This window comes from Centrocercus urophasianus, unplaced genomic scaffold (assembly GCF_019232065.1).
Source record: "Centrocercus urophasianus isolate 14NV4802_14NV808 unplaced genomic scaffold, USGS_Curo_1.0 seq_59, whole genome shotgun sequence".
NCBI lineage: Eukaryota > Metazoa > Chordata > Aves > Galliformes > Phasianidae > Centrocercus > Centrocercus urophasianus.
The window spans coordinates 539,843-609,785 of record NW_024885188.1 but is presented as its reverse complement, the minus strand read 5'-3'; the positions used below and the strand labels follow the sequence as shown (position 1 = coordinate 609,785).

The 69,943-nt window shown below is 47.7% G+C and overlaps 2 protein-coding genes, 1 long non-coding RNA gene and 1 pseudogene across 10 annotated transcripts; 2 read left to right on the top strand and 2 right to left on the bottom strand.

Moving 5' to 3' along the window:
* Positions 1–6,782: 6,782 nt before the first annotated feature.
* Positions 6,783–13,487, bottom strand: LOC122169845. The gene is given in 9 exon segments (XM_042836308.1): positions 6,783–6,942; positions 7,266–7,371; positions 7,880–7,971; positions 8,661–8,746; positions 11,667–11,923; positions 12,128–12,281; positions 13,091–13,200; positions 13,203–13,252; positions 13,315–13,487. Coding segments are annotated over 9 exon segments (1,188 nt in total).
* Positions 13,488–22,063: 8,576 nt separating this feature from the next.
* Positions 22,064–46,826, top strand: LOC122169844 (annotated as a pseudogene).
* Positions 46,827–49,125: 2,299 nt separating this feature from the next.
* On the bottom strand, positions 49,126–54,976 carry LOC122169847. 3 transcript variants are annotated; one of them, XR_006171654.1, is made up of 5 exons: positions 54,886–54,976; positions 53,647–53,881; positions 53,142–53,382; positions 49,478–49,589; positions 49,126–49,387 (listed from the first exon to the last, which is right to left on the bottom strand). It is a non-coding gene; the product is annotated as an uncharacterized LOC122169847 (long non-coding RNA). The 3 variants fall into 3 exon arrangements; XR_006171652.1 differs by lacking the exons at positions 49,126–49,387; positions 49,478–49,589 and having other exon boundaries at positions 51,953–53,382; XR_006171653.1 differs by lacking the exons at positions 49,126–49,387; positions 49,478–49,589; positions 54,886–54,976 and adding an exon at positions 54,526–54,598 and having other exon boundaries at positions 51,953–53,382.
* On the top strand, positions 54,759–68,686 carry LOC122169846 (major vault protein). Of its 6 annotated transcripts, XR_006171651.1 has the most exons (18): positions 54,759–55,120; positions 55,253–55,465; positions 55,725–55,920; positions 56,818–56,941; positions 57,012–57,143; positions 57,541–57,635; positions 57,835–58,071; positions 58,293–58,418; positions 58,767–58,925; positions 59,555–59,805; positions 60,602–60,799; positions 61,345–61,483; positions 61,994–62,205; positions 62,978–63,094; positions 63,358–63,484; positions 63,556–63,744; positions 64,347–65,117; positions 67,976–68,686. XR_006171651.1 is itself a non-coding variant. In XM_042836310.1 (17 exons), the coding sequence occupies exons 2-17, from the start codon at positions 55,347–55,349 to the stop codon at positions 64,473–64,475; spliced, it is 2,550 nt and encodes an 849-aa protein (XP_042692244.1). In that variant the 5' UTR covers positions 54,759–55,120; positions 55,298–55,346; the 3' UTR covers positions 64,476–68,686. The 6 variants fall into 6 exon arrangements, 5 of the variants coding, with proteins under 5 accessions (XP_042692244.1, XP_042692243.1, XP_042692247.1 ...); XM_042836310.1 differs by having other exon boundaries at positions 55,298–55,465; positions 64,347–68,686; XM_042836309.1 differs by having other exon boundaries at positions 64,347–68,686.
* The last annotated feature ends 1,257 nt before the right edge of the window (positions 68,687–69,943 follow it).

The window sequence follows — 69,943 nt, the reverse complement described above, 5'->3', positions numbered from 1 at the left end:
AGCTCTTCAGACAGATGCAGCTCCTCTCTTGAGACACATGTAGCTCCTCTCTTGAGACACATGTAGCTCTTCTCTTCAGATAAATGTAGCTCTTCTCTTCAGATAGATGTAGGACTCCTCTTCAGATATATGTAGCTCTTCTCTTCAGTTAGATGTAGCTCCGCTCTTCAAGCAGTTGCAGCTCTTTTCTTCAAACACATGTGCCTGTTCTCTTCAGATATATGCAGTTCTTCTCTTCAGTCAAATGTAGCTCTTCAGTTCAGATATTTAAAGACCTTCTCTTCAGACAGATGTAGGTCTTCTGTTCAGATAGATGTAGTTCTTCTCTACAGATAGATGTAGATCTTTTCTTCAGACTGATGTAGCTCTTCTCTTCAGGTATATGTAGCTCTACTTATCTGACAGATGTAGATCTTCTTTTCAGACAGATGTAGCTCTTCTCTTCAGACAGATGTAGCTCTTCTCTTCAGATATATGTAAGTCTTTCCTTCAGACAGATGTAGCTCTTCGCTTGAGATACATTCACCTCCACTCTTCAGGTAGATGTAGCTCTTCTCTTCAGGGAAATGTAGATGCCCCTCTTCAAATACGTGTAGCACTTCTCTTCAGACAGATGTAGCTTATCTATTCAGATAGATGTCGCTCTTCTGATAGATTTAGATCTTCGGAGGGATATAGCTCTCCTCATCAGATAAGTGTAGAACTTCTCTTCAGACAGATGTAGCTGTTCTCTTCAGACAGAAGTAGATCTTCTCCTCAGATGTATGTCGGTCTTTCCTTCAGACAGGTGTAGCTCTTTTCTTCAGATAGATGTAGATCTTCCCTTCTGACAGATGAATTCTTTCTCTACATATAAATGTAGCTCTTCCCTTGAGGCAGATGCAGCTCTTCACTTCAGGTAGATGTAGATCTTCTCTTCAGATAGATGTAGCTCTTTTCTTTAGATAGATGTAGCTCTTCTCTTCAGGTAGATGTAGGACTGCTCTTCAGATAAATGTAGCTCTTCTCTTCAGTTAGATGTAGCTGTTCTCTTCAAGCAAATGCAGGTTTTTTTTTCAGACACATATGCCTCTTCTCTTCAGATAGATGTAGTTCTTCTCTTCAGTGAGATGTAGCTCTTCCATTCAGATATTTCTGGCTCTTCAGATAGATGTTGCTCTTCAGATCGATGTAGGTTTTCTCTCCAGACAGATGTAGATCTTCTCTTCAGACAAATGAATTTTTTCTCTTCATATAAACGTAGCTCTTCCCTTGAGGCAGATGCAGCTCTTCTCTTCAGGTAGATGTAGACCTTCTCTTCAGATAGATGTAGCTCTTTTCTTTAGATAGATGTAGATCTTCTCTTCAGACAGTTGTGATTTTTCTCTTCATATAGATTCAGGTCTTCCCTTGAGGCAGATGAAGCTCTTCTCTTCAGACAGATGTAGGACTGCTCTTCAGATAAATGTAGCTCTTCTCTTCAAACAGATGCAGCTCTTTTCTTCAGACACATGTACCTCTTCTCTTCAGGTAGATGTAGTTCTACTCTTCAGACAGATGTAGCTCTTCGATTCAGATATTTGTAGATCTTCTCTTCAGATAGATGTAAATCTTCTCTTCAGACAGATGTAGCTCTTCTGTTCAGATATTTGTAGAACTTCTCTTCAGATAGATTTAGGTCTTCCCTACAGTTAGGTGTAGCTCTTCAGACAGATGTTGCTCTTCTCGTCAGATAGATGTAGCTCTTCTCTTCAAATACATGTAGCTCTTCTCCTCAGACATATAGATCTTCTTTTCAAACAGAAGTAGCTCTTCTCTTCAGATAGATGTTGCGCTTCAGATCGATGTGGCTTTTCTCTTCAGACATGTAGCTCTCCTCTTGGGACACATATACCTTTTCTCTTCAAATAAATGTAGCTCTTCTCTTATGATAGATGCAGCACTTCTCTTCAGACAGATGTAGCTCTTCTTTTCAGATCGATGTAGTTCTTCTCTACAGATAGATGTAGATTTTCCTTTCAGACATATGTAGGTCTTCTCTTCAGACAGATGTAGCTCTACTTATCAGACAGATGTAGACCTTCTTTTCAGACAGATGTAGCTCTTCTCTTCAGAAAAATGTAGCTCTTCTCTTCAGATATATGTAGGTCTTTCCTTCAGACAGATGTAGCGATTCTCTTCAGGTAGATGAAGCTCTTCTCTTGAGACACATTCAGCTCCACTCTTCAGGTAGATGTAGCTCTTCTCTTCAGGGAAATGTAGATGCAGCTCCTCAAATACGTGTAGCACTTCTCTTCAGACAGATGTAGCTTTTCTCTTCAGATCGATGTCGCTCTTCTCTTCTGATAGATTAATATCTTCGGAGGGATGTAGCTCTGCTCTTCAGATAAATGCAGCCCTTCTCTTCAGACAGATGTAGCTCTTTTCTTCAGATAGAAATAGATCTTCTCTTCAGATATATGTAGGTCTTTCCTTCAGGCAGATGTAGCTCTTTTCTTCTGATAGATGTCACTCTTCTCTTCAGATAGATGTAGCTCATCAGATGGATGTGGCTCTTCTCTTCAGACACATGCAGCTCTTCTCTTGAGACACATGTAGCTCTTCCCTTGAGACACATGAAGCTCTTCAGATAAATGTAGCTCTTCTCTTGAGATAGATTCAACTCCTGTCTTCAGATAGATGTAGCTCTTCTCTTCAGGCAAATGTAGATTCAGCTCTTCAAATAGATGTAGCTCTTCTCTTCAGGTAGATGTAGCTTTTCTATTTAGATAGATGTCACTCTTCTCTTTAGATAAATGTAGCTCTTCAGAAGGATATAGCTCTTCTAGTGAGACAGATGTAGCTCTTCAGATACATGTAGCTCTTCTCCTCAGACAGATATAGCTCTTCTCTTCAGACAGATGTAGCACTTCTCTTCAGACAGATGAAGCTCTTCTCTTCAGATTGATGTAGATCTTATGTTCGGATAGTTGTAGCTCTTCTTTTCATATAGACGTAGCTCTTCTCTTCTGATAGATTTAGCTCTTCAGATGGATGTAGATCTTGTCTTCAGATAGATGTAGCTCTTCTGTTCAGAAATATGCAGCTGTCCTTTCCAGTTAGATGTAGTTCTTCTCTTCAGATAGATGCAGTTCTTCTCTTCTGATAGATGTATCCCTTCTCTTACGACAGATGTAGCTCTTCTCTTCTGATAGATGTAGCTCTTCTCTTCTGATAGATGTGGCTCTTCTCTTCAGATACATGTAGCTCTTCCCCTCAGACAGATATAGCTCTTCTCTTCAGACAGATGTAGCACTTCTCTTCAGACAGATGAAGCTCTTCTCTTCAGATTGATGTAGATCTTCTCTTCTGATAGATGTAGCTCTTCTATTCAGATACACCTAGCTCTTCTCTTCTGACAGATGTGGCTCTTCTCTTCAAAAAGATGTAGCTCTTCAGATGGATATAGGTCTTCTATTCAGACAGATGTAGTTCTTCTCTTGAGATAGATTCACCTCCTGTCTTCAAATAGATGTAGCTCTTCTCTTCAGTCCAATGTTGATGCAGCACTTCCAATAGATGTCGCTCTTCTCTTCAGATAGATGTAGCTCTTCAGACGGATGTAGCTCTTCTCTTCACACACATCTACTTCTTCTCGTCAGACAGATGCAGCTCTTCCCTTGAGACACATACAGCTCTTCTCTTCAGATAAATGTAGCTCTTCTCTTCTGGTAGATATAGCTCTTCTCTTCAGATAGATGTAGCTCTTCCCTTGAGATAGATGTAGCTCTTCCCTTCAGACAGATATAGCTTTTCCCTTCGGACATACATAGATCTTCTCTTTAGATAGATGTAGCTCTTCTCTTCAGATAGATGTAAATCTCCACGTCAGACAGATGTACCTTTTCTCTTCAGATAGATGTAGCTCTTGTGTTCAGACAGGTGCAGCTCTTCACTTAAGACAGATGTAGCTCTTCTCTTCAGAGAGATGTAGATCTTTCCATAGGACAGTTGCACATCTTCTCTGCAGATAGATGTAGCTCTTCACTTCAGACTTCTCTTTAGATAAATGTAGCTCTTCTCTTGAGATAGATTCAGCTCTTGTCTTCGTATAGATTCTGCTCTTCTCTTAAGACAGATGTAGCTCTTCTCTTCAGATACATGCAGCACTTCTCTTCAGATAGATATAGCTCTTCTCTTCAGGCAAATGTAGATTCAGGTCTTCAAATACGTGCAGCTCCTCTCTTCGGAGAGATGTAGCTCTCTTTTTCAGATAGATGTAGTTCTTCTCTGCAAACAGATTTAGCTTTTCTCTTCAGATGAATGTAGCACTTCAGATTGATGTAGCTCTTCAGATGCATGCAACTCTTCTATTTAGGTAGTTGCAGCTGTTCTCTTCAGACAAATGTGGCTCTTCTGATACATGTAGCTCTTCTGATACATGTAGCTCTTGCGATAGATGTACCTCTTCTCTTCATGCAGATTTAGCTCTTCAATTAGATGTAACTCTTCTCTTGAGATAGATTCAGCTCTTCTCATCAGACAGATGTAGCTCTTCTTTTCACACGGATGTAACTCTTCTCTTCAGGTAGATGTATCTCTTCTCTTCAGGTAGATGTAGCTCTTCAGATGCATGCAGCTCTTCTTTTCAGATAGTTGCAGCACTTCTCTTCGGAAAGACGTAGCTCTTCTGATACATGTTGCTCTTCAGGTAGTTGCTGATCTTCTCTTCCGATAGATGTAGCTCTTCTCTTGAGATAGATTAAGCTCTTCCCTTCAGACAGATATATGTCTTCTCTTCAGACAGATGTAGCTATTCACTTCAAGTAGATGTAGGTATTCTCTTCAGATATATGTAGCTCTTGTCTTCAGACAGATGTAGCTCTTCTCTTCAGACAAATGAATTTCTTCTCTTCAGATAGATGTAGCTCTTCTCTTCAGATAGACGTAGCTCTTCAGATGGATATAGCTCATCTCACTCATCTCATCAGATAGATGTAGCTCTTCTCTTGAGATTCAGCTCTTGTCTTCAGATAGATTCAGCTCTTCTTGTCAGATAGAAGTAGCTCTTCTCTTCAGACAGATGTAGCTCTTCAGATTGATGTAGCTCTTCTCTTCAGGTAGATGTAGGTATTCCCTTCAGGTAAATGTAGCTCTTCTCTTGAGATACATTTAGCTCTTCTCAGATAGATATGGCTGTTTTGTTCTGATAGATGTAGCTCTTCAGACAGATGTAGCTCTTCTCTTCAGATAAATGTAGCTCTTCTCTTGACATAGCTTCAGCGCTTGTCTTCAGATAGATTCAGTTCTTCTCGTCAGATCAATGTAGCTCTTCTCTTCAGGCAAATGTAGATGCAGCTCTTCAAACAGAAGCAGCTCTTCCCTTATGACAGATGTAGCTCTTCTCTTGAGATATATTTAGCTCTTCTCCTGAGATAGATATGGCTCTTCTCTTCAGACAGATTCAACTCTTCTCTTCAGACTGATGTAGCTCTTCTCTGCAGATAGATGTAGCACTTCTCTTCAGATAGATGTAGCTCTTCAGTTGGATGTTGCTCTTCCCCTCAGATAGATGTAGCTCTTATCTTGAGATAGAGTCAGCCCTTTTCTTCAGATAGATTCAACTCTTGTCATCAGATAGATGTAGCTCTTCTCTTCAAGCAAATGTAGATCCAGCTCTTCTCTTCTGATAGATTTATCTCTTGAGATAGATGTAGCTATTCTTTTCAAGTAGAGGTAGGTATTCTCTTCAGATTGATGTAGGTCTTCTCTTCAGACAGATGTACCTCTTCCCCTCAGATAGATATAGCACTTCTCTTCAGATTGATGTAACTCTTCAGATGCATGCAGCTCTTCTATTTAGATAGTTGCTGCTGTTCTCTTCAGACAAATGTAGCTCTTCTGATACATGTAGCTCTTTCGATATATGTACCTCTTCTCTTCAGGCAGATTTAGCTCTTCAGATAGATGTAGTTCTTGTCTTCAGATAGATTCAGCTCTTCTCATCAGACAGATGTAGCTCTTCTCTTCCGATAGATGTAGCTCTTCTTGTCAGATAGATATAGATCTTCTCTTCTGGCAAATGTAGATGGAGCTCTTCAGAGATATGCAGCTCTTCTGACCCATGTAACTCTTGAGATAGATTTAGCTATTCACTTCAAGTAGATGTAGGTATTCTCTTCCGATAAATGTAGCTCTTGTCTTCAGACAGATGTAGTTCTTCCCTTCAGACAGATGTAGCTCTTCTCTTCAGATAAATGTAGCTCTTCAGATGCATGCAGCTCTTCTATTCAGATAGATGTAGCTCTTGAGATGGGTATAGCTCTTCTCTTCAGATAGATGTAGCTATTCTCTTGATATAGATTCAGCTCTTGTCTTCAGATTGATGTAGCTCTTCTTTTCAGACAGATGTAGCTCTTCTCTTCAGATAGATGTAGCTCTTCAGATGGATATAGCTCATCTCACTCATCTCATCAGATAGATGTAGCTCTTCTCTTCAGATTCAGCTCTTGTCTTCAGATAGATTCAGCTCTTCTTGTCAGATAGAAGTAGCTCTTCTCTTCAGACAGATGCAGCTCTTCAGATTGATGTAGCTCTTCTCTTCAGGTAGATGTAGGTATTCCCTTCAGGTAAATGTAGCTCTTCTCTTGAGATACATGTAGCTCTTCTCAGATAGATATGGCTGTTCTGTTCAGATAGATGTAGATCTTCTCTTCAGACAGATGTAGCTCTTCTCTTCAGATAGATGTAGCTCTTCAGATGGATGTAGCTCTTCTCTTCAGATAGATGTAGCTCTTCTCTTGAGATAGATTCAGCTCTTGTCTTCAGATAGATTCAGCTCTTCTCTTCTGATAGATGTAGATCTTCTCTGCCGACTCTGCCGTGTTGTTCTTCCTTGTCACTTGGAGGTCACGCTCTCTGTGCTGGACCCACCCCTGATGCTTTGCTTTTGATAGAGCATTTTCTCTTCTCTGCTTGAGGCTCCTTTTTGGCAGAAAATGCCCCTGGGATCGCTGGCATCTGACTGAAAGGACAGAGTGGGAGAGGCATGCCTGAGTGGGTGATGGCTTTGGGGCCGTATCCTGCAATCCCGAACTAGGACCCTTGGTTGCAAAGCAGCTTTCTCCACACATAGCTCTCAGGTTGTGCGGTTGCTTTCCTGAGGGCTGGAGAGGGGCCAGTCCTGTGAACTGGGGGCTCCCAGGAGCACCATCCCACCCCTCATGTGCTGTGTTCACGTGCAATGGGCTCTTGTCGGGTTGGGAAAACACCCTGTGCACATCCCAACCCTGAGCCTGCAGTCTCACCTTGCCTTCCTCTTGTCCTCACTTGTTCCCCCCTCAGACCGTGTTGTATCCACTGGAATGGTGAGGTGGATCCAGCTGGTGAGGGGTGGCAGTGCAGGAAATTCCTCTGGAATTGAGAAGGAGAGATCTCGTCAGAGGAGACTGACCGTGGATCTACCGGCCCGGTGACAAGTAGGGTGCTCAGGCCTGTCCCAAAGCACCCGAGAGGGCTGCTCTGCTCCCCTCACAGATGCAGAGACCGCGGGACATCTGTGCCTCATACCCAGCTCCTTCTCTCTGAGGTGCAGCTGTGTTTTGGGACTGCATTAATGGCTTTGCTTTGGGAAAGAGGAGCTGGGTGGTGCCTGGGAGGTGACAGTCTCTTTTGGGGGCTCATTTCCTGGGGAAAGGACAGGGCTGAGGACCCCCCAGTGCTCTTGCCGTGCTCTGGGATGGGAGCACTTGTGGGAATTTCACCCAGCATTTTAGATTTGATGTGCGGTCAGGAGGAGAGGTAGAGCTGAGCTGGTGCAAATGGTTTCACAAGTCAGGGCCTTTGGGTGATGGTGGGCTGGGGATTTTCCCATCACATGTTGGTTGTGTGTGGCATGGAGAGGGATTGGCAGCTGCTTTACCTTTCTTGCCCCGGCCAAGACGTAGCAAAAGCCTTTTTGAGGCCCTGCAGGGTTTCCCTGGCGGTGGTTTGGGTGCAAACTCCCGTTTAAAGCTGTACAAAAGGAGAAGACATGGTGTGACCCAGGGCTCCAGCTGCCCTTTCTGCTGGCTGGGATCACCTGCTCGCAGGCAGATTCTCCCATCGCCTAGAGGCCGTCATTCCCCAGTATCGACTGCGCCCCGATACCAAGGACTGTCTTGGGAAACGGGGTCACCCAGGCCACGGAGGGATGAAAATGTCGCCTAAATTCCTTCATCTCTCCCATCAGATCTACCTCACAGAAATGTCTGCAATCCAGGAAGCATTTCCTGGAGGTGACTTGCTGAAATGTCCGCCTCTGGAGAGAAGGCCAAGCCTTCCCTCAGTTCCCTAAGTAATTGATCTGCGACCTAAGCACCAGGGCGAGCCCAGCACGCTGACTCTAAGAAAGCATGGAGTGTGGAGCAGGGTGGAGTCCTGTGGCCAAATTCCATGACCGCCCTGCAAGGATGGGACCTTGATGATACTATTGGAACAGATAAACTATCCTGCTTTCTTGGCCCACCCCGAGCCAAGGCTTTCCACCTTACATGTTTTCAAATAAACTTTGCAGGACAAAGGTATATTTGACTTGAGAGGCTCAAGCTCCACCTGATAGTAAGAAATTGTATTAAATGGCATGAGAGAGGAGGAATATGGGGGGGTGGAAGGATGCCATACACATGTGGGGAAGCAGGGGCCGCAGCCACAAACATACTCACCTGGGAAAGACGATGACTTGGCCTGAGGAGATCAGGGAGGTAACAGCTGCCACCCGGGGCACCAGCATGTCCAGCAGCCAGGGGACCTGCAGGGGAGGAACGGGGAGAATGTGGGATGACCTTGTCACGGCTGAGGCACTGGGGACACGAGGAGCCCAAGTCAGGGAGTGCTGGCAGCAGCACAGCACTTGCACAGCCCGAGCAGGTGGCCAGGTCCTGGTGGGCCATGTGCAGGCAGCTCTGGGCTCGTGGGGCTGCCCAGGTGTGAGAATCCTTCTTTGTTTTTTTTTTTTGGCTCAAAGCTTGCTTCCTGAGGTTTTTCTTGTGATAAGACTCTGAGTGACTTGTCAAGGAGAAAAGTAATGGGTGCTAACTGTGTGACAATGGATATCGCTTTGGGAACATTTGCAAGCCCCTTCCCCCAGAGCTGCTTGCTCTGTAGAAGAGAGGAAGAGAGTGCTCAGGAGTGTTCACTGGTGGAAGATCTGGCCTGTGGCCAAACCGCTCCAGCTTGCTATGGGAGGCTGGGGGATGATACCATTGTGTCCTGCGAAGGCAAGATGCAAGTTAGTGCCTCCCTGCTTCCTCTTACCTGCTGGCAAGGCCAGAAAGATAAGAACAAAGGAGCTTCCTGCTGAGATCCCAGAGCCAGAAGCTGCCACCACAGGGAGAACTGACTCAACCACCTTGGGTTTGAGCTGTCACTCCAAGGAGAGCTGACTCGACCACTTTGGATTTGAGCTGTCACTCCAAAGACAGCTGACTCAGCCACTTTGAAGCATTGAAAAAGGGCCATAATCACCATGGTCGTGGTCGTCGTTGTCAACAGAACAACTCTGCCTGACAACCCACCACTACTGAAGATCAAAGACTGAACTACGAACCACACTGGATCCATGGTGGTGATTATCTCCCTCTTGCTGCCTATAAAGACCCCTTGCTTCTTCTTTTCTATCTTTTTTATCACCCTCCTTCCCTTCCCCATTACCCTAATTCATAATAGTGTCCGTCCTCCCCTTCCCCATTTCCCTAATTAAGATTTGTAATAAACTGGTCAGACCAATATTTGAACTGTTGCTTCTTAATCTCACGCCGGGTATAGAGATAATAAAGGACCTCCTCTCCCTCCTATAAATTGGAGCGAGACATTTATTTAATGGCGTAGTCGTTGCAGGATACCCGCAGTGAGAGTGTTGTCCTTCCAGATCTAGTTTGAAACTGTTTTTTCTGTGTTCACCTCCTGGAGTTGCAAGGAGCGATAGTTTTGAAAATTTAGACGTGAGTCCTTCTCCAGGAAGACCACCCCATATTCTGAAACTTTACCTTTTATGTGTGCACCTCTCGGGGACGTATTTTGAACACTTGCATTTTGTTTAATACGTGTGTGCCTCCTCAGGAAGACCTCTCTGGTTATTTGGTAACCAAGCTGAGTGGTGCGGTTGATACAGGGGAAGGAAGGGATGCCATTCAGAGGGACCTCAACATGCTGGAGGGCTGGGCTCGGGTGAACCTAATGAGGTTCAACACGGCAAAGTGCAAGGTTTGGGCCGGAAGAACCCCAGGCACCCGTACAGGCTGGGAGGAGTGGTCCTTGAGAGCAGCTCGGCAGAGAAGGACCTGGGGGTCCTGATGGACGAGAGACTTAACATGAGCCAGCAGTGCGCTCTGGCAGCTCGAAAGGCAAATGGGATCCTGGGCTCCATCAGGAGAGGGGTGGTCAGCAGGGACAGGGAGGTGATTGTCCCTCTCTACTCGGCTCTTGTGAGGCCCCATCTGGAGTACTGTGTCCAGGTGTGGAGCCCTCAGTACAAGAAAGACATTGAGATTTTGGAAAGGGTCCAGAGAAGGGTGACTAAGATGATCAGGGGGCTGGAGCACCTCCCCTATGAGGACAGGCTGAGGGAGTTGGACTTGTTCAGCCTGGAGAAGAGAAGGCTGCGGGGTGACCTCATTGCAGCCTATCAATACCTGAAGGGAACCTACACCCAGGAGGGGAGTAAACTCTTCAAAAGGGCTGACAATAGCAGGACAAGGGGAAATGGATCCAAGTTGAAGGAGGGAAGATTCAGGTTGGATGTTAGGGGGAAGTTCTTTACAAGGAGAGTGGTTAGGCCCTGGATGTGTTCAAGGCCAGGTTGGACAGGGTCCTGGGCAACCTGATCTAAATGTGTATGTTTGGTGGCCCTGCTAGGCAGGGGGGTTGGAACTACGTTATCCTTGAGGTCCCTTCCAATCCGGGTGATTCTGTGATTCTGTGAAGTGTGAAATTTGAACCTTTTTTTTTGTTGTTGTTGTTGTGTGTGTGTGTGTCTGCATGCATGCGCCTCTTGGGGAAGTGAGGAAGTGATATTTTGTTACTTAAACGTGTGTGCCTCTCCAAGAAATTTTATTTACTCTATTGAAACCTAGAAAGTGTTGCTTTAGCGTCACATTTTTTGTGCTCCCCCAAAGAAAGGGAGGAGTGATTGGAGCATTTGCATTTGTTCAGGTGTGGTGTATCTCCCTGGGAGGAGCGGTAAGGAGTAACTGAGCTTTTGAATACGTGTACCTCCTCCTCCCTTAGTATAGATCTTTCATTGTATTAAGAAATGAGTAACAGTATTGCCAGTATGAAAAATGAAGATGTGTTATTTGACCTTTTAGAAAAGCATGGTGCTCGTCCCTCTTTATCAGGGGTGGACTGGGCACGCCAAAATTGGCATAATTTGCAGAGTGTTTTGGACCGCATTAGTGTCTTACAGAATGAGGCTTGTACACTAGCTGGAAAAGGAAAGTCGTTTATTTGTGCCGTACTCGGGGCTGCTTTAAAAGCTGCTGTGGAGTTCTGAAATGAAAAGCATTCGGCAGAACTCCAAACCATAGAAGCACTACAGGAATCGGTTAGAGTTACACAAGAATTGGTAAAAACTTCATAATCTCATGCCGGGTATATAGATAATAAAAGAACCTCCTCTCCCTCCTATAAATTGGAGTGAGACACCAGGACACGGAGAAACCAAAGCTCACCTTGAAAACAACTTTTTCCAGGTTCTCCTTCCCACTGATCCTCTCCAGGAAGTCATAGTAGAACTTCATGTGAACTCTTGTTCCCTCAATGAGGAGCACTCCTATGTCCTTCAGGACAAAGGCGACGTTCTCCCCCTTCCTGAGGCAGTGGGAGACGAGGGACGTTGTGCCAAATATGCAGGCCTTCCCAGTCTGCCGGCTCACAGATGCAGCTGTGGCCATCTCAGAGAATCTGAGGGCCTCCAGCTCCTTGTGGCCTGGAAAATCACACAGCAGAGGTTGTCATGCAGCAGCCGTTCCGTGGGTGCTTCCCAAGTGCTGCTTATTGCAGTCACCACCCAGGACAGCCTCGTATTGGGACGGGCTCCATGGAGGGAGGGTGAGGTTTGCTTTTGAGAATGGAGGCGATGGCTCCCTTTGTCCCATCTGTGCAGCAAGAAAGGGTTTAAGCCTCCTCCTACCTGGCAGGTAATCCTTGTTATCCGTGAAGTTACGGATGCCCGCAAGGTTCCTGGCTAGGTGAAATGCAGGCCACTGAATAACCATGGTTCCATCCTTGGCTTCGATCCGCTCGGAGGCAAGGCTGAAGGAACCAAAGGTTGGAATTCGGACTCCCTGCGCATAGAAGAGAAGGGAAAATGTTAAGGTTGGAGGAAGAGCTGAAGCACAGACGGTGCTTTGGGTCCTGCCGTGCCCTCTCCCATGTTCAGAAGCTCAGGCAGGGCTGTGGGAGAGCTTTGGGAAGGAGCTGCCCGGTCCTCTCCCTCCCTTTGCCCTCCAAAAACACAACCCAGCAGTCAGGGCAGCAGCAACCTCATGGAATCCAGAGGCTTCCAGAGTTCATGATCAGCCTCAACATATATGCTGTAGTCATATTCAGATGAGTCTGCTCTCTGCCAGATGCTTGTTCAGGATGCGGGACCCACCGCCATGTTCTGCTTTATACCCCTCCCGGGTGCCCGTGTCACAAACGTCATCATGGTGACATGGTGACAGCATGGCCGGTGCTGCCTGCTGCCCATCGTGATGCCAGCACAGCAGCTTGCTGCCCGCCCTGACATGGCAGGAGCCCAGCTCTGCCCCTTGGTGCCTGGCACTCCCCAGACCTGGACCCCTCGTGTTCCAGCAGCACCGTGCCAGAAGTGTTGCTGGCAGCTCCTTGGGCAGGCTCCAAAAACGCAACTCAGCAGTCAGGGCAGCAGCAGCCTCATGGAATCCAGAGGCTTCCAGAGCTCGTGATCAGCCCCAACATACATGCTGTAGTCATACCATGCATGCAGGAGGCCCACTGGTACCTGACAGGCATTTTGGGGGGGGTGAATATCCTGCTTTCTGCAGGGGGGGAGAGTCATTGAGTTCTGTGTCCCAAGGCGAGGGGCTCCCACCCCTCCAAGCAGACAAATGGGAAGAAGGCACCGACCCACCTTGCGCAGCAGGAGCTGCTCTTGGACATAGTCGGCCACCGCATCCCAGACAGCAACTAGCTCTGCAAGGCAAAGGAAAAGCAGGTCACACTCTGCTTCTGCCACTTCTACTGGCTTAGGGCAGGAGGGAGGTGGCAGATGGAAAATGTCGTCGCCGTCCCCAGCCCCACACGGAGGCAGCCCTGAGGTGGTCCCCATGCTGGCTCTTGCCCGCTCAGTGCCAGGACTCGCTGGCAGCTCTGCTCCCCTGCCAGCTGTGGACCCACGTACCTCTGGCAGTGACCTCTGGCATTCTGTAGCCCCGCGGTGTGGCGGGGCCATCCTCCCAGAATTTTATCTTGGTCTGCTTGGCACAAGCACGATGCTCCACATTGGCAACAGCCATGCCGGAGCTCATCCTTCAGGTGCGTCTGCTCTCTGCCAGATGCTCCTTCAGGATGTGGGACCCACCACCGCGCATCACCTTCACACCCCTCCTGGGTGCCCGTGTCACAAACGTCACCATGGTGACACGGTGACAGCGTGGCCGGTGCTGCCTGCTGCCCATTGTGACATCAGCACAGCAGCCTGCTGCCCACCCTGACAGCCCAGTTCTGCCCCTTGGTGCCTGGCACTCCCCAGACCTGGACCCCTCGTGTGCTGGCGGCCCCTCGGGCAGGCTGGCCCCACTGTCATATGCTGAGTCTGCGATCTTCTGAGGTTCTCCCTGTGCTGGCCTGAACTCCTTAGCCCTAAACTGCAGGCATTTGGCTGATCTGGAGCTCTGTGGCTGCAGGCTCGCTTGCTCCCTTTGGGCACCGAGGGCAGGCTGGCCTTTGAGCTCCATGAAGACCACCAGGTGGGTTTTGCTGCCCTTACTCAGCCCAGGTCTGGTGCTTGGCCTTGGGTTCCACGTTAGTTTGGCTGGATGCTTTTCAGGCAGAAGACAGCCCTGGAACACCCATGCCCTCTTAGAGATGGCCAGCCGAATGCCTGAAGAGGGTGGGAGAGAGAACCAGCATTTCCAGGGAACTCGGCAGCAGACCTCTGTTCTCTGTTTTCCTTCTTAAAGTTTCCTTCTAAAATTTCCTTCAATTTCTCTAAGAGCAAGAGGAAGGAAATTTCATTTCAAAGAGCATTTCAAAGAAAATGTGATACCCTGAAAACCAGTTTGGATGTGGGACTAGTTTTAATCACAATACAGTTTAGAAGAAAAAAATGCAAACACCTCTATTGAATGCTAAATTGCAGTTATTCTACATGGAGCCTGCGTGTCAGGGAGCCTGAGCCTTCCCACCAGTGCTGCGTTCCATGGCAGCAGTGGGGCAATCTGACAAACTGGCACCTGGCATGGAAGTGTGTGCAAAAGTGTGCGAGCAAAGGTGTGGAACTGAGCTCCTTCGTGTAGAAAAAATGGCACCCACATGACCTTCATGATGTCTATGGAGACAAAACAGCAGGTGTCAGCTTTGGCATCACATAGTAGCAGCATGAAGTATACTGTGAAGAGCTGCAACCTTGTAATAAAGAACAAATAGCAAGGATTGCAGCCTTTCAAGACCTAAAGGGAGCCTACAAACAGGAGGGGCATCAACTCTTTGAAAGGGAAGATAACTGCAGGACTGAAATTTGACAGAACTATTTTCTCCTGGCCAATGAATTTCTTTTGATCACAGAAAACATTCACTCTCTTCATAAGTGAGTTTGGGAGGTTATCTCAGTGAATGCTTTTAGCATAACAACATGAAAGTTAATCATTAAAGTGTCATGGTTTTATGACACGGCTAAACAGCCGTCTTGCCTTCAGCTTTAGAATAAGGCCTTTGGTTTTGGACACTCACCCTCTCATTTATTTGGTTTATTAGGGAGAAGCAGGCAGCTCAGCACCACGCAGCCATTCAGCCACTCTCCACATGAGATGGGGAGCAGAGTCCAAATTAAAGGTGTAAAAACCAGTGGGCTGAGATAGAGTTCAATATGAGAGAAAAGACAGATAATTAATAGTAAGAAAAACAACCACGGTAATCATCATCATGCTAAAAGAATAAGAATGATGAAAGAATAATATCTGGAACGAGAGATGCCATTGCTCACATCTGCTGAATGCCCAGCCAGTTCATGAGCCCCGTTCTATTGCTCAGCCTGGTGCCAGATGCTATGGAATATTGCTTTGGCCACTCTGGGTCGGCTGTCCTGGTTCTGTCTCCTCCCAGCTCCTCGTGCCTGCCCAGCTCCTCACTGGCAAGGCAGTCTGAAAAGCTGAAAACTCCTTGGCTGAGTGGAAGAACTGCCCAGCAACAGCCAAAGCATCAACATCATTCTCATACAGAATCCAAAGGACAATACCATGCCTGCTCATAGGAAGAAAGTTAACTCTATCCTCAGCAAAACCAGGACACCCTGATATTTGCCCCAAAGGGATGCAGCATGGCTTCCAGCAGTCAATGCTGTTAATTACTTTTCTTAAGCAGGAAAGTCCTTCTCTCGGTGAGGAGCTGGTCCACCCCTGGAGACCAGCTGCATTTTGGGGCAGTTCTTTCCTTTGTCTCTTCTCCTTTCAAGCACTTGAGTCCATGCAGGCCAGAGTCCCTGATGGCTGCAGTCAGAAAGCTCTCTGCGTGCCTGATACCAATATTTCCTTTTGAAGATCCTGGCAAGAAACAGCCAGGGGAAGGGGAAGCCTGTCAGTGCCTTTTGACCAGCCTGCCAGGGCCAGAGCCCCTTTGGCTGGCTTGGAGGGGTCTGGAAACGCAGAGCTCCATGGGCCAGCTGGCCGGCCACCTTTCACCGGGCAGTGCTCCCCTGAATGGCCAGCCAGCCTTTGGCCTGGCCCAACTGGCCTTGTAAGGGTTCCCCAGCCAGTCAGCCAGCTTGACCAAAGATTTGAGTTCTCCCTCAAGGGCTGAGTGCAGCCGGTCCATGCAGCCCCAAGGCAGACCATCTAGGCTGCCACATCAGGCTTGTGGACCACTAAACCTCTCAGGCAGACGATTAAGAAGATCAGGCCTGGCAGGTCCATCCGTCCGTCCGTCCGTCCGTCTGTCTGTCTGTCTGTCCATCTCCCCCCCTCTCCCCTAACCAGCCTATTTAGGCCTGGCAGGGCTAAACCAGACCGACTGGTCTTTTATGTCCATTAGACCTTGTTCTGCTGTGGAGAACAGGTGGAAGCAATTCACTTGTCTGGCAAAGGAGTGGAGCCTGGTTCCAGCCCTCCCTGACCTCATTTAAGGGCTGGCTGCCCCCTCTGAGGGCTCTCTGCATGGAGGTGTGTTCTTTTTTTTGGTGTTTTGTGTGCCCTGATCTTCAGAATGGCTTAAGCAGTTTGGTCTTTGTTTTTGGGATTGAGTTCTTTACCTTTTGGGGGTAACTGGAAACTGCGTCTGCTGTTGCCTTTGTAACCTATTGCCATTTTGGGTTAAGGGTTCTGCTTTAGACTTCGTGGGCTGGGTCTAACGAGGCCCCTGAGGGTCTCTGGCTTTGAGCATCAGTCAGTGGCAGTTGTTAGTTGTAGAGTGATCTGGGTGTGTGTGTGAATGGTGGTACTTAGAGCTGTGTGAATTCCTTGGCAAGGCCAAGCAGTGTGGAGGTCCTTCTACCCCTACTCGTGCAAGTCAAGAGTAAAGTATGTTTCTCAGTTTCTGCAGCTGAGAGCTTTTTGTTTGCTTGTGCAGCTTTGCTGTGAGCGATGCAGAGCTGTCAGGCAGACTTGGGTTCATTTGCCACTCTCAGCAGCAATGAGACCAGTAATACCTTCTGTAAGTGCACTGCAGCTGAGAAATTACTTAGGTCTGGCAACAGAAATACTGCGTTGGAGGGATTGTTGGTGGCTGTGAGCTGACAGCACAAGCCTTGTATCGGCAACTGTTTTCTGTGGCATGGATTAATTGCAGCTCATTTTAGGGGAGGAGCCTGGGATTTGATTGAATCGTATTGTGAAAGGGGGGGGAAGGGAAAGGGATCTTTTGATCGCTGAGGTTTGCTGCTTCGGAGCTGCCCTAGGCAGAGCTGAGGCGGCTGATCGTGGGGTGCACAGGGGATTCGCTCGGTTTTCCCTCATCCAGGGATTCCCGAGGTGTCGGAGCAGCCCGGTACCTCTCATGGCGGGGGCATTGCCAGGGGAGCGGCTCTCCATCCCCGCCTCCCTCCCCCCCGCCTAATAAGAGCGTTGAAGAATGCAGTGGCATGCCAGTGCCCACACAGACGAGGAGTACTGTCACTGTGAAGGGGGTGATAAGTGCGGGTGCACCCGTCAACGGCCTGGTAAAAGAGCGAGGGCAGATCCAGCACTATCAGGACCGGGGTGGAGCTGTTTGGTCACACCGTGGTAAGGCTACTCTGATACTAAGTGCTAGTGGGTCTGCTGGATTGCCATGGCTGCGTCCCGGCGGAAGGCTACTGCCAGGAAAAATGTGGAGACCCAGACAGAAGTCCCCTGCACACGTAAGCAGAAGACTGCAGCCAAGAAGAGTGTGAAGACCCAGACTGAGGTCCCAAAACAGCATGCTAGCATACAGGTTGCTGGCTGCAACGAGTGCCAGAGTTTGGCCCTTGAAGTGCCAAGCGATGGAGGCAGCGCCTGTGTAAGGTGTGACCAGGTAAATGATCTTCTCAGTCTGGTGGCCTGCCTGAGGGAGGAGGTGGAGAGGTTGAGGACCATCAAGGACTGTGAAAGAAAATTAGCTGGTGGTGCCAGGCCCTATCGGCCCCGAGGTCCTGGCATGCACCTGAGGCTCCCTATGGAGCATGTGGCCCCCAGTCGCCTTGCAAACAGGTGACAGGGAGGAATCAGCAGACAGGCTGTGCTCCTGATTCAGTGAGCCCTCAGTCCTCTCCTACCCCTCGCAATACTAATGAAGAACTAGGGGGTGTGGGACTGGGTCGAAACCACTGTAACTCTCTCCCAAAAGGGCAAGGTAATATCCACTGCACAGTGGTGGAGCCTCTGCCCTGTTGCTGCCGAGCAGAGCAAAGCAGTTTGAGAGCGAAGGATGGGTGGAAACAGATACCGACCCGATGATGTGGGTGTCTCCCCCCTGACCATGCTCAGCTCCCCAGGTGCCTTTGTGAATAGATTTGAGGCCCTGGAACCTGAGGGAGAGGTGTGTGCAGGTGTGGAGGGAGGCCCACCCATGAGGGTGCCTTAGGAGAAGCGGTCACCCCCGCGCCTCAAGACTTCCTCCACCCGGAAGGACAGAAGGGTGGTGGTCATAGGCGACTCCCTGCTGCAAGGAACTGAAGGCCCTATATGCCGGCCCGACCCTACCTGCAGAGAGGTGTGCTGCCTCCCTGGGGCACGGGTCAGGGACATTGCTAGGAGACTTTCCAGACTGATCTGCCCTTCTGACTACTATCCACTATTGATAGTACAGGCTGGCAGTGAAGAAGTTAGTGAGAAAAGCCTGAAGGCTTTCAAAGATGACTTCAGGGGGCTGGGGTGGGTAGTTGAAGGAACAGGTGTGCAGGTGGTTATTACATCTGTACCTTCAGTGGCAGGGAAGGATACCGGGATGAGCCTAAAAACCCAGCTCTTGAACAAATGGCTTAGGAGTCGGTGCAAACACAGGAGTTTGGGTTTTTTTGACCACGGGGCAATTTACTTGGCACCTGGCATGATGGCTGCAAATGGAAGCAGCCTGTCTCCACAGGGAAAGAGGGTTCTAGCCGAGGAACTGGCGGGACTTATTGGCAGGTGAAGGGGGTAGGGGACAAAATGAGGACCGCTGGGACTGAGGGGGCAGTTTGAGGCTCAAAAGAGAACTTGATGGGTGGAGATGATGGAGTTGAAAGGCTGGAGAGGGGTGGAGAGATGCTGCTTCTCTTAAGTGCTGTATACTAATGCGTGTAGCATGGGAAATAAACAGGAAGAGCTGGAGTTCCGCGTGCAGTCGCACAGCTACGATCTCATTGTGATCACGGAGACGTGGTGGGACAGCTGGCATAACTGGAATGCTGTCATGGAGGGCTGTGTGGTGGTGGAGTTGCTCTTTATGTGAGAGAGCAGCTAGAATGTATTGAACTCCACCTGGGGGAGAGCGGTGTAGCAGTGGAGAGCTTGTGGGTGAGAATCAAGGGGAGGGCTGGAATGGCTGACACTGTTGTGGGAGTGTGCTACAGGCCCCCCGATCAGGAGGAGGAGGTTGATGAGGCCTTCCACAAGCAACTGGAAGCAGCGTCACGATCTCAGGTGCTGGTGCTCGTGGGGACTTCAATTATCCAGATATTTGCTGGATGACCAACATGGCCAGACACGCACGGTCCAGACAGTTCTTGCAGTACCTTGAAGACAACTTTCTGATGCAGGTGGTGGAGGAACCGATGTGGGGAGGGGTGTTACTGGACCTTACTCTCACCAACAAGGAAGGACTTGTTAAGGAAGTAAAGGTCGGGGGCAGCTTGGGTTGTAGTGACCATGAGATGGTGGAGTTCAGGATCCTGAGTGGAAGAAGCAAAGCAAAAAGTAGGATTGCTACCCTGGACTTTAGGAGAGCCAACTTTGTTCTCTTCCGGGACCTACTTGGAGCTATCCCGTGGGCTTGGGTGTTAGAAGGTAAGGGGGCCTCTGAGAGCTGGTCAGCATTTAAACAGCTTCCAAGCTCAGGATCAGTGCATCCCTGTGAGCAAGAAATTGGGAAAAGGAGGCAGGAGACCTGTGTGGATGAGCAAGGAGCTCATGCGCAAGCTCAAAGGAAAGAAGAAGGTCCATGAAATGTGGAAAAAGAGTCTGACCACTTGGGAGGAATACAGGAATGTAGTCAGGGCCTGCAAGGATGCAACAAGGAAGGCTAAAGCCCGCCTGGAATTGAATCTGGCTGAAGATATAAAGGATAATTAAAAAGGCTTCTTCAAGTATGTTAACAGCAAAAGGAAAACTAGAGAGAATGTGGGCTCCTTACTAAGTGAGGGAGTGTTCTGGTAATGGGGGATTCTGAGAAGGCAGAGATACTGAATGCCTTCTTCCGTCTTCAGTGAAAAGGCTCTCCTTCAGGTTTCCCATACCCTGGAGGATAGTGAGAGGGTCTGGGGAATGGGAGACTTCCCATTAGTCAGAAAAGAGGTGGTGCGTGAGCGCCTAGGCAGTACTAAAGTCCACAAGTCCATGGGACCTGATGGGGTGCTTAGTCTAACCGTTTTGTCAGCCCAGGCATATTCTAAAAAAGAGAGCCCTCTCCAGAGAGTGGATGAGGGGCCCCTAAGAAAGCAACGAAAAAAGGGAAGATAAGCAGAATAGGAAATTGCTGCGGCATGCAGGGCAGGAGAAGAGCCCAGAACTGGGACAAAGGTCGGAAGGACATGGCAAGGTAGACAACTGACTTCATCCCAAACAACCACCGAATGGGGAGGAAGATGTCGAGCCTTCATCCAATGGAAGCTACTGCGCGTGCCCTGGGGAGGGGGGACAGTATGTAAATGAATTCATGGAAAAGTAACGAATGTGTCAGTGAGTTTTGGGTTAGCAAAAGGTTAAAGCGATGCTACTTGCCCAAGGACGTTGTGGATGCCCCACCCCTGGAGGCATTCAGAATCCTCTCTTGCCAGCTTGCTGTGTTGGATTTTGAGCTTATGAAGTGCGCTTGTCTTTCTAAGGTGTTCCCTTGTTTCAGAAGAGAAGGGCTGCAGGGTGGTATTTCTCTTGTTCCTTGCAGATGCGCTCCTTGGCACACACCTCTCTCAGCCTTCAGCATTGTTTCCTTGTGGCAGACTATTTTGCAGACTGTGGGTGTCCTAGATTCCGCCTTCTATTTCTCTAGTCTGACAGATATTTTATTTGGAGGAGGAAAGAAAGAATGCAGTTTAATAAGAATAACATTTGAGTGCTAACACAGCGAGGTGAATGAGGGCCGCAGAGGCAACTTGGTGCGGTTGAAGCACCGACCAGTGACGAGGTCCGAGGTAACACCTGCTGGCAGATGTGGGTAACGCTTATGGACTGAGGTGAGAGAGAATGAAAAAAGATGACTGAGCTGCCTGCAAGGAGCTGCAGCGGGAAGCTTGGTGCCAACTTTGAATTTGATCTGATAGCCTCCCGTGCATGTTCTACATTTATTCCACCCCCCATCTTTCCCACAGCCATACACAGGACTCTGGGCAGCGGACGTTTCTGTTGTTGTTGTTGGGGGTCCGGCTGCCACCTCGAGGTACTGAGCCAAGCTGCCACCTTCTGTGTGAAACACGAGGAAAAACCGCAATTCTGAACCCACAGCACCTCAAAGCCCCTTCAAGAGCCCCCAGCCACTGCCCTAAGCCCTCCAGGTCTCCCTCCTGCCCCCTGCCTGCTTCCGCTGCTGGGCACCGCCGGGCGCAGCCCGGCTCCGTCCACTCCGCGCCTCCTTGCACGGACCGATGGCCGCGCCCGGGATCGCCCGGAGCCTCCTCGTCTACAGGCTGAGCCGACTCAGCTCTCCCGGAATCCCACCCCAACCATTTCCCACGCGGTGCAGAGGAGAGGAGGGGATGCGGGGGGAGGAACGGGGCCGGCGCTCGCAGTGCTAATACACGGCCGTTTGCGCCGCCCCGTCCTTACCCGGCGGTGGGCACGGACACGGGGGGGGGGGGGGGGGGTTACCGGAGCTGAAGAAACGACCGCGGGCAGAAGCGCCGAGAAACGAACGGGAAACGTTTAATCGACGAACGCACAGGGCGACAGAGACACGACCGCGTTCCCAGCCGGCTCCCGTCCGAACGTCGACTGCGGAGGACGGCTCGGTGCCGACGGGGGACGGACGGGCCTCCGCGCCGCCTTCCCGTGAGCGCCCGGCGTCCCCGAAGCACGGGGCGGGCGGCGGCGAGGACGCGGGGCGGTGGAGCGCCGCGGCTCCGCCAGCACCATCGCCGGGGCCCCGCGGCCGCCATTGGCGGAGAGGCCGCGCTCGGCCATTGGTCGTGTCGCGGAACGGCGCGGGCGCTGCGCGCGGTGTCCTTTCATTCCGCAGTCGCGGCGTCTTTGCGTCATCGCCGCGCGCATCCCGGACTGCCCCGGCCCGCCTGCCCGCGCCGATGCCTGTCGCCGCGCGCCCGCTCCGCCGCCCGTCAGCACAGGAGCTGCGGTTCTGGCGGCGGCAGCAGGAACTCAGTGCAGCCCTGCAAAGAGCGGTCCGGCAGCACGGGAAGAAGATGACGGCCGTGCAGTGCGAGTGCCTCAGCGGTGTCTGCAGCAGGTTTTTACTGCAGGCCTATCCAGTACCGAGAGCAAACCAGGCATATACCGTCAAGGCACTCACTAAACTGATGTCTGCCTACGGGACACCTCAAGTCATCGAGAGCGACCAACGGACTCATTTTATAGTGCAACGATACAGCGCTGGGCAGAAGAAAATAACATCGAATGGCGATTCCACCTGCTGTATAATCCAACGGGGGCAGGCCTCATCAAACGTTATAATGGTATTCTTAAGGCTGCCCTGAAGACAGACTCCCAGTCCCTGCAGGGGTGGACGAAAAGACTGTATGAAACCCTGCGGGACCTGAATGAAAGACCTCGAGATGGCAGACCCAGTGCCCTGAGAATGTTGCAGACGACATGGGCCACCCCGCTTAGGATCCAAATTACGGGCACTGATCATCAGGTAAGACCCCAGGTTGGTAACGAAAATAATCTTCTGCTCCCTGCCCCTGAGAATTTAGAGCTGGGTACCCATAAAATGAAATGGCCCTAGAAGGTGCAGGTAGGACCCAAGTGGTGTGGCCTACTTGCACCTTGGGGGAGACTATTGGAGGTGGGAGGCTCAGTAGTCCCTCTAGTAACAGGTACATGGCCTACTGATATTGTGGTCAACACTCCGATCTTTATTGCTAAAGGGACCCCCATCGTGTCCCTGTGGCAGATCAGGACACCTCCTTTGGTGCCTGATATCGTTACGCACCGCAGACCAGAAGGTGTGGTACAGGCGGCCAGGATGTGCCCCAGTACAGGTGGAAGTGTTGACCCAGGATAGAAATACAGCCTGTATATTGCCCTGGAGAGCAATCCTTCCCCTCCTGGTACCCTTGAAACATCTGTATTTCTCCCCGTGAGTCTGTGAGCCTTCAGGATCACCAGAAGGAGCAAAATGCCATCAAGTGTTCCAGTGTTGCTGTCAGATCACATACAACACCTGGTGATGGTCTGCATGGGACTGATGGAACATAGGATGGACCTGCACCTCACAACTGCATGCCCTCCCCTGTTTCCCCACTGGCTGGGTATTCCAGGTTCACAATCTTATCAGAAGGCTTACAGCAGGGGGGAGGGTGGGGAAAGGGATGATGCCAGGCCTTCCGATGTCTCTCCAAGTGCTTCCTCGGGCAGGCCATCACTTATTTGCTGGTTTGCTCTCATGCAGGATATTTTTGCAGTGTGTGTGACAAAATATACACACATATACCTACATACAGAGCATGCGTTCCTGGGAAGGTTCATCTAGAGGATAAGTGATGTAAACTATCAGAGATCTTCCCCAAGTTAATTAGAAGGACTGAGATGGTAAGCTAAAGAACACAAGATGTAAGAATACAAGATGTAAGGGGTCCATAACATCGCCTGATTATGTTAACTCAAAAGAGGTCACAAGTAGCGTCGCTTTGTTTAACCTTTTGCTAACCCAAGGGAGATTTATTGCTTAGTCTAACCGTTTTGTCAGCCCAGGCATATTCTAATGAATATGTATGGCTTGGCTAAGGAATGTATCGAGACCCCACTCTGTGGTGTGCAAGCTAGGAGGAGCGATCCCCCTGGCACCCGGCGTGTGGCGCAGCGCTGAAATAAACATGTCTGCTCTTTAACCTTATGTGGGTTAGAGAGTTTGATTCTGCAAATCAGGACTCCCAAAAAGAACTATGATAGCAGAAATCATGAGATAAAAAAATATATATATTATCCAATTCTAATGCGGAAACAACATTTGATTCCCACAGAACCATGTTAATCATTACTCTCAAAGTGCGTATCTACTAAAAAGCTGCAATGTTTGAGGCCTACAAAATGATTTGCGTTCGCAGACTGATCAGTACTTATCAGTTCCTTCTTAGAAGCACTGTGCTCTCTGCCAACCCAGATGTTGTGGTTTCGTGATTTGTTTGTTGTTGTCAGTGTTCCACATCAGAACATCACGTGGACCAGCGGGAGTTAACGAGTGAATGTTCTGGTTCATTTTGCTGCCTTTTGTGGACTCTTTGAGTGTCCTGATGGGAAGGGAGGGGGCGGCATCCCCGGAGGACGTGGAGGGCAGAGAAGGTGGGGGGGAGCTGAGGTCGGGACCCAGAGGTCTGCCCCTCTCTGTCCGGCCCGGCTCAATGTCTCAGCTCGCTGCAGAGAAAGCGCGTGCTTTCATCGCACTATCGCGATTTGACTCTCACTTTTTGAGTCCTGTCTCTCTCGTTTTGTTTGATTTAGTTAGATTCAGTGAATTACCCTTCCTCAGATCGCTGCCGTCGTGCCAGCTCTCTGCCCTTCCCCCTCTCCTAGAGCGCACGCAGCCCAGGGCCGGATGGCTGGCGACAAACCATTCGTACCCTTTTTCCCTCTTCTTCCCGGGGCTGTGCCCCCCCCGTCACGGGCTTCTATTTAAAGATAACCCATGACACCAAAAAACACCGGCAGTTCTAAGGTGGTTCGTTTGAGTTAGTGCATCTATCCAAATCTCAAGGGGAAAAAAAAAAAGAACAAAAAAAAAAAGGAAAAAAATGCTTTTATAATCAGAAATCGAATTGTTCCCTACTGATGCAGACAAGAGTTGATTTTTTTGCATATAACTTTACTTCCGGAAACAGGGAATGTATCGTCTCCCCTCTTGCTTCCTGTGATTCTTCAATCCTATCAAATGTTCAGTGAAGACCTTTAGAAATGTGTCAGTTACATTGCTCCATTTCTAGTTTCCAAAAACTGCAGGAACCTTAGCTGCTCAGATGCCATGTTAGGAAAAGGCAGGCGAGAAGGTATGAATCAGGTCTTTGTCTAATGACTTTTCTCTCCATGAAAATAAAGCTTTGACTGAAATTTAAGAATTTAATCTCACCTATCATCTTCAGCCTAAGGTGGCTGATAGGCCACCATTTCACCACGGAGGGTGCTGAGAAACAAATTCAGGATTGCCTTCAAATGGAATAGAATGATTTGATAAACAGCATAAAAATTGTTGCAAAAAAAAGTCAAAAGTCGTGCTCTGTATAGGAAAAAAGGAAGGAACCAAATCTCTGAATCCAGTGGGTAAGTATACAGCTACTTGGTACTATTTGCAGAGAAGTAAGAATTTTAGCGCTTTTGAATTTGTCTGATTCATTTCTCCTTAGTGTTGGAATGATCAGTTTTTGGGTTACCCAGTAGATGAGATGTACTCTTAAAATGAAATTCTACACAGTTTCTTAGAAGCTGAGAGAAATCATTCTAAACAGAATTTATGAAAAACTCGGAGCATACGGTATATCATTCTGATTACAGAGGGAGAGGACAAAGTGAGCCTACATAAAAAAGAAAAAAATGAGAAGGTTTGTGAGTTGTTACTTCATCGGTGCATCCAAGAGCAGCTTCCTGTTACTCTACCTGATGAAGCAGTATCTTTTCTCAGAACCAGACCCAGGTTTCATCCCAGTTCTCCCCCAATGTGATGCTGACATCATGCAACAAGGAGAAGTAGCATTTCACCCCCAGCACAAGGGAAATGTGAGGCAAAAGGGCAAATCATTTAAAAAGAATGAGTTAGAAAAGACACACCAGCTTGATTTGTTGTTGCAAGGATATTGCCATGATCAAAGTACCTACTGAGAGGTACTGAGAGAGGAGGAAGGATGGAAGGATTTGGGTGTGAGTTTTCAGGATTCTGAGCAGTTCTGTGCTCACTGCATAATCACCTCAGGCCTCGCAGGGCATTCCAGCAGCTCTTCTATTGTTCTTTATTTTATTGCATTAGTGAGGGACTCAGCATTACTTACGTGAACATATACGATCCTTAAAACCTGGCAGAAGAGCATGTTGCTCTGAAAGTAACTTGTTAGAATACCAGCATCATGTACACGAAAATATTTCTGGACACATAGAGGAAAACATGATGCACAGAAAGATACAGCAAAATAATGTTCACATGTGTGGTCTACATTCGTAAAAATGTATTTTTTTCTATTTGCTCGTGTTAATGAAATTTCTATGCTCTAAAAAAAATCCCTACAGCATATCTCAAAGTTAAAAAGGCTAAACTCTTCTAGATCTGATTGAGTTTCTACAGAATCCCAGCGAGCTGTGAGAAACATTTAGCACTGCATGCAAATAAATGCCTGTCTTTTTAATCAAAAATGACCTTGTCACTGATGGCTATGTTTCAGCTCTTCAACTAAAGGTTTTCAGAATTAAGTTTTGAGATCTGCTCATTAAAGAAAAGATCCGGCTACGGGTGGTCCTTGTACTTGAGGAAATCAGCATAAGGGAATTTGTTTAGAAAAAAAAAGTAATAAAAAAATCATAGAACCATGAAATCCTTAAAGAGAGATGATTTTGTGCTTCTAATGCATTTGGAGTTTTCTTGATCAGCAGCTTCACCAGATCCATTTGTCCTGCCTCACCTAGAACAGAAACACATGGCGCTGGCGTGGGTCTGCAGATTTCCCCTGCTGGTTGTTTCATCCCTGCTCTGTTTCTTCCTGTTGCAGCCCTGGCGCCTTTGGCCAGTGACGCGGAGAGCTCGGTCCAAAGCTTGGCAGTGGAGACCACATTGATCCTCAGAGCGACCACGAGGACAGCGACATCACGACGGGGCCTGCGAGCGCTGTGCTGTCTGTTCCGTTGAGCTGCAGCACTCCTGTGACAGCTCTGTCCCTCGGAGGAGCACAGCAAACCCAGTGCCCTGCTGCCCTTCTCCCTGGGGCGTTCCTGCCCGTGCTCAGCAGGCAGCGCCATTCCTGGCCTCTGCTGCTGGCTGCAGGACAGTGCATCCCTCTGCACTCCTGAGCACATGGAGGGCACTCTAGGTGAACAGCCTCTGCTGGAGATGGCAAACAGCATTGGCAAGGCCACAAGGCTCCTACAGAACCAAGGTCTTTGTCCACTTGGCTATGGTAGTAGTGTCTACTACCGAGGCTCGTGAGGGGACATGCTGTCATGACACTGGGGCCTTGCAACCCCATAGGGTGACCAGGAGGTGTCATATCATTCTCCTTCACAGAACATTACAGACCATACTCCCCACTGACCATGGAGGAGCTCTGGACCTTATGTGAGGACCTCCCTTCCCAAGATCTGGAGCTATGGCTAAGCCATTCTGTCTCATCACATCAGCCGAGGGCTCTTCTCAACATTAAAGTCATTGCATGGGGTCTTTGCCTACTTGTAATCATGATCTCTAATTACCTGCTCAAAAAAGACCTTCAGGAGCTTTTGTCAGTAATGGCCCCCATGGGAGCCAGTTGATACTCAAAGACACTTCAGCATTTCCTTCGTTGTGTGGTTACATCAGCCTCCTCTCAGTATCTGAAGTTAACGGACTCCGCAAACATGCAGTGGGGCTCATTACAGTGCAGAAAGACCTAATAAGCATTTCCTTCAAGTTATCCAGACTTGTCCAGTTAATTATTACGGTTTCAAGGTTGTAGATGAAGAGAAAACTTCCTAGGATAATTAAAAAAAAAAAAAAAGAGTTAATCACATTTAAGGTTTTTTTAATTACTTTTTTTGTTAATCTAAGAAGTGATTGAAGCTTTCTTCATTTTATAGTTTTCCCAGGCTGTCTCCTAAGGAGGTCTGGAAAAGTAACTGCATGGACAACCTTGCTCTCCACTTCCCTTCTCCACCACCTCATTCATGAGTCACCTCAGACTTGCATCATTTTTCCTTACGGCAGATATCTACACTGAATTCTGCAGATTCTTCCAGTTCCTTTGTAGAAATGTACACTTTCTTTGTCTTGCATATCTCCCTACGGACTCAGAATTGTGTGCACATAGGCTCTGGGCACTGGTCTGTGCAGCAGCTAGCTCAGATACGAACATTTGTTAGGAGTTCTTTCAAAGTAAAAAAGTAAAAGTTACCTTTTATGTCCTCTACCATCCTTCATTTGGGGCGTGTTGGGGGGGGGGTTAATTGCACATGTATGTGCAACATAGGAGTTGGCACAAACACAGCTGGTAAAGACTCTTATCTACAGACGCATTATTTTTTTCTCAAAACAAAATGCTCTGCTCAATCCTTATTCAGAAAGCACTGAATATCTAATATCTAGTTAAGTAGGGGAGAGCATAGCACTAGCCTCATGAGATAAGTGAGGCAGTGAAGGTAGAAGAGTAATCCCACTTCTGATCTTCATTTCCTGTGTCAAGTTCCAGTCAAATTCAAGAATGGGAGGAGTGTGTTTAAGAGTGCCAGGATAAGGGTGCAAAATCTATGCAGATACATTTTAAAACATCATTTTTTCCATCCAGCTACATTCTATCAAACTTTACTACAAGACTGAGTTTCACAGGAAAATCAATTTAGAAAGCAAATATTTTCAGTGGATCAGAAAGTTCACCTGAGGTGAAATTGATAAAAAAAATTAAGAATTATAGCAACTGTCTTTTCACAACCTGCTGTGCTCAGTGAGATGCTCCTTCCTCTTGTTCTCAGAAAACACTTGTCGGAAGCAATCTGCCGTCCTCTTCCCACTAACAAATTACTCAATGGAGTATATATGTGGGAGAGCTCCATTCATACCCCATGTCTTCTAATTTAGACAAAAAGCTTCTCACTGAGATGTCCTTTCTCATTGACTTTTTCTGAAGCTTTTTTATTTCCCGTTGAGATGTATTTATTATATAGCAAGGAGCCCGGGCCTCCCTATTCCCAAGTGCCTCTACACTCAGTATCTGATGAAGTCCAACAAATACCAGGTATTCTGGAGAAGAACTATTTCAAAAAGAGAGGTGAATAAACCTTTGCTATTTTATTCCCAGGTAAAATGCCATTCAGGAAACTATTTCTAACCATCCTTTGGGCATTTGCCAGTAGAAGCAAAGCATGTCACTAGTGATTTTGAAATATGAGAACAACACAGCTCTCTTCACACACCTTTGCAAGGGGCGTTAAAAATGACAGCTGGCCTGCATGCAACTGAGTAAAACAGTCCAGTTTGACAATGTCTAAGTGAGCATTGGAAAGACTAACTGAAAATCCAGACAAGACAACCAACCTGGCTGCTTACAAGTTCTCATGTCACCTTCCCTTCAGTACCACGTGTGCTGTGCTGAGCCAGCAGTGCAGTAGGTCCTGGTGACACCTTTCCTGAGCAATGTCTCTTTCTGCCATCTGGACCGGTGCATTTCATGGCCCTGCAAGGAGGCCAGGTCCTTTTGGGACTCTGGAGGACTTCAGCCGGAGTTCCTTGCACAACTCGCTGTATTGGATGGTGACTCTAAAGCAGCTCAGCTGAGTGTGCTGTGCTCTTACAGAGTAATTCGCACCTTGCATAGCTTGATTCGTGAATCATAAGGCTGTCACTTCAGAACAGAATTATGGTTGCAATCAAGGCTTTCCAGTACTTACAGCAAGTATCAAAGTGAAGTTGTTGCAGAGTCTGCCCTGCTCCTATTTTCCTCAGCATGGAGGCTTATGTTAAATTCTACAATGTGGTGGATTACCTTCTGTATGTGCTTTTTTTTCTTTTGGAACAAGGAAGCCGTTGTTTTCTCGATTGATACTGAGATGTAAATATTTTTAAATGCATTGTTCTCAGGGCAAGAAAACATTTTATTGATAACACTTCATGCTGAGTCACCTACTGTGCGATTCTTTTTTTTTTTTTTAGTTCTTTCTGTTCAGATAAACCCAAAATGCATTAGCAGTAATTTAATATTATAGATTTCTAAGTGGGTCAAAAAGATTCTTCAAGTAAATTTCCAGTCCTCTTTCTCCCTTTCCCTTTATCATTTGTTCTTTTTAGACTAGAAGAGAATAAAGAGAGCTTTTAGGAGTTTTATTACTACTTTTTAATAGCAAATAAGTCCCCTTAATGCTCTAACATTGCCAGGTGATAAAATTGTGAATTTGCCTTTAGGTGCTAAGTGTTGATACAGCTTTGTATAATGGTTGGAGTTTAAAAAGTGAGAAAACATATCAACTACTCCTCAAACCAAAAATAGGTTAAACTCAGGTAATCTTTCTTTTCATTCTTTTTCTGGTGTCCTTTGCTTATTGCACTAATTCTGCTACTTGTAGCTGCATTGCCCGCCTGTGTAACATGTTTGCTGTCTTGTGTGTCAGCTGGTATGGAACGCTGAGGTGTGCTGACTGCAGGAATAGTATGGGAGGTGGATCTTTTCTTTATGCTTGCTTTTTTTTCTTCTAGTCCCTGCTTCTGCAGGTTGTGATTCATGTATGGTTGGTAGATGGCCAGGATTCATTACAGGGGAAAATGACACACAAAACCCTCAAATGCTTTTAATACCTTGTGACATCAGCGAAAATAAAGGAATTTCAACATTCAGCTGCAGAAGGGTTGTGCTTGTGATTGTCTTAGCCCTGGAATTTCACACGGCAGCCCGTTATCGTCTGCTTCAGTATCAGAACCTTGGAACGCTCTCACTTTTTTTCATAAGAACTCTATCTGAAGTTGTGGCTTCTTATGAAAAACTAAGAGTTTAATAGAATATTGTGAATGAGTAAAGTGGGATTAAAATCTCGCTGAGATGCATTTCTAGGGGATTTCCCTTTTTGTTTTACTAATACTTGTGATATAGCATAACTATGTCTTCACAGGAAATAAAACAAATGAAGGTTGGAGGCTTGGAGTTATTCTTATGAGCTGTTCTACTAATTCACCACTGGGGATTATAGTTCAGAAAAGAAGAGAGTGATCAGTAGTGGGATCACAGTACTGCGTTTCCGACTGGTGTTGTAGCAGTAGATGCGCTGTTATGTCCAATATTGCTCACCAGAACCATGGCATGGGAATACTGAAGGTCTAGGGAGTAGCATAGATCAAGTTGAGTCAAAAGGTGAAGAGGGAGGAGCACAGAAAACAACTACTGTTCCACTTATGCACTGCTATGAAAAGACAGGTACTTTTATAAAGCACAAAGCAATGCCATAGCCTGTGTGACAGCTTGTAAGTCATGAGTCAGAGAGCAAGAATTAGGAAAATTTAAAAAATAAAAAATAAGATTTTTCTTTTCTTTGTAATTGAAATATTTCAAACTGTTTTCAAAATCATTTTCTTGATGCCAGCCCCTTGAGCATTAAATGAACTGAGTATGATAATAAAATAAAAAACATTAACATTATAATGACACTACTTTTCTGCTGATGCCCTTTTGAGTCACTTGAGGCAAATCTGAGAAAGATTTCTGCTCTGTTCCATGGAGGCAAAATGAACCAGCTGCATAGGTCTCTTCATTCTTACAGAAGCTAGTTCACAACATTGCCCCGGTAAGAGCAATTACAGAGGGAAAGCATGCAGCTGCCTGCTTTGTGTCCCAAGTGGGATTGCATCTATGCTGATCTGTCCAGGAAATCAAAGATCTCCACTTGCAAGGAAAAGGTCCTCCTCCTTTGTGCTTCTCTCCCCATGTTGGCTCCTGGGAGCTGTGCCTGAGTAAAGGGTGCAGAATTTTGCCTGAAGTGAAGATCATGCATGAACAGTTAGGAGCACTGCGTTGTATCACGGTCTGCTGACATAAGGCTTCACTTGAACATGTAACTGAAATGCACTGGCTAGGGCTACTTCGTATTTTTTTGTACTGGACAGGACCTGTTATCAATCTGGAATTTTGCTTGAGCAGGCTTTGGAGAGTTGTTGAGTTTGCCAGGAGCGTCCTTGTATGTGATAGCTAGATTCTTCATAGCATAGCATGAGATTTTATTATTATTTTTTATAACAGCTATACTTTTAAGACTTCTGCTTTACAGCCATACTACACATTTAGAACAGATCCAAGATCATCTGCAACCATTCGGCTGTGTTTTTACCTGTTAACAATTCTGGCTTTCTGGAAGATCCTCAAATAACAAGTTATAAAACTTTTTTTAAATAAGAATTTCAAATATTTTCTCTCTCTCTTTTTTTTTTTTTTTTTTTTTTTTACAATCACACGTGTGTCATTTAGCTCAATTAGAAACTGAAATGAATGGTGAGCATTTAACCCATACGAGATGCAAAAGAATGTTCATATGCATAAACTTGCCTAAACAGTATATACAAAGACAAGGGCTACCTACCTGTGTTTAGCAGGCAACTGGATTGTATAATACACACATAATTTGCATTTGCCCTTTTAAGGTAAAGATATTGATGTAAAAACTTGATTCAAAGTCCCTCTAGGAAAAAATTAAGACTTAACCCTATGCATGGATAAATAATGAGCAAAACTTATTCAGGGGACTGTTGTTCCAGGACCTAGAGTTCATTATGTGAAAGAATTCAGTGCTTTGCTTTTATTTTTTTTTTAAGTAGTCAGAATTCATTAGTATTTACGATGTGCAGTCATTGAAGGTAGCCCTGTCAATGTTGGTTCTACTACAAATAATAGTCTTCACAGACATTATGTAGGTTTGGAGTGGCATCTTAAAATGATGTGTGTGTGTGCTTGTGTGTATGATGGAAGAAAGCCACCTGTGAGGTTCTTCCAACCCTTCACAGTGTTATGGACACAGTGAAGAAGCAGTGACTGGAAAATCATCTGATAACACCGAGGGCTCCCAGTCTCCACACTACACAGACCCTTATCTTCTTTCTAAAAGAACACACTGTCATTGCAAACACTGTATGTATCTTGTTCTCACCCAACAGAACTTCTTACAGCTTTGAAGGATTTGAAACATATCTGCAAAGGAGTGAATTAGTCTTGTTTTCACGTAAGCTGAAAGGAGACATGGGGATGAAAGATACAGCTCACCATCAAAAAAGTCTGCTGACAATCATTCTTGGGAAAAAATGACTTACATAGCTTTACATTTACAATACTGCACTTCTTTTTTCCTTTGCAAATACAATAATCATATGTGAAGCTGGTTCCAATATCTGTTGTTTTCACTGCTGTCATGTTGCTTGTAAAACCTGGGTTATTCTAATGAGCAAAACATTTGAATTGAATTTGGGTAATGCTTATGACCATGCAAAAAACTATCAGCAGCAATAGTGTCAGGTGCAGAACTAATGCTACAAGTGGATAATATTGCACTACTGGAAACCAATAGCTCCTCACACAGTGGAAGACTGAGGGTTCTATTCAGCAGTATTCAGGGTCCTATGGTTGTGGCCACAGAGGTTCCAGAGCTCTCGATGAGCCTAATCCTGATTCAGGAACCAACCTGATATGCTGTGTATGCATTTCTCTGCACAGCCTGGGGGTGCTGGATGCCCTCCCCTACTTGATTCCTGGGAAGGGAAAAAAAAAATTAGTCTCTCTTTAGCTCAGTGACATGAGAAGCAATTCACAGCAATGAAATCTAAAGAAGTTAGCAAGGCATGTATGAAAAAAACAGGATGCCTGCAAAAAAGGGAAGAGCTGTCAAAACCTGATTGTGGGCTCTGGCTGCAATAAACCTTATCAAAGAGGGAAGACAAGTTTGATTTAAGGATGTAGCCAACTTCTGCTAAGAGACACTTCTCATTTTCTAGGACATACCAACTGTTACAGTGCTCCTCATGTGTTCCCTTGGTCTGTTCCTATCAGGGTTTGGTTACAGCTGAGAGCTCAGTGTTTTTCTAAACTCAACTCCCAAATGCCCAGGTGGGTATTTCAGTTGTTGGCACTTTGGCCAGCAGCTAACTTTTCAATGAGGGCAGAAAAACCTGGACTCCAGACGTAGCTTTATCTTCCCTCACAGCCACGTCTGCTGGGATCACCATTCTATCACAAGCACAGTGCTGCCCTGCTGCAATGGGCAGGGAGTGATCGAAGGTCTCCCTGTTGAAAATGTGCTTCTGTTGTCCCCAGGAACCAGAAATTGATTTTGGAGACAGACAAGGCTGGGGTATTTTTGCCATTTTGTGGCATCTTCCTGTTGTGTGACATTTGACTTATGGAACAACCTATTGCTGGTGCTTGCAACCAATTCCTTAGTTGCATTCTAGTAACAAGTCTACACTCCAGAAAGTGTCTGTCAGCTGCCTGACTCTGCATAGCAGGTGCTTATGGCTTTCACACGGCTTAACGAGATATTGCTTTCTTTTCTTTCAGCAGACAGTTGTGACTGTCCGTAAATACAGCAGCTTCTCCTGGCTGGGATTATTGCCCAACTTTAACAGTGAGAGTAACAATAAAAATGAACCATGGGAACTCTTAGGAAGCAATTTAGTTAGAACACTGAAGTTTTGTGTCTCATGAATCAAGATTAGCATTTCCTGTATTGGGAAGGGAGAGGATTAAACAGAGGGATTAAAAGGACATCTTTACCCCGCTGGACTCTGTGGAATAGCCCTGAGGATATGGCTAAGAAAGAGTTCAGAGGAATGCCAAATTCCTGCTGAATAGGTTAGAAGGGTGAGGAAGCCCCTTCGACAGCCGTCCAAGCACAGAAGACCTGCATAACATTTCTGCTGAATAGGCCCTGAAGACAAGAAACAAAACAAAAACCATAGGAACCTTGAAATTTTTTTCTAATTGCGTGGCTTCTTATTGATGCCTCAAATCTCCAGAGAAACTTAAACCTTTTTTTTTTTTTTTTTCAGGATAGTTAGACATTCCTTGAGATTTGCTAGATGATGTAGTCTTACAATAGTAAAGTAACGGAAGAGATGAGATTAGGTTTTTATACAGTAAAACAATAGGTATTGGTAAACCTTAGGAAGCCCACTTCTTTACATCAATTATAATTGAAAGTTACCCAATCCTATGTCTGAAAAACAGAACAAAAACAACCCGAAAAACCCCAGCCCAAACAAACAAAATAAAATCTGAAACCTTTATCCACTGTACCATGTATGTGGCTTTTGTGTATTTATCAAATACAGTAATTACTTTTTGTTCCCATGAAATTGAAAGGAGCAGGCTTAATTTGCATGTTACCAGTATTGGTGTTTCTGAGCACTTTTCTAGGATTTAGTGTATACTTGTGGATCTTGGTTTTTTTTGTAAAATTTCATCCTATTTCTAATGCCACATACTAAGATTTTAACAGTTATAGCAATGGGAAAGCAAGAAAAAATTCTTACCTCTGCAAGAGGATGCCAGTGGGCAATGGGCTTCAGAGGATGTGAGAGCATTTCACTCCAGTGGTCACGACCCAGACTTTCTGCATCGTTGCCTACTTGACGTACTGCAGTGACCTTGTTGTGACCCACACTGTGAAAATTCCATAATATGCTTTTCATACAACATTACCTTTCGAATTGTACCATTTGCATATTTCATAGAGGCAATAATCATGATTTTTTAGATATATATAATAAAGTATAATGTAATAAAGTACAAATTACAAGGGTTTGCTCTTTGAATTTTCCACAAATCAAAACGATTTAGTATATTATCCGTGGTAGCAAACACTGTGTTTCTAGATGCATTTATTGTAATGTTGTATGAGAAATGTAAAATGTTATTTGTTTTCTGTAACTAGTTACAAGTAAACTGAGCCTAATTTTATAAACTGAGGCATGTGTCCAAGGGGTTAGTGCAGCTGCTCATAAGCAGAAAATCGGTGTGTGAGCTGATTGTATGCTCAGTTATTTCTGCTCTGGTAAACTCGTGCAGCTTAGTTATGTTTGTTATGGATGCAAATCTGCATTTTAAAATTTAGAAAGGAAATTCTGCCTGACAATGAGACATTTTAGTCTTCCACCTGACTCAATATGAGAAAATATTTGATTACCCTTACGTTGCGAGAAAAAGGATAACTTCATTCCTGGATGCAAAACTACAAACTACTGTACTAGATTTTGAGATGATGTCATTGTGCAGCTACAGGTATCTCATCAGTCATAATCCATCACAGCTATCAACAAGTTAATTTGGTCAGTGTTTTCTGGAGGGACGTCAAAGGCTGCGGCTTCATTGTAAACAGGGTTAAGAGCATTCTTCTTGGTGGAAGTTTTTCTTTTCTTTAGTCACCTTCCTTCACACATTAGAGAAACCTTCATGTAGGGATCTGTGTGAATCATAAGAACAATGTTGGTTTTCTTTTGTTGTTTTTACGAAAACAGAGATGGGAAGTAAAGGCAGTGTTCTTGTGTGCAGTTGGCAGTCACTTGCGTCTGGAATTTGAGCTTCTTTATTACCACGGAATGAGTGGGAGGCAGTGGGCATTGGAAAGATTTACCTGTTTGAAATCCTATAACGAACAATTCCACTTCAATAAGTTTTTCTTTGTGTACTGACTTCTGAAAGAGCATTAAATTATCCACTGAACTGTGGCTGTTTTATACATCAGCCTGTGTATCAGTGTATTTACAGCAATGTAGTTACTTTTACAAATGTATCGGTCAGACAGAAGATGACAGCATTGTACACAGTATTGATGTTTGGTTAAATATAATTCCAAGTGTAAGAAATTGCAGTTTATGTTTCTCAAGAGAATTATAATTATGGATGCAGTGAAAAAGAAAGGCAAGGCAAGGAAAGGAAAGGCAAGTTAACTCATTGTAGATCCTTTTTTGGAGTTCTAGTATGAAAAATGAATCTAAATCTAATTTAATTTAGTTTTTCTTGCTTTCATTAGCCAATTTTGAAACTGTTGTTGAAAGGAGTTTGGGTTGACTGTTCTGTCCATATGCCAACAGCAGCAGAATTGCTTTGGTGTCTCTTGAAGACTGTCGAGGGTCAGTTTGCCTCTGTGCCATCTGCTGTATGATCCAGTCTCTAATATGAAACCAACTTCACCAACTCCTGTTTTGAATCATGGTTGCTTTAGAAGTAATAGTGTTGTTCTCTTATAGAGAGGAGATTATTTTAAACTGTTGGTTAAACCAGAATGAACACTATTTATTTCTCAGAAATTCCTAAGGTGACTTAAGAGCTTGCAGTGTAAAGTCGCTTCTTTTCAAATAACATTCTGGTAATTGACAGTACTGGAGTTCTGTGACTTGGGAGGGAAATGGGACAATCCACACTGAGCATTAAATAAATTCTTACCTGATGCTCCTGTGATATCAACTGCCTTTAAATTTCTTGCTTTTATTATTGTAATACTTAGTCTACCAGCTGTTGGAAGGTAGCAGAGTGAAAACATCAGGTCACCAAGATCCACATTATCCTGTTCCAAGGAAACAGAAAAAATATGAAGCAATAATAACAGTTTTCCCTAGACATAATCCATAGCAGATAAAGGTAAATTGTGCCTTTGAGAATTTACATTTCTGTAAGAAGAAGCTGAATTCTCATTCTCAAATGCAGCTGGAAAAACAGAAGCCCACATGCACACAAGATTGAGGTCACTACATTTGTTGCTAGACCTTCAAAGCTGTGAAGTGTAAATGTAGCTACAGTTTTCTTCACTCGTACTTGGAGCTGAGACACACTGATGTGATGAAGTGCACCACGAGGTACTGGAACATCTTTGCTCTATGTTTTGTAGTGATTTGCATGTAATGTTGACAAGCTGCAGCAGATCTCTGTGCCTTCTCTTCTGCAGAATCACAGAATGGCCAGGGTTGGAAGGGACCTCAAGGATCATGAAACTCCAGCCCAGGATCTCATTTGCTTCCTGAGCTGCAAAGCACACTGCTGGCTCATGTTTTCAGATCATCAGGATCTCCAGGTCCTTCTCTGAAGGGTTTCTCTCCAGGAGCTCCTTCCAGTCTGTAAGGATGCCTGAGATTCCTCTGGCCAAAGTGCCAAACTCTGCACTTTGCTGTGTTGAACTTCATCAGGTTCACCCAGGCCCACCTTTCCAGCCTGTCGAGGTCCCTCTGCATGGCATCCCTTCCTTCTACAGTGTCAACCGCACCACTCAGCTTGGTGTCATCAGCAAATTGCTGAGGGTGCACTCAATTCTGTCATTGCTGTCATTGATGAAGATGTAAAGGAGCACCTGTCCCAAGACAGAGCCTTGGGGGACGCTGCTCATTGCCAGCCTCCACCTGGACACAGAGCCATTGATCACCACCCTGTCTGCAGCCTTCCAACCAATTCCTTATCCATCGGGTGGTCCACCCATCAAATCCACATCCCTCCAATTTGGAGATAAGGATGTGGTGGGGGACCGTGTCAAAGTCCTTGCTCAAGTCCAGGTAGTGACATTGATCGCCTTTCTCTTGTCCACTGATGCCGTCACTCCATCACAGCAGGCCACCAGATTGGTCAAGCACGACCTTACCCTGGTGAAGCCGTGCTGGCTGTCTCGGGTCACACTCTCATTCCTCACTTTTTGGGTCAATAACAAAAATATGTTTAGGTCATTATAAATGGCAGAAAATTCCTGAAATCATTACTACCCAAAGGTAGAAGAAAGCTATTGCATACCTGGGGTCACCATCATATTCTGTTCAGTACCATAATGGCACAGGGTTGGTAATCGGAAATAAACATTGTGCTACTACAAGTGCTTTTCCTGCTATTGGTTGCAGGAGCTAAGATTTTCTGACATTTTTTTTACCCGTATTTTCCCAAATCTATTCATTTCTTGCATCTTTTTTCAATTATTTTTAAGTGTCCCAGAATTTTTGTATGATACCTGAGCCAAAAGTGAAAGCGCATTGAAACGGAAGGAGGAATTCTCAATGTGACACTGGAGCGGAATCTCCTCTCAGTGAGAGGGCTGGAAGCTCTTTCCTCCTTCCCTCAGTTTAGATCTATTTTAAATGTACACTTTCTTCCCTTGGAGGACTGGCTGCACACAGGTAGAGAAGATTTTTTTTTTTTAATTATTATCTTTATTATCTGTAGAAGAGACAAAGAACAGGAAAACACATTCTTAAACTGTAAGCCAAAACCAAGCTGCCTCCAATGAGGTTCACCTTCCACAAGGGATAACTGTACAAGAAATCTTGACACTGAGAAATAGGAAATGATAAATAGCAATACAAATACAGAGTTGGCAGTAAGGATGATGATAAAGATGATGGGAAGGCAGACAAGGTTAAACAGTTCCAGTAGGCAACTGGGTATTTGAGATATATCTGTACCATAAAGGGTAAGGGGAGGGGAAATATGCAGAGAAATGGGAAGTACATATGTCTGAATAGTTACTTGAAATTCAGCTTCTGACATGGTTTGTTTCTCCAGGGCAGGTGGAAATACGTAAAAGAATACAAAGTACACTGGGTAAGAGGCAGTACTAGCAATGCAGGTACAGGGGAATATCAGTATTCTTTTCTTCTGCCTAACCTTCCAGCCACTTTTTTATCCAGTGAAGAGTACACTGTCCAAGCCATGGGCTGCCAGCTTCTCCAGGAGAATAGTGTGGGAGACAGTGTCAAAGGCTTTGCTGAAGTCTAGGTAGACTATGTCAACAGCCTTTCCCTCATCCACCAGGCTTGTCACCTGGTCATAGAAGGAAATGAGATTGATCAGGCAGGATCTGCCTTTAATGAATCTGTGTTGGCTAGGACTGATCCCCCAGCTGTCCCACATGTGCCATGTGATTGCTCTCAAAATGATCTGCTCCATAATCTGCTCATATCAGAGCAGGCCAGGCTGAGAGCCTGTAGTTCCCCAGATCCTCCTGATGCCTCTTGTAGATGAGAGTAACACTGGCAAGGCTCCAATCATCTGGAACCTCCCTAGTTGATCAGGACTGTTTATAAATGATGGAAAGTGGCTTAAAAATAACTTCTGCCAGCTCCCTCAGTACCCTTCGGTGTATTCCATCTGGTCCCATAGACTGATGACAGTCCAAATATCAGGTCACTGTTTCTTCCTGAATTGTGGGGGGCTTACTCTGCTCCCCATCTCTGTCTTCCAGCTTAGCTTAGGGGATGAGTACTCTGAAGATAACAGGCTTGACTGTTAAAGACAGAAGTGCCATGTGCTGATAACCTTGGGCATGGCCAGGAGAGGGAGATAGAGCATTCTACAAATTTCTGTGTCCAACAGATCCCCAACACAGGAATGACATTAGCAAGCTGGAGCTAGTTTAGCAAAAGGTCATGAAGGCCAAGCTAGAGCACTTGGCATATCAGGAGAGACTGATGGAGATGAGTTTGGCCATCCTGGAGAAGGGAAAGCTGAAGAGAATCTCATTGCAGCGTACCAGTACTTACAAGGACATCATGCAGAATACTGAGCCAACTCTGAAATACAGTGTGCAGTGGGAGGATGACAGGCAAAGGCCATTGTGTGAAACTGGAGATGTTCAGCCTGGAGATCAGGAAAAGCTTTTTCACCCAGAACAATAATAGACATCTGCTGGTTGGGGTCTATAGAGGAGCCTGCTGTCAAGGCCTTCTTGTTTCAGGTATAGGAAACATCTCGCTTGCAGGCTGTCATGATGGGAGATTTCAGCCACCAGATATCTGCTGGGAAACAACACAGCAAGCTGTAAGCAATCCAGAAGACTCATGAAGTGCACTGAGAGTGTTCCTGATCCAGATACTAGACAAACTGTCCAGAGGAAAAGCATTACTGGACATGGTGCTCACTGACACAGAGGATCTCACTGAAGAGATTAAGATTGGATGCACGCTGAGTTGTAGAGACCGGGCTCAGGTCAGCTTCGTGTTCTCAAGGAATACGAGCCTGTCAAAGAACAGATTTGGTAGAGGTAAAATTGTACCAGCAATTTGAATTTGGTTCTGTTCTTTTATTTATTTATTTCTCTATTGTATTATTTGAGGCTATCAGAATCGATTACTTTAAACTCTGTAGATCTGTGTTAAGCAAGCCCACTAATTATCCAGGGGCCAATCTGTATTTTCTCCTCCAGTTTGACTTGGAGTGTAGTTTCTGGTGAGAGACATTTCAACTCCATTCATCTGTTGAGTATATTTCATTTTCATGTATGACTGAAGTGGAGAAATTTAAGGTCCTTTTGTTTTGTGGTGTTTCAGTGGTTACAGAGCATAGTCCCACGGGTCACCAGGAAAACTGCTAACCCTGTGTTGTAGCAAGGTTTCTATATATTTATCAAGAGGTGCTTCAGTGTGAGCATGTGGGGCTAGGACAGGCTGTGTAGTTGGGTCAGGTTTAATCATATCTATTCTGAACCTGAATGATGGCCCTGAATGATGGACCTGAATGATGGACCTGAATTATGTTGCTGCCTTTGACAAAGCACAACAGTGGGTTTTATCAGGGTGAAATTATAGCAGCAATCCCTCTTATCAGTGACACAATGCTTTGCAGCTATGGAGTCTGAGAAAATATTGGATGTTATGATCCATTTAACTTTTCATTTGTTGATCCACTGATCAATCTACGTGTCATCTGAATTTCTTATCTAGCTATTTCTTCTCCTTCTGGACACAAATCAAAGAGGATTGTACAAAGGTCAGGATAGCGCTCAGTATTACTTATCCTCCCAACAGAGTCATTCTAAAATCTGGGTTATTCAACCTCATGCAGTTTATTCAGGATTCCTATGAACACAAAAGAAAGAGGAAATATGTTTGTCCATACTTAACTGGCAGGGTTAGAAAGGTCATCAGATGATTTCTGCTGTGCCAATGTCAGCCCACATTGCTTCTAAATGTGTGTGAGTTTTGTCACATGCAGTGAGGTTGTGTACAGCAAAACACCAAATTAGAACTGGAAAATGCCTCTGGACACTGCCCAGTCCAACCGCTTCCTATCTGAGCATCTTCAGCTGGAGCAGAATTTCCAGGACTGTGTTTGTACATCTCCAAAACATATCTGGACATCCAGCCGTAGTGATCAACAATCCACAGTAAGCAAGTGCTTTTCTAAAACTCTCATGAGACTTCATGTGTTTCACCTGGAACTCACTGCCCTTTGACCTGTTGCTGAGCATAACTGGGAGGAGCCTGGCTCCCCCCCAGGTCCTCCCATCAGATGTTTATATACGTTGACATACTTCCCCTTGGAGCCTTCTCTTCTCCAGGCTGAGCAGCAACTGCTCTCTTAGCCTCCCTTCTCATAAAGGATGCCCCAGTCCAATTCAAAGGCCTTTGCAGGACTTGCCCCACTAAATTCACGTCCTTTTCATATTGCAGTGCCCAGTTCTGTACTGGTCACAGTTCAGCAGAATTTGCTTTACCAGCGCTGAGCAGAGAAGAACAAACACCTCCCTTCATCTGCTCCCCCAGGAGGCTGTTATTCTTCTTTGCAGAAGCAGCACATCGCTATTTCATGGTCAGCTTGTTGCCTGTGTGGATGCCAAGGTCCTTAAGGTCCTTAAGGTCCTTAAGGTCCTTCTCTGCCAAGGCGCAGGGCCAGTCAGCCACCATCCCCTCCCATGCTGATGCAGGGGTTATTTCACGCTGTGTGCACAGGGTCTCATGCAGAGACTGGCAGATTGCTCGGCAGTTCGCGCTGGCAGGAGGAGCTGGGAGGAGGAGCACCCCGCAGTAGAGCTGGAAGACATTGCTGTTAAGCCACTCTCAATGTTCTTTGCAAAGTCATAGAGAGTGGGAAAGTTCCCCAAAGACTGGAAGCATGCAAATGTCAGTCACATCTTTAAGACCTGCAAAAGCAAGTGTCTGAAGGGCCAGTCACCATTCCTTAGGCATTCTCCTAGTCAGCTGACACAACATAAATTAGATAAATGGCAGGTGAGACTGATTGAAAATGACCAAATATCAAGGCTCAGAGTGTTATGACTGATATCACAAGGTCCAGATGGACATTCTTGCTTTGCTTCCCAGGGGCTGATGCTAGGTGTTACATTCTCTAACCTCTTCGCTAAGACTCTAGACAAAGGGGTGCAGTGGAGGTCTCCAGCACCACGGTCTGCTCTAAGCAACAGTAAGGTGATAATAGGGTCACAGTGATCAGTAATTTCTCTAGACACAGTGCTGGTCTGCATTCATGGTGATTTATTCCCCTTAAGAAAGTAAGAATTTTCCTTTTCTATCTTTTCAATTTCATTTGCTCACTGCCCTTTGTTCTTTCCCCACTTCCCTGCACTCAGATCAGGTCAGCCACATCTACTCTGACCAAACACAACTGTATGGGGTTTGACTGGGATGGAGTTAACATTCTGCATAGCAGCCTATTAATTAGCACAGCAGCTCAGACAAGAAGGTAACATTCATTCTGTGCACACTGAGCTGAGGCAAGAGGAATCCAGCTCCTGTGTGTCTGTGAGGTACACAGCAGGGGCAGCTGAATCCCTCTCCAGCTCCAAACTACTGATGAGAGCAGAGATGCCCACAATGAATCAGGCAGATCCCTGTGCTGCACAGGGAAGAGATTGCTGCCTGACATTGCCCTGGCGTGCTGCCTGACAATGGGTAAGGGATTCCAGAGGGGAACACTGCACCTCCTGCATACCACCAGCACACACTGGGAGGGCAATTCCTGCAGCGGGAGTCTGTGCAGTGCTAGAGAGAGTCGGTAACGATTCCTTCAGCTTGCTTCAAAGTGAGATCTCCAGGAGGGGCCCTGCTGCTTTACAGGAGCTGTGAGCCCTGGAGCCTCAGGGACATCTCCAGGGAGGTTGGTTTGGGGCATAGAAAGTGATGCATCGGGCTGTACCTCTGCTGCTGAGCTGGGCTGTGCTGTCTGAGAAGCAGGGAGCTGCTGGCAAACAGCAGTGCTGCAGATAGACAGCTATGTCCAGGAGCAGCTCTTCTGCACCAAGAGCTGGGGACTGGCCTGCAGCTGGCACAGGGAGAGCAGGGAAGGAAAGAGGTGTTAAAGGCTGTGTGGAAGAACTCCTCAGTGCTCTTCACACAGTAAGTCTGGCTGAAGGCAAGGCAGATGCCATACGTTGAGAGATCACCTGAAGTTAGCATATCCCACTGCTTATAGGATCTTCTGGGAGTGTTCCCATCATTTTTCCATCACAAAGGAGGAGATCCTGCTCCAAGTCAGTGATTCCCTGCTCCAGGCAGTGCAGGGTAGGATCTGTGAGCACAGGTAGGAAGGAAATGTGGGGACAGAGAAGCAGCTCCCATCAGGGACAGCTGCAGGCAGCAGAGATGCACAGGCTGTGGGAAGGAACTGCCATGGGAGGGGGATTCTGGCACCTCCTGGCTGCGCCCTGCCATGCAGATGCTTTCTCTGGAGCAGCTCTTCCCTGGTCTGTCCCACTCCCCCAAGCCATAGGGTCTCAGGCAAGCATCACCAGCACAGCAGCCAGAGCCCAGAAGAGAAGCTCCCACACTCTGTCTGTGTGTGCCCCTCTTCCCTTGACAGGAACCCTGTGGCATGTCACTGTGATCCACTTTGGACCGACTAAAGCAGTAGGGGAGGAGGGGAGGATTTGGTCATCATTCAGACACCAGCCCAGTGGTCCTGCTGTGCGGTGGTGCCTGAAGGAACAATGACCAAGTGTCCTCCTGATACTGCAGTGTAAGGAGCTGGGATACAGGGACACCCCAGCTTTAGGGTATGCAGCAGTGTCTATGGGGCATCTTTCGGGGCTGCGTGCTGCTCTCCAGAAGTATGCAGCTTTCTCACTAGATCTTTGTGTTGCCTAGGTGACCCACAAAGGACACACCTCAGTGCTAAGGCCATGTAGATGCTGCTGGATGGCTCTCTGTGTGCAGACAGAAATGAGGCCTCTGTATTCCTGGCTAGGAGGGAAGAGCTGAGGTCCTGCTCAGACATTTCGAGGAAAGGATGATTCTTTACACTGCACATTGACCCAGAGTCTCTGCTGCACCCAGAACAAGGTAACACCTGAGCGTGACCATCCTGCAGCTCACAGAGGTGTGACACAGCACAGCTGGGAACAGGGTGGATGGACAGAACTGCTCTCCTCACTGTTCACCAGGGGACAGTCAGCTTGCCTCCTGGAACCCATAGGATTTCCCTTGGAGTCCGCATGGCTTTCAGCTACCCAACACCTCTTCTGAGAGTTATGGGGACAGCTGTAATAAAATAAACCAAATAAAATCCCCTTAGCTCTTCTCTGCAGTTGGATGAGTTGAAAGAAATGGCACAGAAAAACTCAGTGATGTTATAAGCAGAGTGAATCTGAGTTTCCCCCCACGTTCCTCTTTCCTTTCTGCTGCGTGAGAGGAAGGGCTCCTCTGAAACCTGCAGCAGCCTCTGTTCCCAATGGCACTCTCAGCACCAGCCAGAGATCAAGTCAGACAGCTGCAGAAAGGTTCTCCTGAAAAGTTTAAGGCTCTGTGCGGGGGGGTTGCTGTAAGGTTTGCAAAGTTTTCTTCAGATAAAGCTGTTTAAACTTTATATATCATTTTCATCAGAAAACTATGTAGAAATGTACAATGGTAGCTCCATCACCAAGCCTACCCTGTCTTGTTCTCCTTGAACTGGCCCCAGCTAAACAAATGTCCAACAACACCTTCCTCCTTCCAGTTCCTCCTCCTGCCATTCACAGATGTGGGAGCTGCAGATCCTGAAGGGGCCTATAGGAAACCTGAGGAGGGACTTCTTATAAGAGCACGTAGTGACAGGACAAGGGGACATAGCTTTAAACTGGGTGAGTTAGACTTAAACTAGATATTAGGAATAAAATCTTTCCTGTGAGGGTGGTGAGACACTGGCGCAGGTTGCCCAGTGAGGTTATAGATGCGTCTCTCTGGAAGCACTCCAGGCCAGGCTGGATGGGGCTGTGAGCAGCCTGGTCTAGAAGGAAGTGTCCCTGCCTGCAGCAGAGGGGTTGGAACAAGGTGATCTCCAAGGTCCCTTCCATCCCAAACCATTCTGTGATTCTATATGTCAGTTTCATTTCTCATTTTGACAAGCAGGGAATATCCCCGCAGGGCAGCTGGATAGAATCTGACTAATTCAGTGCAGGGATTCAAAATTCCCCTTCAGATACTTGGGCAGCTCCATGTGCCAACAGGTCTGGTTGGGGATTAACTCTCCTAAATCCAATCCTAACACCTCTTTGTCTTATCCTCCTAGTACAGGTCTCCAAGCCCAGCAGCAGCAGTTGTCCAACAGCAGCTCCATCAATGAGTTTCTCCTCCTGGTGCTTGCAGACACGCAGCAGCTGCAGCTCCTGCACTTCTGGCTCTTGCTGGGCATCTGCCGGGCCGCCCTCCTGGCAACAGCCTCATCAGCACAGCCGTAGCCTGCCACCACCACGTGCACACCCCATACACTTGTTCCTCCTCAACCTCGCCCTCCTGAACCTGGGCTGCATCTCCACCACTCTCCCCAAAGCAATGGCCAATGCCCTTTGGGACTCCAGGGACATCTCCTTTGCTGGATGTGCTGCACAAGTCTTTTTTTTACTATTCTTTTTTGATGCAGAATACTTCCTTCTCACTGTCATGGCCTACGACCACTACGTTTCCATCTGCAAGCCCCTGCACTACAGCACCCTGCTGGGCAACAGAGCTTGTTGCCACCATGGCTGCAGCTGCCTGGGGCAGTGGGTTTCTTTATGCTCTGTTGCACACAGCCAATACATTCTCAATACCATTCTGTAAAAGCAATGCCAGTTCTGTGAAATCGCCCAGATCCTCAAGCCCTCCTGCTCAGAGTCAGACAATCTCAGGGAAGCTGGGATTATTGATTTTAGCCTTTGTTTAATCTTCGTGTGCTTTGTTTTCATTGTGCTGTCCTATCTGCAGATCTTCAGGGCCGTGCTGAGGATGCCCTCAGAGCAGGGACGGCACAGAGCCTTCTCCACATGCCTTTCACCTGGCTGTCTTGCTCTTTGTCAGCACTCTCATATTCGCCTATCTCAAACCCCCACTCCATTTCGTCCCCATCTCTTGACCTGTTGGTTGCAGTTCTGTACTCAGTGGTGCCTCCAGCAGTGAACCCCCTCATCTACAGCATGAGGAACCAGGAGCTCAAAAACACAGTGAGGAAATTCAGAGGAATTCCATGGTGTATCCAAAATTATTAGAACAATCTTTTTACTTTCATTACTATTTCCTCATACTTGGATTAAGATTTAAATACTTTTATATTCAAATTCTTAGCTTCCTATCTGTTCACTTTTTTTACCTAGTCATGTCATTACAAGTCCAACTTGAAAACTGGGACTCTGTGGTCCTAACAAAGTTCAAAAAGTTCAAATGCAATGTGTTGCCTTGGGTTGGGGCAAACGTAGAGATATGTGCAGATGGAGAGATTTCACTGAGAGCAACCCTACTGAGAAGGACTTCTGTCTGCCAGAGTTCTGGTGGATGAAAAGCTGGATGTGAGCCAGCAGTGTGTGCTTGTAGCCCTGAAGGCCAACTCATGTGGGCTGCATCAACAGAGGGGTGACCAGCAGGACGAGGGAGATGATTGTCCCTCTCTACAAAAACAACCAGAGGCCTGGATGTCCCACCCCTGGAGAAGTTCGGGGTCAGGTTGGATGGGGCCCTGGGTAACCTGATGTAGTTTGAGCTACACTACCTTTAAGGTCTCTTCTAACCCTAAACATCCTATGATTCTATAATTCTATGCTCTTGTGTACCTGCAGAACCAGGCTTCCTGTGCAGATGAACACAATGAAGAAGCCAGCAGAAATTCTTTTGTCTCAGCTCCCATGTCTCCCTTGTCCTCTTGAGCAACCCGCATATGTGGGAGAGTTTCAAGGAGCCAGGAAACCATCTGCCACATGGAGCAGCAGACCTGGTGCACCTGTGGTCTGCCCCTCAATGCTGGCTGGGCTCTTTCTCTCTGCTGCCTTTGAGTTGGGGCTATTGCTTTCCTGAAACCATGGCCATGAGCAGCAGCTGAATGTGGTCTTTTGAGCACTGCTCTCACTCCACTTCCTTGCTCTCCTATTGTGCCTCTCCATTCCTGTTAGTCTTCAGTTCTCAATTTACTTGATAGCAGTCCTGCTGTCTCTACAGTAGCATACCTAACTAAAGGCCTGCTCAGGGCAGAGCCAGAATCCAGGCCTCTTTCAAAGCTGGTGTCAGCAATGCACACAAGGAGCTGCTCTCTGCTCTTTTGTTGTCTGGGGCTCTCCATGGGCTGAAGAACACAGGCTTACAGTCCCACAGTGATCTGCTAGTGACCCAGGGCTCCCTTCTCAGTGGCACTTGTTCAAGCAGACAACAAATATTTGTTGACTTATCTGGAGCGTGATTCAGTACAGACTTTTTGAAGCCCTGTGGGTCAGATCTGGTTCAGCACTCAAGTGCCCTTTGTGACATTAGAGGCACCCCATGCTCCTGCCAAGCACTGTCCTTGGCTGCAGAGCCTTTAGCACTAGATGCAAGATTAGATTAGATTAGATTAGATTAGATGGCAAGAGGCAGCAGAGATCTCCATCCATCTGTGTCTGCTGCCCACCCTGAGCAGCATAACCTGGGCAGGGTCACCACAGATCCATCACTGCAGAGTAGTACCACCAGATCAAGGCCTTGTGGGGAACACGGGGAGGGAACCAGGAGCAGCCAGCCAGGCCAGCATGGACAAGCTGCCCTGGACAAGGCTCTCCAGGAGCAGGGATGGCTCTGGAGAAGAGCAAGAGAGCATTTCTGTGCCTTCAGAGAGGGACAGGTGAGAAAGAGAAAGCTATTTCTGCAGGCATTTGCTGGGGGCAGGCTGTGCTGGGCCAGGACTCTTGTGCTAGGCTGAGAAGAGGATGGCACTGGCACAGGCAGTCTGTGCTGGGGGTCTTCTGGGCCTGGAGCTTCACTGACCTCTGTTTCCCCAGGCCACAGCCCCAGCCTAACAGCTGCTGTGCCTTCAGAGCTTCTGGGCCGTGGTGGCATTGCATACCCAGCGGTGGGCACTGCCACTGGGCTGCTGGGCTGAGCTGGGTTGGGAAGAGGGTAGGAGGTGGGGAGAGTTGGGGAAGAACCGGGATGTTCCCAATAGAGGGAAACACCACCATTAGCTGAGCTGAGACAGTGTGCAGGGTGAGAATTTGCAGCAGGGCTTTGTGGAGCAGATTCAGGGATTAGGGAAAGAGCCAAGATTTGCAGATGCAGGAGAGAGGAGGTCAGTCTGCAGAGGTCTCAGTCACTAACAACCTTACACAACCAAGTCAGTTTTCTTCTGACTGAGATACTTTTGGGACTGAGACTTAGAAAATAACCAAGGTTGAGACAAGGCATAATATGCAATACCCTATAAAGTTTTTCAGGAACATTTCAGGAACATTAGTTTCTTCCCAAAATCAGAAAATAAATTATTAAAAAAAAAAACAACAGGAGAGCATTATAATGATATATTAATGACAAAATAAAACTTAGCTCTGATTGCCATCAACAGGAACTAAGAACAGCTGTGAGCAAGTTCTGAGATTCATTTCTTTGAAATGATAATTCTGAACTTCTCGCAGTTATCCTTCCTCAAATCGGATGCTTCTCTGGAAGAGACTGGTGTGCAGGAGTTGCTCTGGTTGGTACACTTCTCCAATCAATAAACAAAAAGCTTGGGCTTCTACTCAAACAAGTGAGGGGTGAGGAGAGACGCCCTTGGGAAGTACAAACATAGGAGCTGTGACCAAATTGTGAACAGCTGTGCCAAATGGGAAGATTTCAGTTAGACATTTTGGAATACACCTTGCTCAGACTTGCAAAACTGATGTGGTGTTTCAGGAAAACTTACCCATAGCTTCCATGCTTACTCCTCGTTTTCACAAATGCAGCGTTTCCTTTGGAAATTAATTTGGACAAAAATAAAGAGAACCAAAAGTCTGTTTTCCTGCACTTCTGTAAATCTGAGCCCAGAAAAAAGAAAAAATAAGTTAGATAAAGTTCTTATGGAAATGAGACAAGATTGTCATTCTGGTGCTGACCTCCCCGTCATACGCATGGATAATGCAGTGAACAGGCTGCAGGTGTTTCAGCAGAACAGCTGCACTTACTCCTCGATGCCAACAACCACGGTAAATCTAACAAACCATGCAAAATCAATTCATGCTACAAAGCAACTGAAGGTGAGAAAGCTACTGTGAGACTTTTCACTTCTTGAACCTGCACTTGGCCATCACAATGTAGCATCAAACTATCTTCTGAGACTTTGGAGGAAAGTTTTGTGTGGCATGTGACTACTTTGACTGCACAGTTATGATCGAGCCTGAAACATCATTTCATGTAAGCAGTTCAGCAAAACCTCTACGCTACTGTCTGCACAGAGCTCTTCTGAGTTCCTCCCACCCCTCCCCTCACTGTCCATTATTTCTACAGGCCATTTTTTCTGCAGAGAGCAGCATAGCATTTTTACTTTATAGTTCCAGTGTTCTTTATGTGGCTAATGGAGAACTCTGCAATGTAGAATGAAGTAATGGGAACTTCATTCAACTGGCTGATTTAATAGTTCAAGCCTCCACATCGGACCTTGCTCTCCCCAGAAAAACCTTTGTGTATTTGTCACTTACTCATATTGTTCCACTTCAAGTGTGGTAGCCAGCATTTCAGAAATAACAAAGAGAAAAAAAATGCACCGAAGTTTTTCTCTTGCAAAAGATTTTTATTTTACAGTATTGATAGAAGCAAGCAAGAGCCTTGAAACCATTACTGCAATGAAAATGCGACCCCAAGTCTGCTCCTCAGCTTGCTACCTTGCTCACTTTAAGGGCAAGAATGCTTTCAACATTTTTAGTAATATATTTAAGGTTAGAAACTCACTAGTGAGCACACAGAGAAGGAAGGCAGTGTACAGAGAACAGCAATCCCAGCCTTGAGAACACTCCACTGCAACAGACCACCGCGGACACTTCTGTTTTATCATCAAAACTGAAACTATAACTGCATCATGAATGGAATTTATTACCATGGGCAACGTATGACATTGGTGTAAATTATAAATGAACCAGCAGAAATAAGCTTTGGTCCCTGTAATTTCTGTAGCTAAAGCTAGTTTATCATGGAAGATTTACATACTGCTAAAATCCTAGCAAAGTTGTAGTATTCATTTTTTCTAATAAAAATTTGTGGAACGAGATACATATTGAGCTCCATGAGGTCTTTGCTTGCAGTAAGACAGCCTCGTTAATAAATAACCAAATTAACTTTCGAAAGCATCAGATGAGCATCAAAGCAAAAGCCTGAGAAATAACTGAAACCCACTTCAAACATAAAACCATTTTTCCCTCTGAATTAGCAAGCGCATGTAAGTCAGCTCCGACTGGCTTCCAGTGAGGGTTTCCCAAGTGTCATGGCTGGAGGCAAGGATACGGCCTGTGTTTCTGCAACACTGATATCTGAGACATGTCTTTCAAGGCTCCACACCCCAAGACTGACTGTTTAAAATAAAATCTGTAATTCCTTACAACTACAATGTACTTCTGCGAGAATCCTTCTTTTTTTTTTTTTTGTTTTTTTTTTTTTGTTTTTTTTTTTTTTTGGCTCAAAGCTTGCTTCCTGAGGTATTTTGTGTGATAAAACTCTGATCGATTTGTTGAGGAGGCAAGTGATGGGTGCCAACCGTGTGACAATGGATATCGCTTTGGGAACATTTGCAAGCCCCTTCCTCCAGAGCTGCTTGCCTCTGGAAGAGACTGCTCATGAGTGTTCACTGGCGGAAGATCTGGCCTGTGACTAAACAGCTCCAGCTAGGTATGGGAAAATTGGGGAATGATACCATTGTGTCCCATGAAAAACAGGATGCAGATGGGCATCCCTGCTCCCTCTTATCTGCTGGCAAGGCCTGGAAGAACAAAGGAGTTTCTGCTGAGATCCCAGAGCCAGAAGCTGCCACTCAAAGGAGAGCTGACTCAACCACTGTGGATTTGAGCTGTCACTCCAAAGACAGCTGACTCGGCCGCTTTGAAACCATTTAAAAGGGGCCATCATTGCCACGGTCGTTGTCGTCATCGTTGTCAACAGAACAACTCTGCCTGACCACCCACCCTACTGAAGATCAATGACTGAATTACGAACCACGCTGGATCCATGGTGGTGATTATCTCCCTCTTGCTTCCTATAAAGACTCCTTGCTTCTTCTTTTCTTCTTTCCTATCTTTTCTATCACCCTCCTCCCCTTCCCCATTACTCTAATTCATAATAGTGTCCGTCCTGCCCTTCCCCATTTCCCTAATTAAGATTTGTAATAAACTGGTCGGACCAACATTTGAACTGTTGTTTCTTAATCTCACACCGGGTAGATAGACAATAAAAGAACCTCCTCTCCCTCCTATAAATTGGAGCGAGACAACTTCTTGAGCAAAGTCTTGACAGGAAGAAGAAGAAATGCTGCCATTAAGCAGAGACAGAAAGGGGCAGAGGCAGTGGCCTGCCCTCTCCCACCCGCGTGCCTCAGAACTGGGAAGTTACCCAGCTCCCTGGGGTGGGAGCATAAACCTACTTTCATAGTTCCAGCATCGAACAGAATCCCTTGGGAGAACAAGACTGAGGGCTTCCATGGCTCTGCCCAAGCTGAGGTGGGCAGACAAGACAACAGCAAAAGAGGAGAACTCACATCCAGTTACACTTCTGGTTTCTCTCCCCTAGACCAAGTTAGTGCTCCAAGATCCTTCCTATCTAGCCATCAACTCAAGGTTAAAATGTGGCTCCCCGTCCTTCCATACGTCTTGCTCATTTCTTCCTGTGGACAGCACCTCTACCCTGGCAGCACCCTGGGCATGACACTAAGTGCTCCAGGCACACAGGTTTCCAAGTGATGCCTAGCTTATCTAATGTGCACCACTTAACACACTCTTCCCTGTCACCACAAATATACCATCAAAATCTTAAGCATCTGGCTTGATTACTGGCAAATCTACATTTCTGGTCTTGACTGTCTGCTCTCTCCATTTTTTATATTGCTGACCAAATAATTTTCTCAGGCCAAGACTTTGAATCTTCCACGCTTCTCTGTGCGTCACTAGGTATGGATTCCTTGAGATTATTTTTTTTTTTTATTCCTTTCTCTACATGCATAAAAGTTCATTCTCAGCAGAACTTTTCCTAACAGATGGTTTGGAAAAAAGGGAGACAGAAGTGTAGAGAATGAATGAAGGATCACTCAGTGCCCATCTAGAATCATCTTCACTGAGTCAGTCTGCCCTCCAGCAGGTCTGCATGGGTGAAAGAAGGCAGCTAAGCTTCTCCAGCAGCTCTGCAACTGTTGGTCTCAATCTATGTTCCTTTAACTTCTCCAAATCCCTACTATTGTTCCTCTAACTTAACTCTGAGCTTTTAATTCTCACTGTGTGTTTCTCATCCATGCCTTGCACCTTGTTCCCTCGTTTTTGGCGATCATTGAAGTAGACTTGACATCACACTGGGCTTGATCATGTCAGATGGATCACTGGCAGCTCACTGCTTACCAATGAGCTGTACCTGGCAGAACATTAAGGCCTGGAAATGCTGCCATAGAGGTTGCAGAGGGCTGCATACTTCTGCTCCCAGTTCCTGCAGACAAAGCAGTAGCCTGGTGTTGGTCAGGGCAAGCTTCTCCTGCCGCAGCTTGATGATGATGGATCTGGAGATGATCTGCAAGGTGAACTTCCACACATTTTACAGAAGGTGGCAGAGAAAAGCAGCATCTGTCAGTCTTTTAGGAGAGCCCTGGGGCAGGAGAAAAACTTGTTTGCCCTAGCAGCTCATTAGCACTAAGGATTCATTAAAAAGAGGAGCTACATAGCAATTGGGATTGAATAGTACTGACGACCTGTTAGCCCTCAGAACTCATTAGTATTGAGGACTCATTAGCACTAGCAGCTCTTTGGCACTTTTGTGTGAAACTCTTACATTTTAATAATGGATAAAGCGAGTCTTTAATGGAAAATTTTATATTTTGGATAAAGTGAGCCCATTATAAAAAAAACTTACCTTCTAACTCCCCCCTTTTGCATTTTCCTGTGCCAAAAGCAGGTTTCTGTGATCCATCTCTGGATGTGGATGCTCTGGGAGCAGAAGTCCTGCATGTCAATCATGAGGTCCAGCCTTGTCCAGCATGAACATGCAGATCCTCCTCATGTTGAGCAGTCTCTGCTTGAAGCACCAGTTCAGGATGACCACAGTGCGTCAATGACAACGTGCTCCTTCAGGTTGGAGCCCAGGGACACTGCCAGGGGCAAAAGAAGGCAAAGAGATGGGTAAGGGAAGTGCAAAAAAATGGAAAAGAGGGGTGAAGTGTGGGGGAGAAAAAAGAAAAAAAATGAATGGGAAAGGAAGAAGCAAGGAATAGTAAAGAAGTGCACAAGGAACAAGGAAGGAATGGACAAGGGGTGGGAAAGGAAATGAGAAAGGGATGGGAAAAAGGACAGAGAAAGGGTCGGGCAAGGAGCAAGCAAAGAATAGCAAAGAAATTGGAAAGGAACAAAGAAGGGACCAAAGAAACGAGGAAAGGAATTAGGAAGGAAGGAGCAACAGGAGGCGCAATGGGAAGGACAAAGGGGTCCAAGAGTCTCTTCATCCCCACGTCCACGTGTCTCCTGTTATCCCTGCAGTAACTCCGTTACTCCAAGATTCTGTGACATTCACTCGGATTGAACGCAGCACTGAGGTGTGGAGGTGGCACTGCGTGACAGCAGGGATGACAAAACCCACTCAGAGGGTGGCAGCGGTGACAGCAGGGATGACACAGCCCCTAAGGTGACCCCTGGAGTGAAAGCCCCTCAGGAGGCGGCAGTGGGTGACACTGGGTGAAACCTGGGTTGACACAGACCCCCAGGGAGCGGCGCTGGTGACACCAGGGAGCGACAGTACCTCGGGGCAGCACTAGGTGTCCTCTGCAGCCCCCAGCTGCCTCTGACCCTTTCTCGCTGCCCCTCTAACGCCACCCTTCCCACCGCTTCCCCCCCGCCCCTCCCTCATCCTCCCTCATCCTCCCTCCCTCCCTCGGCCCCGCCTCCCTCCCGCCCTTACAGCCAATGGGAACACGCTCTGCGGCGGAAGGCGGAAGCAGCGGGAACGCCCGCGCCCCCTTTCTTCCTCCCCCCCTTCCGGGGAAGCGGACGTCATGGCGGCGCCGGCTGCCTAGAGACAGCGCAGGGCCTGCCTGGGGGCTGCCAGCGCCGTTCGGGCTCAGTCAGCCGCATAATTCTCATCCTGATCCTAACCCGTTACCTGCAGCCCTACAACGCGGCATAAATCCTTCCTGAGGGCGAACCTTGCCCGGGGCGCGGCATTTCGGGTGTGGAAACCCGGCCCTGGGGCGGCCCCCATGGGCCGGGCCCCGTCTGCCAGCAGGGCTGGGCCAGGCCAAAGGGAAGTAGAAAAGAAAAAGTTAAAAATAGTCATTTCCGCGTCCTCCTGCCCCACAGCCGGGTGTTGTGCCCCGCGGTGAGGTCCTCTGCTCCAGGTGAGGTCTCCTTCTCCCTCATTTGCCTGGCACAAAGCTCTTCTGCCCCACAGCAGGTCCTGCCACTCCTTTGGAGGTTTCCCCTCACGCATTTCAAGGTGCCTCGTGACAATTCTTCTACCCTGTTTCAAGGTCTACCACCTACACTGAGCCTCATCGAGCTGTTCTGCTCCACAGCACGTTCCAGCAAGGTCTCCTGCTCCACTGTGAGGAAGTCTTCTTCCCCATGGAGGACCCTGTGATCCGCATACCCCCCTACCACTACATCCACGTGCTGGACCTCAACAGCAACGTCACTCGTGTGGAGGTTGGACCTCACTCCTACATCCGGCAGGACCATGAGAGGTACCTGCCTGGGGTTCAAGCAGTGGGCTGGAGAGACCCAGTCCCACATCTAGGGCCGTGATGGGCTCTGTAGGTCCGTGGGGGGCTCTGTACAGTTATAGGAATTCTGTATGATCATGGAGGCCTCTTCTATCTGGTTGTGTTCCATAAGGCCTTAGAGTTCCATGGGAGGTCTGTGGGGTTGTGGAGTATGTGAGGTGTGCTGTGGAGCTCCAACAGTCCTACAGAGCTGATGGCAGATGTGCGGGGGCACCTGCAGGGTGGTCTTTTCCCCCAAGCGCATGGTGATAGTTCCCCCCCGGCACTACTGCGTGGTGCTCAATCCTGTGGCGCGGGGCCCAACGGGAGCTGTGCTGTTCGATGGTGCGGGGCAGGCCCAGCTGCGGCATGCTGACCTTGATGTCCGCCTCACCCAGGAGCCCTTTCCCCTGTACCCCGGTGAGGAGCTCCAGCAGGTACGCATAGCCATCCTACATTGCTCCTATAGCCCCCTATAACCTCAGCTATCCTTTCCCTGCCACCCTGCAAAGACTTCCAGCACCTCTACCTATGGGTTTCAGGGTGCCTACAGCTCCCTGTACCTCCCTGTGGGTTATCCACAGCCTCCTGTAGCTTTTTCAGTGTGTGACAGTATACACTAGCTTAGTCTTATATAGCATCTGTAGTTTGCAGTTTGATGTGATCCCCCTTAGCTTGTATAGCTCTTCTAGGTTTTCATGATTCCTGGAGCATCTGTAGCTCACCAGCAGCCATCCCAGAGGTCCTATATTTAGTTTCTGGTAATCTTTCCAGCCCACATTCTCCTTCAGCTCTTCAGAAGCTCCACAACACCTTATAGCTTCTATGGTTCTTATAGTCCCCCTATAAGTCCTCTACCTTCCCCTCCATGGTCTCCTATAGATTCTATAGTCTCCCAGGTCCCCCTCTGCAACTCTTCTCTGTGTCCTTCCATAGCCTCTATAGCTCCTCCTGTAATCCCCTATAGCTCCTCTGACCCCTCTGTTCAGTTTGCTATACATCCTGTAAACCGTCTATAGCTGTCTCATTGACTATAATCGCTCCTGTAGAACTCCCACAGCTTCCCGTAGCCCTCCATGTGTTCCCCTTGTCCCTGCTTTGTGCCTGAGTACCTGCCACTGCCCTACCAGGACCCTTGCATCCCTCTGATAGACTTGTCATGACCCCCATGTCCTGAGGTCATGTCCCAGAGAAACCTTTTCCCTTATGCCCCCTGCCATGCCACCGTCACTTCTGTCCCCCATTGTCTTCCAGACTTCCCTAGGTTGTCACCCTCAGCCCTGACCTCTGTGTCCCCAGGATGTCACCCTCAGCCCTGACCCTTGTGTCCACAGGGTGTCACCCCGCTGCAGGTGGTGCTGGCTGATACTGCCCTGCGCCTTCGAGCCTTGCTTGACTTTGAGGATGAGGATGGGAACAAGTTTGTGGCAGGCGATGAGTGGCTCTTCGAGGGTCCTGGTAAGCAAAGGGCACACTTTAAGGACACCTTGGGGACATCTTGGGTTGCTAATGGTGCCCCGCTCCACAGGCACCTACATCCCCCACAAGGAGGTAGAGGTGGTTGAGACATTGCAGGCCACCGTCATCAGGCACAACCAGGCCATCCGCCTGAGGGCACGCAAGGAGTGCCTCGACTGTCAGGGCACGCGGCGTGTCACAGGTAGTACCCTTGGGATTGTCTTTCCCCCCCCAATGGCCCTTGGGATCATCCCATCTCACTCTGATGACCAGTAGGATTGTCCCTTCTCACCCAAATGACCCTTGGGATAGTCCCATCCCACCCTCGTGATTCCAGACACCGTTGAGGTCATCCCATCCCACCCTAACGACCCTTAGTTTTGTCCCTTCCCACATTTGGGGTTGTCTCATCCCACCCTAATGACGTCTGAGATCTTCCAGTCCCACCCTTAGGACTCCAGACGCCCCTAGGTTTGTCCCACAGGACCCCCAGCACCCTTCAGACCCCTTCCCAACCCAAATCTCCCCAACCCTCCCTGTCTCCCCCAGTCTGCACCAGCCCTCTTAACTCCTTGATCACCCCATAATACTGTTTCCAGGTGAGGAGTGGCTGGTGAAGCGGGTGGGTGCCTACCTGCCAGGGGTCTACGAGGAGGTGGTCGATGTCGTGGATGCCTATGTCCTCACTGACAAGGTACAGGGACATGGGATCCCCTGTGGTCTCCCCTACACCCATGGGTGACAGGGACACTCCAGGATTTTTTTGCCCTGAACCCAAATCTGGGTCAAGTTTAGGTGTCCCATCACTCTGTCTCCTAGCACATGCAGGTGATAAAGACCCTCTGGGACAGAATCGGGGTCCCATCATGCGCTTTGATCTCATTGTCCCACAGAAAGCCCTCCACCTGCGAGCTACCCGGACCTTTGAGGATGCGCAGGGACATGTGCGCCGCACAGGAGAGGAGTGGCTGGTGACACAGGAGCAGAGTGAGGCCTACGTCCCTGATGTCTTCGAGGAGGTGGTGGCTGAGGTGCTGGTGACAACTTTGGGTCCTCGACAGTACTGCGTGGTGCTCGACCCTGTGGGACCCAACGGGCAGCCCCAGCTGGGACAGAAGCGTGTGATCAAGGTGCACACCTCATGGGACCACAGAGATGTCACCTGCAGGTCCTTGAGGACAAGTTGGGTACCCCAGAGGACCATGTAGATGGACCTCAGGGACCTGCAGGTGGCTCTGATGTACCCATAGGTATCCCCAAGATATCTCAGAGGTGGCCAGTGGCCACCAGGGACCCTAATTTACTCCTGAGAGCACATAAAATCCCTGAGGTGATGTTCCTGTGTCCCCAGGGGGAGAAATCCTTCTTCCTGCAGCCGGGTGAGCGGCTCCAGGCTGGCATCGAGGATGTCTATGTGCTCTCTGAGGATGAGGGGCTACTTCTTCAGGCTCTGCAGACAATCAAGGACACTGACGAGGTGACACTGAAGCTCATAGCATCACGTGGTGGAGACTGGAGGTGGTGGGCGAATGGGGGACAGAGGGAACAACTGGGGGAACTGGGGGGGGAGCAAAGGAGACTCGTGGGAACACTGGAATTGGTAAGGTGCATTGGAGGCAGGTGGGGACAGGTGAGGTTCATGGGGGACGCCTGGGGTACATGGGAACAGGTGAGGTGCATAGGGGGCACCTGGGATACATGATGATACCTGGGGACAGGGACACCTGGGAGATTCTGGAGGTCCCACATCCCCAGCCAGCGATTGGGCAGGGTCCCCACGTCCCATGTCCCCAGGTTGGTGCTGATGCCACCGCTGCATCCTCAGGATGGGACGGAGGTGATACGGCGTGCAGGGGACCGCTGGTTGGCCCGGGGTCCTCTCGAGTACGTGCCACCAGCTGAGGTGACTGTGCTGGAGCGACGCCGTGCGCTGGCCCTGGCTGAGAACGAGGGCATTTATGTGCGGGACATCCGCACCGGCAAGGTGAGAGTCCTGTTCCTACAGACCCCATGGGTGCTCAGTGCCCCTAAACCTACCCCAGTGTCCCTCACACTGCTTTCCAGTGTCTCTAGAAACCTTCCTCAGCTCATCCCAGTGCTTCCAGTATCCCATATAGCTGCTTCCAGTACCTACAGAGCCCATCTAGGATCTCCAAGAGCCCCCCACATCCCTTTGGATACCCCTCCAAGGGCTCCTAGTAACCCCTTTCCTCTCTCAGTCCCTCAACAATCCCTTCCCAGTGCCCCCACAGTCCCCCTCCCTAGTGCCCCCACACACCTTTCCAGTCTCTCCCAGTGTCCCCCAGCACACATAATTCCCTCTCAGTTTCCCCAAGCCCCTTCCAAGTGTTCTTAGCACTCCCCAAATCCCATCCCAGTGCCCCTAGACACTTCCCACAGCTCATCCTAGAGCTCCCAGTATCCCATATAGCTGCTCTCAATAGCCCTTTCTGTGCCTCTACATGCAGTACTCCCAGTAGGCCTGAAATCCTCTTCCAGTGCCCCTAAGCCCCATCCAAGAGTTCCACATACCCCACGAATCCTTTCAGCCACCCCTTCCAGTCCTCCTAGTATTCCTGGTGACACCCTAGCCCCACACTGGTTTCCATACAGGTGCGGGTGGTGACGGGGCAGACCTACATGCTGACAGAGGCCGAGGAGCTGTGGGAGAAGGAGCTGCCCCAAGGGGTTGAGACTCTGTTGGCTGAGGCTCGTGGGGACACAGCTGGTCAAGATTTGGGCATCCAGTCATCCTCAGGCCCCAGTTTTGGGGTCCAGGAACGGGACCGGACCCGTGCTGTCACATATCAGGTGCCCCATAATGCTGCTGTGCAGGTCTATGACTACCGGGAGCGGCGAGCACGGTAAGTGCCTTCAGATGAGAGGCATGGGGACAATGGGATGTGGGGCAGGCACTGAGTTTGGGGAATTTTGCTGGGATCCCTGGCTTTGTTTTTTCCTAAAAGCCAACCTATTGGATCCAATCAAACTCAGGATATTCTGGGTTTGTAGGGTTCTAGGTTTTTATGTTTCTGGGATTCTAGGGTTCTGCATTTCCTAGGTTGCTGGGTTTCTGGGACTGCAGGACTCTAGGATTCAAGGACTGTAGGTTTTTAGGACTCTCAGTTTCAACAATTCAGGGATTCTAGCATTCTAGTTTTTTAAGATTCTAAATTCCATGATTCCAGGATTCTAGCATTCCATGTTTATAGAGTTCTAGGGTGTTCATAAGATTCTTGTATTCTAAGCATCCTAGGGTTCTGTGTTTATAGGACTCTAGAGTTCTAGGATTCTAGGGTTCTGGGGTTCTAGAGTTATATGACTGTAGAGTGCTGTAGAGTTGTTGAACTCTGGGGCTGCCGAGGATTGTCCAGCCCTCTACTACCTCCTGATGACCTTCCTGTGCTGCAGAATCTCCAATGTGACTGTAGGGTTTTGGGGTGAGAGTAAGGAGCACAGTGATGCTTATGGGTACTTACTCACGATGCTTACTCAGGTTATTATAGGTATTGTGGGACTCTATGGTTTCTAGGCTTTGTAAGATTGTAAGTTTCATAGGATTCTAGGGTTTGTAGGATTCTGGGGTTTGCAGGGTCCTCAGCTTGAAGGACCCCTGGGCCTCATTTTACCTTACGATGCTCTTTCTCCACCCCATTGCAGAGTGGTACTGGGCCCCGAGCTGGTGGTGCTGGGCCCTGGTGAGCAGCTGACAGTGCTGTCCCTATCTGGAGGCCGCCCCAAAAGGCCCCACGCGCGCCGCAGCCTCTGCCTGCGCCTCGGCCCTGACTTCTGTGCTGACATTGTCACCATTGAGACAGCTGACCATGCACGGCTGCAGCTGCAGCTGGCCTACAACTGGTGGGGCTGGGGGCTGAGGGGTCTTAGGTGGGAGTTGGGGTGGTCTTAGGATTGGGTGGTCTTGAGTATGGAGTGATCTTGTGTATGGGGTAGTCTTTGGGTAAGGTTGAGGTGGTCTTGGGTGGGGTTTGGTTTGGTCCTGGGTCTTGAGGTGGTCTTGGTGTGGGATTTGGGTTGGTTTTGGGTGGCGTTTGGGTTGGCCTTGAGTTTGGGGTGGTCTCAGGTGAGCTATGGGTTAGGATTGGGTGGAGTTTGTGATTGATCTTGGGTGGAGTTTGGGGTGGTCTTGAATTTGGGGTGGTCTTGGTTGAGGTTTGGGTTGGTCTTGGGGTGGGGCTTGGGAAGGTCTTGGGTTTGAGGTGGAGTTAGAGTGGTCTTAAGTTTGATTTGTTCTTGGGTGCAGTATGGGTGGTCTTGGGTGGAATTTCACTGTAGGACAGCCAAAGCCCATGGGTTGGTGGCCTGGGGACAGAGGTAGCTTTGAGAATCAGGGTTAGGACCAGGATTGTGGTATGGGGTGGTGACATGAGGACATTTCCCCACAGGCACTTTGAGGTGCCTGAGGATTCAAAGGCTCTGGGGCGTCTCTTCAGTGTTCCTGACTTTGTGGGGGATGCCTGCAAGGCCCTGGCCTCCCGTGTGCGTGGAGCTGTCGCTGCTGTCACATTTGATGACTTCCACAAGGTCCACCCCTTGCCACCCCTTGGTTCCCCCACTTATCACCCATGCTTCCCCCAGCCACGTCACCCTAAGTCATTGCCTTGCGTCTTCCTGTGTCACCTCCCCCTACGTCCCCACATTTTGTTTATGTGATCTTGGCTTGCTCAGATGTCACCAGAATGAGGTTCCCCATGTCCCTGAGTCTCTGCTGTCTCCAAGAGCCTCTGGGGACATCAACAGAATTCTCAACATCCCTGCTTGGCTTTGATAAATCCTTGCAGGTTCCTCAGTGTCACCCCATGTCCCCATTGTGCTCACTGCCCCAACAGCCTACACTATGATACTGTCCCCAGATGTCCACAGATGCCCTTATATCTCCATATCCCCAAGTATCTTCTATATCCCATTTCCCAGATCTCTCCTGTCACCAAATACCCTCTATGTCCCTCACACCCCTAAATGGCCCTGATGCCCCCCTGGTCCCCTGCCCTTGTCCTTGTCCTGCAGTGACACTGCTGTCCCTGCTGTCCCCAGAATTCCAATCGCCTCATCTGCTCAGCTGTCTTTGGCTTTGACGAGGGTGGACGACTGCGGGAGCACCTGCGCTTTGTCCCCAATGGGCTGGTGGTGACGAGCGTCGACATCCAGAGTGTGGAACCTGTGGACCAACGCACACGCGACGCACTGCAGCGCAGCGTCCAGCTGGCCATCGAGATTGCCACCAACTCCCAGGAGGCTGCCGCCAGGTCCCCAGTTCCCTGTGTCACCTTGGGTTGCCCCCCTTGTGTTCTTGTTGCCATATGTCTTCTTTTGCCTCTCTGTATGCCATGTGTTGCCATATTCCCACCTCTCCTTTTCCACTTCCTGTCCCCATATGACCTCTTTATCCCCAGGTGTCCTCTATGTCCCCTGTGTCCCCAAATGTCCTCTATATCCCATACATCCCCAAATTTCCTCTACATCTCCCATTTGCTCAAGTGTTCTCTATATTCCCAAGTGTCCCCAAATATCCTCTCTATCCCTCTTGTCCACAGATGTCCTTGTCCCACATCCCCAAGCATCTTCTATGTGTCCCATGCCACCAAATGTCCTCAATCCTATGTCCCCAAATGTCCTCTTTATCTCCCATGTTTCCAAATGTCTTCCATATCCTCCGTGCCCCCAAACTTCATTCCACATACCCTCCATCCTAATGTCCCACATATCTTCAGCATCACCTGCATCCTTCTGTGTCCCAGTATCCCCAAAGCGTTCCCAGTGTCCCCAGTGTGTTCCCAGTGTCTCTAATGTGTCCAGGATGTCCCATCCCCAATGTCACCTGTGTGTCCTCAGTATCCTCAGAACCCCAGAGTTCCCACAGCATCCCCAGTGTCCTGTGCTCCAGTGACCTCAACGTGTCTCCAACTGTCCTCCCACTGTCCCGTCTGCATCCCCACTGTCCCACCTCCCAGTGTCCCCAGTTGGCCCCCAGTGTCCCCCCAGTGTCCCACATGCCCACAGTGTCCCTTCATCCCACAGGCATGAAGCTGAGCGCCTGGCACAGGAGGCCCGGGGCCGCCTGGAGCGCCAGCGGCTGTTGGACCAGGCGGAGGCAGAGCGGGCACGCAGGGAGCTGCTGGAGCTGGAGGCCCTCAGGTCAGCCATCTTGGTTCTCCCCCTTCCCAGCATGCATCACGCTCACCTGCCAACTTGGGAAGGCTGCCCGGGACCTCCATTTGCCCGAGGCTCCACCTGTTCCAGTGTCCCCATGTGCCCCAGCTGGAGCGAGTGCTGGGGCTCTGGGAGTGCTGGGACCCATCGGCCTACAGAAGTAGGGCAGTCTCCTTGCTTGTAGGCTACCGGGTGGGAGGAGGGGATGTGGCCCCGGCAGGCTTGGCTTGTGACAGCACTCCTTGCAGCGCTGCAGTGGAGAGCGCAGGCGCAGCGCGGGCGGAGGCCCAGGCCAGGGCAGAGGCTGCACGCATTGAGGCCGAGGCCGCCATCTTGCAGGCCAAGCTGAAGGCAGAGGCTGTCGCCATAGAGACGGTGCGGTACGAGCAGGGCTGTGGCAGTATCTCATAAGGTGGGGTGAGACCTTACCTCCTCCCCGTGCCCAGGAGGCAGAGCTGGCGCGGCTGGAGCAGATGCAGGCCCAGGAGGTGCGGGCGCAGCGGGCGCGGGCGGAGGCGGAGGCGGCGCGGGCACAGGCGCTGGCGGCCGTGGAGTCCTCAAAGGTGCGGGAGGTGGCAGCAGCCCTGGGGCCTGAGACCATCCGGGACATCGCCCGTGCTGGGCCTGAGCTGCAGGTATGTGGGGCTGGGGGTGGGCTTAAGTGTCAGCTTTGGGTGGCCATGGGGTTTCAAAAGCACGGCAGTCTTGATGGGCTGTAGGGTGCCTGTGGCTTGGGGCTCCATAGGGTGGGAACTCTGTTCGGTTACAGGGTTTCGATTGGATACATGGTGTCAGTGGGGCAGGATCTTCATTGTATTGGGTCTCCATGAGCTCCATGTGGTTTTGGGGGCCTCTGTGGGGTAGAGGGTGGCAAAACATAGGGGGTGTCCATTGAGTTGAGCCTCCATGGGTTACGAAGTCTCTATGGAGTTACAGGATCTTCATAGGGTACAGGCTTTTAGTGGAGCAGTGTCTCCATGAGGTGGAGGTGTCTCCATGTTGTTTCCGTGGATTGGGTTATCAGTAGATTGGTGTCTTCAAGGTAGGGGGATCTCCATGGCACTGAATTTCCTTGAGTTATGAGGTCTCCAATGGGACGAGGTCTCCATGGGCTGGAGGTGGCCAGTGTTGTGGGTTCTTCATGGAGTATGAGGTCTCCAGGTTAGGGCCCCCAAGGCTGGTGGGGCCACCAGGTCTCTGTGCCACGATGGGGCAGCGCCTGCACTGTGCTTTCCAGGTGAAGCTGCTGCAGGGCCTCGGACTGCAGTCTGCCCTCATCACCGATGGAGCTGCCCCCCTGAACCTCTTCAGCACCGCCCGAGGGCTGCTGGGGCTCGCGGTTCCTCCGGAGCCCTCAGCCTCGTAGGGCTCAGCACTAACAGAAGGCAGAAATCCCAGGATGCTGAGCACTCAAAGCTTCCTTTATTTTTATTTTTTTTTCCAAAATAAAGCAGAGTGATAGCAGTAGTGATGTCATAATGATGGTGAAACTGGGGTGGAGATGTCAAAGTGTCTGAAGTAGTATCACCAAAGTTGGAAAAGACCTCCAAGATCAACCAGTCCAACCATCCATCTACCGCCAACCAGACAAATTCTGGTTGATTTTCCTCCCTTTTTTATAACAAAGCCCTACTCCTCTCTCTTTGCAAATGACACCAGTTTGGAGCAGAAGCACCAAGCCTGGGGTGGAGGTGTCTACAGGCTATGTTGTTTCAATGGATTGGGTTATCAATAGATTGGTGTCTTCAAGGTAGGGGGATCTCCACGGTGTTGGATTTCCTTGGGCTTATGAGGTCTCCAATGCAATAAGGTCTCCATGGGCTGGAGGCCATGTCCCTTAGTGCCAAATATGTATGTTTCTTGAAAGCCTCCAGGGACAGTGACTCAGCCACCTCCCTGGGCAGCCCGTTTCAGCACATGACCGCACTTGTAGAAGAAATCTTTGCTAATATCCTACCCCCAGACAGATTGACAGTTCCTACCAGCTTGGTGTCATCTGCAGACTTAAGTAAGTGCGTTCGATCCCCTCGTCCAGGTCATCTAAAAAGATACCGAACAGGACAGGCCCCATTACCAACCCCTGTTCAACACCACTCATGACCATTCACCAGCTGGGTGTAACTCCATTCACCACTACTCTCTGGGCCTGGCCATCCATCCAGTTCTTCACCCAGCAAAGAGTGTATCTGCCCAAGCCATGGGCTGACAACTTCTCCAGGAGAATATTGTGGGAGACAGTGTCAAAGGCTTTGCCCTGGGAACAGTGAGGTCACAGCAAGTGGGGCCCTAGAGGCTGTGGGGCTGAGGGATGGAGACTGGGAGCCCCTTTCCCTACCTCAGGGTAAATGTGTTAACTCAAGTTTTATTGATATTTTCGATGTATTTTCAAGCAGAAATGAGAAAAAGCAAATTGCAAACAGTTATGGCAAAATACTGAGGACATGGTTAAAAATGAAGTAACCAGTGAATGTGTTCCGGAAGGAAAATAAGGCTGTGAGCAGGGAATAGGAACATTTCTGAGCAAATCACAGTAATTTAATGAAAAACATTAAAAATATGGTTAGAACAAACTAGAGAATGAATATGTTTAGGGAAGAAGATAGTAGTGTTACTAGGAACAGCAGAATTTCTGATAAAATTGCAGTACTGGAGACATAGTTAGAAAACTAGACCTGTGAATATATAGTGGAAGAAAAATAAGGGTGTGAGAAAGGAATGAAGATTCCTGAGTAAAGTGTGGTAACATAAGGAAATAATAAGCAATACAATTGAAAACTAAACCTGTGAGCAAGATTCCAGTCATAAGCCCAGGCTTGGTGCTTCTGCTCCAAACTGGTGTCATTTGCAAAGAGGGAGGAGTAGGGCTTTGTTATAAAACAGGAAGGAAAATCTACCAGAATTTGTCTGGTGATGACATTAGGATCACACACCCTGTGCCAATCTCAGCTGTACAAATTCCTGTTTATAAGCTACACAGCACTATACATCAGTTACATATGATAAAGAATAGTAATTATAATCTACAGTAAAAGAGATTTGCATGTGTGTATAAAGACACACACAGGCACACATGCATAAAAGCAACAGTCCTTTTACTCTGCTCTTTCATCTCAGTGTGCACCAAGAATTGGAAAAATCCAAAGGTAATGTTGTAAAATTTCAGCAAAAATTGTAGCCAAGCATTTTGGGGAAACGAAGCAAAAAAAAAAACAACCCTCTTTTGCCTGTTAGCTTCATGGTTTTGGGTGATATTTTGCTTTAGGAAGTGCCGGGGCTTAAACCTGAATTTCTGCCCGTTTGTTTTTCTTGGGATTGTTGCCTTCTGCGGTTGTTTCTTTTATAAACAGCCTTCTGAAATAGATTCTGCTTGGGACATGTCGGCCGCTTGGAACGATTCCACATGTTAAGCATGGGTGTGGGTTGGAAAATACCTTGCTTTACAGATACAAATCTGGGAATCCATCCTCTCTGTGATAAATCAGAACCATCAAACCATGGAAGCCCAGAATCACCATGGGATCAGAGAACCTATCATCAGGGAATCTACACAGAGCCAGACAATCTAGAAGTATTGAATCATCATGGAGATATTATGAAATCTGCACTCATTGAATCTAGAACATACAGTCATAGAAGCATCGGCTCATCATAAAATACCAGTCTGGAATAATAGAACCATCATAGAACGTAGAAACAATTAATTAATTTAATTAATTTAATTAACCCCATAAACTACTCTCCCATAAAACTCACCGAATCCTCACAGAATCTGACATAGGCCCACAAGGCATTAAGGACTTCAGCCTGTGTTTCCACCCCTCCATCCCATGAAGGCTGGGGATTCTCCTTTATCCTCCCTTAGCTTCTACTGCACTTAGAGCAGCATTTTTTAAGTGCCTTCAACAGCGGTAGCCAGATGGAACTCCAGCTGCACTTTGCCCTTCTAATTTTCCCTCTGATATCTTTGCAGTCCTCATAGTTTTGTCCTGGGCAGAAACCAATCAGACTAACAGGAGTTGGTGGGCACAAGCATTATTTTGTTTTCTCAGTCCCACAGAGGGAAATTTGGCATGGAGCAAGCTCATAACCGATGGTGTTGAACAGCATCACCCAGCGCTCCTTATGGAATGGGTTATGTAGAAAACCAAAGCACTGCTGCCAGGTACAAGTGCTGAGAGGTTTTCTTCAGAAGATGGATTTTAATATTTTTAATACTTTTTAAATATTTTTAAGACCTTTCCAAAAGAAATCCAACGCTGCTGTGCCCTTCACAAAACCTCCTTTTCCATGACTCAGGAAAAAAAAGTGTTCATATAAAATACACAAGCAAAAAGGAATTCCAGGGAGCCTGACCTCATAGAGTTGCATGTGTGAACCTCAGCGCAGGTCTCCCCATCTGTGGAAGCATTCAGGGCCAGGCTGGATGAGGCCCTGGATGGCCTGATCTGATGGGAGGTGCCCCTGTCCAGGGCAGAAAACTGGGACTGGATGATCTGTCAGGCCTCTTCCAATCTCAGCCGTTCTATGATTCCATGACTTGATGATTCTACAATGATTCTCTGATTCACTGATTCTATGCTTCTGCTATTCAATGATTCTATGATAATTCTGATTCTAAATTCTCTGATTCTGAGAATTCTCTGTTTCTGAGCTTCTTTTATTCAATTATTATGATTCTAGAGCATATAATTAGCTGATTGCATGATTCTGGATTCTCTGATTCTTTGACTCTATGCTTCTGCATTTTGATGGTTTGATGATGCCCTGGTGGTTCTCTCATTCTCTGATTCCATGCCAGAGCATATAGCTGTACATGGAAGCAGCCACTCACATGTAACCCCACTTCTCCTCCATTACATCACCCAGATTTGAGGACATCCATTTCAGCCACTTTTCTGTGGCCAGCGGGATTCTTCCCATCAGCATTATCACCATTCGGGTGTTGGCTCACCAGAGGTATGCAATCTTTCAGTGTGCAATTTGAAAGTGAAATCAAAACTGAAGTATTGGCTGCAACATCCAGGTAACATCTTAGGCATGCTCTAAGTGGGGATCAGATCAGAGCTGATGCAAAGCCCATGGTTTCTTGGTGGCCAGCAACTCCTTCTTCCACTGCATCCTCCAACTTGTGATCTTCTAGGTAGAGTCTGACTCTATGTTACAATTCCTGCATTTCATACTGATTAACAGTGGATCTGCTAAGGGTCCCAGTGACTGAAAAATGGGGTGAAGTAAGGATTCTAGATAATAAGAAAGCTACACTAATTGCTAGATGTTCTGTGGAGCAGTTAGCGACGCTAAGTACTAGAAAAGTAGGCAATGATAAGCAATTCTACTTGCTAAAATGTTTATGTAATTCTGAAACTTGTAACCAGAATGCTGGAGTCTGTCTTCGTCCTGCCAAACATCGTCAAGTGGGATGAGCAGTGGCAGATATCAATCCAAAAGCCCTGTAAGTCCTTGAGGGTGTGCACAGCTGTGTGTGAGTGGCTGTGACAGAAACATCTAGGATAACCAAGAGGAATGAAAGAGGCAAGTAATTGATTCCATATTGATGATTAAACAACTACTGCTGCATATTCTTGACTCTGTTCCTAAGACTATATGTAATAATAAAGCTCTAATATAACACTGTAGTCAGCCCACATTCTGAAGGAACCATGAGAAGATTCTCGGCCCCATGGAGTCAGGTGAGGGGAGTCCTGAAAAACTCTTGCTGTTAAGAATTACATTCTGAACATCTCACAGCTGCAAGCACCACCTGCAGCAGTGTTTCGGTGAACTACGGCATCAGGAGGCAGTATGGACTACATGGTGTCCAATCTCCTATGGCGCGCCCTCAGGCATCTGGGGATGTATATCTTCTCAAAATCCACGAGGGACCTCAGGAAGATCCAGCCCAAGGCGGGCTACGAGCACTGTGAGCTGCAGAGCACGGTGGAGCTGTCAGCAGCTGCACTGGCCGGCCTGCTGTACAGCCACCATGGGCAGCCCCACAGCAGGCAGGTGTCAGCAGATACACAGAGGGGCATGGGATGGATGTAACAGGACGATGTGCTGGAGAAGCCCATGCCCCACAGATGAGGCACAGCAGCCTTCAGGCCCAGCTGGCTTCTGGCCCAGCCCCACTGAGGCACGAGGTCTCAAGTCAGGATGGATCAAGCCTCTGCTGGCAGGGCAGCCCAATTCTGAGGGTGTTTCATGGCTTGGGGTTGTCACTGTTCTGTATCGTTCATTCATTAGCAGCAATCCATTTCCATTTGTAGTATTTTTTAAAGCGTTGGGGGGAAAAAAAAGGAGAGAAACAAAGCGTAAAACTGGTGGGATATCTGACTTCTTTTTTTGTGAAGGTAGTGCATCAATGCCTCGTTTGATGTCAATGGTTGCAATTTTTTGTGAGGTCTTAATGCGTTTGTCAGATTTCTGATGAAACTTTACTCTTGCCATGCTTCATTCTTCGCAATTGTTCACAAGCGTGCTGACTGCCAAAACGCGACGAATAAGGCTTGACTGCAAAGCAAGGGATATTTCTGTCTGTTAAAAGATGTCTGACAGAAGTCCAGTCAGGAGACATGGTTAGATTTTGGAGTCAAATATCTGGTTGGAACTCTAGGCATTCCATTTGAAAACTGGCAGGTAATGCATTTGTATCAACTTAAAACGGGGTCACCCACATAAAGGGATGATTTTTTGGCAAAATTGAAACCGATTTCCAAATTCCTTTATCAAAAGAGAAATCATGGCTGCACATTCTTTGCTGTTCAGAGCACTGCGTGGGGCCGGGGCTGGGCTGCACTGCTGGCTGTGCGGAGCTGCGCATTGGGTACACCTGCT

What these genes read in the sequence shown, in the direction of transcription:
- LOC122169846 (XM_042836310.1), top strand. Translation starts at nt 55,347, where the DNA reads ATGGAGGACCCTGTGATCCGCATACCCCCCTACCACTACATCCACGTG. An exon ending in CTGCAGCTGGCCTACAACTG is followed by an intron (nt 60,800 to 61,344) that starts GTGGGGCTGGGG and finishes ATTTCCCCACAG; the next exon opens with GCACTTTGAGGTGCCTGAGG. An exon ending in CTGGAGCTGGAGGCCCTCAG is followed by an intron (nt 63,095 to 63,357) that starts GTCAGCCATCTT and finishes CACTCCTTGCAG; the next exon opens with CGCTGCAGTGGAGAGCGCAG.